Source organism: Nelumbo nucifera, chromosome 3, assembly GCF_055504915.1.
Source record: "Nelumbo nucifera cultivar China Antique chromosome 3, China Antique-T2T, whole genome shotgun sequence".
Lineage (NCBI taxonomy): Eukaryota > Viridiplantae > Streptophyta > Magnoliopsida > Proteales > Nelumbonaceae > Nelumbo > Nelumbo nucifera.
In genome coordinates this window covers 69,790,393-69,862,481 of record NC_142651.1, presented here as the reverse complement: position 1 = coordinate 69,862,481, position 72,089 = coordinate 69,790,393, and the positions used below count along the sequence as shown (strand labels likewise).

General features: G+C 39.8%; 1 protein-coding gene across 2 annotated transcripts; it reads right to left on the bottom strand.

Moving 5' to 3' along the window:
* Nucleotides 1-12,217: 12,217 nt before the first annotated feature.
* LOC104589176 (putative ADP-ribosylation factor GTPase-activating protein AGD13) lies at nucleotides 12,218-71,078 on the bottom strand. 2 transcript variants are annotated; one of them, XM_010247396.3, is made up of 9 exons: nucleotides 70,865-71,078; nucleotides 70,192-70,291; nucleotides 69,726-69,810; nucleotides 53,886-53,961; nucleotides 27,180-27,343; nucleotides 26,509-26,644; nucleotides 26,031-26,147; nucleotides 25,645-25,743; nucleotides 12,218-12,695 (listed from the first exon to the last, which is right to left on the bottom strand). In XM_010247396.3, the coding sequence occupies exons 2-9, from the start codon at nucleotides 70,229-70,231 to the stop codon at nucleotides 12,414-12,416; spliced, it is 999 nt and encodes a 332-aa protein (XP_010245698.1). In that variant the 5' UTR covers nucleotides 70,232-70,291; nucleotides 70,865-71,078; the 3' UTR covers nucleotides 12,218-12,413. The 2 variants fall into 2 exon arrangements, with proteins under 2 accessions (XP_010245698.1, XP_010245699.1); XM_010247397.3 differs by having other exon boundaries at nucleotides 25,645-25,740.
* Between the last annotated feature and the right edge of the window lie 1,011 nt (nucleotides 71,079-72,089).

Genomic DNA, 72,089 nt, shown 5'->3' with positions numbered 1-72,089 from the left:
TTTTTTATTTTCTGTTTGCAATAATTATTTGTTGCTTTATTTAGTTGCCCTTTAATTAGTTATTTGATTGAATAATTGATTGTTAAATCTGAAATTGTTCAAATCTTTGAATTTGAGTTTAAATTTCAAATCTGAATTTAAATTTAAATTTTAATTCAAATTTGAATTTGAATTTCAAAATTCAAAATTTAAAATTCAGATTTCGAATTTCAAAAAATTAAATAAAAAATAAAAAAGTATATAAAAGTAATAAAAATAAAAAAAAATAATAAATATTTTAAAAAGTTTTTCATTTGCAGTCCAACATTTAGGGTTTGATATGCTAGAGCATGCATCGTTTAGGATTATTTAATTGCTGAAATTATCATTGTTAGTTGTGAATGTGTTAGGTTTTCTATTTATTATTTTAATTGTTCCTTTTGCTTAATTACTTTGTTTTATTATTTTATGTTATATTGCTGAATTGCATATTAGAAGTAATTGTTCATGCATTGTAATTAATTGCATTTGCTTTGTTTATTTTATTTATTTCCGTTAATCCATTTAAGGGCAATCCAACTTAAATAAGATAAGGTGGGGATTTCATCACCCTTTGTTGGCCCTAAAATCACCAACCTTCACGTGCAGTTCACCCTAAACGCTAATTTAAAATTTGGATAGCAAGATCCTTTAGGGAGACTTACATTTGGTTCAAAAGTGTGCTGAATTTTAGGGAAACTTGCAATTACTTTCCATAACTGGCGATTGTTGTCTAAGGAAATAGGTTAAATGGCTAAGCCTACGTGGGTTTTGTGGTTACTTAATTAGGTCCTTGCGAGAGCATGGGGAGCCTCCTACATCCCCACCTCTTACCTGGCTAACCAAAGGAAGTGGTGTAATTCCAATTGCACTAAGAGGATTCACATTGGTTGAACCACTAGTTTAGGAAACCTTAGTTTAGCCCGTAGGTCATGTGTTTGAATTTCTTGCATTTTTTAAATTTAAAAATTCAAATTTGAATTTAAATTTCAGGAATTTAAATTTCAAAATTCAAAAAAAAAGAAAAAGGGGGGTTAAAACAAAATAAAATAAAATGAATTCAATGGCCGGAGTTTCTGGAATGAGAAACTACTTCCAACCTGAGCCACGGATAGATTGGAACCATGTGTCTCAACAACTGGATAAGATTAATGGTATGGCCCAAAGACTTGATCAAGTCCTTGCATTTCATCAACAAAGTGACCCATACCCAACATTGTCATCCTATCCAACATGTTCCATCTGCGTAAGCTCGGCCCATCAGGTTAGCCAATGCCCTACGGCGGGCCCATGTCAATTAGTCATTCCAGACCAAGTACATGTGGCCAACAGATTTTTCCAACCCAATGCTAACCTGTTCTTTCGCCCATATAACCCTGGGTGGGAAAACCAGCCCAACTTCACTTATAGGGCCCATGTCCAAGAAACCACCCTGCTAGATATGCACATCAGTGGTCTAAAACCCAGACTCACTATGAGTACAATGATTACCCTAGGTCTCAACCGGCTCAACCATGTCAAACCTATACACAGCCCCAACAGTACCACCCATCTAACTCCATGGCCTAGCAATTTCAGAGGCCACAAGTGTAGAGCCAATTCCAGTAGATGTACCCTGGGAACCAACTGGTCCAACCTTATCAGGCTTACCCACAACCTCCTTAGACCCGTACAGTTGATGACCAATTCATGCAACTTCAACAACTGATTCTAAATCAACAACAATCCATCGATAGATTCGAGAGCCAAATAGGACAGCTAACCAAAGCCAAGGCGAGGAGAAAAGTAGGGCAACTACCGAGTCAACCGGTTGCGAATCTTAGAAATCAGCCACTGGGTTTTCCTCCACAGCAAATTCAACCACCTCCTAAGAACCCTCAGCTTAAAAATACCAAGGCTATTACAGCCTTAAGGAGTGGGAGGATTTTAGAGGACCCATATGAGAAAAAAAGAGTTAGTGAAGAAGAAGAGAAGCAAGAAGACCCTAAGTTGGGGGGGGGGGGAGAAATAGGAAAGGAAAAATTAGAAGAAGAGCCTATAGTGAACCACCCATAGTTCCCTTTCCAACTGCACTCACAGTCGGGTCGGTGTGAAAAAAGTAAGAGACTCGCAACGAGGAGAGTAGGGGAGTCCATATTAACTTCTCTCTCCTCGATGCGATCCAACATGTCCCGGCCTATGTCAAGTTCTTGGAAGAGCTATGTACTCAAATGATGGATCCACGATCGACCCCACAAAAAGTGATGCTCTTCGCAAATGTTAGTGCGGTCCTCCTAAACTAACTCCCCTGAAAAATGAAAGACCCGGGTGCTCCTCTCATAAACTATGTCATCTCTGGAATCACCTTTGATCGGGCTCTATTGGATCTTGGGGCCAGTGTAAATTTGCTTCCGTCCATCATCTATAAAAGGTTTAGGATCGGCGAGTTAAAACCTACACCGATAATTCTGCAACTCGTTGATCGATTAGTCAAAACTCCTCGAGGAGTGATTGAGGATGTCATTGCTAGGATAGAGGACTATTATTTTCTAGTAGATTTTGTTGTGCTAGACATGACACTAACTGAGGAACTGAACCATAACCCGATAATCTTAGGATGACTGTTTATAGCAAAGGCTAATGCAAACATCAAGTGTAAATCAAAAGAAATGGACATCTCATTTGGGGAGCAGAAAGTCCAGCTAAAGTTTTTTAATGCCTCTAAGTATCCAAACCTAGGGGAAGATGAGTTCAAGGTAGATATAGTGGATGACTTTTTAAATAACCTGTCTACCCCATGGTTAGCCCAGTCTGAGCCCTATTTGTTAGAAGAAGAAAGTGAGTATGAGAGTTTGGATGGAAAAAGTGAATGAATGTGTTGTTAAACAGTTGTATGCCCTTAGCTCCAATCAGAATGATGTACATTATGACATTTATTGTAAGTGAATAAAGTACATAATTGATTCATGTTCTTGTGGTGTGTTTCTGTGTAATACCCTTAAACTGGACACTTAATGAGACTCGTGTTAGTTTAGAATGTTCACAGCCGTTCGATAAGTCTGGGGAGATTTATCCTGCCAAGGCTGACACTGGTGTGCTGTCAAGTGTAGGGGTGGCCTGTCTCAGCTACCAGGGTGAGACCCAAAGCACATTCAGTGTAGGTTTACTTGAAACCCTGAACCAGACCAGATTTCCAGTATTGCCCTGGAACTTGGTGATTAATGTGCAAAACTGGAAAGTTACACCTGACCCTTAGACTCGATTAGGATACTGCACTAGGTGTCAGATTGGGCTGTCTTTGATATGCCAATCAGTGAGATCCTTAGAGGGGGTCAAAACCTGTGTATGTTGGGACAGTCTGAGAATTCATTTGAGTGGGTGATCATAGTGACAGGATCAACCTCTTTGTCGGACAAAGGTAATGATCGGGGATGCACTCTCTCTGATGGAAACCAAGACTACCGACAACCAATTTCAATCGTTGAGATTTGTTTTGCAAAAAATATTTTATATACGGATATAAAAATATATATATGTTACGGTTTCAAATTGTTTGCAAAAGGTTTTAATTCCCGGGATCCATGTGTGTAGAGAGTGCAACACAGTTCCTTGCAGCCGAGGGAGATGTCCTCTCTTGTCGGGCAATGTATGATCATTATGGGCTGAAAGGTTAAGTGTAAGACCATTGAGGGTAATACCTAATGGGATAATCTTGCATCTGCTCACAACCCCTGGGTGTTACAAGGTGGCTTGGCCCAAGGACCACTTAGTGTAAGTGTTGGGCCCATAGAGTCCATGTGATGGGCTCAGGGGGTTCATTGGGCTCTAGTGAATTTGACTAGGCCTTGTAACAAAGGCTGGGCCGAACCCTTGTGGCTGATGTGTAGATCAACGCTTGGGTCCCACACCATACAAGGAAGCCCAACTAGGCAGTAGTTTGGAAGGCTAAGTGAGCGCATATACTTATTGGGCCTAAAGCCCATTTCGAACTGGGCTAATTTGATCAGTTAAACTAAGGGGCGGATCTGATATTAGATTAGTAGATAGGATAGGGTCTTAACCCTATCCACTTGGAGAAAATCTGAATACAGATTCAGATCTAGAAACCTCCAGATAAGATTAGGAGAGGGCTGATCTAATCTGCAGATAAGATAAGGGTCTATCCTTATCTCTTAAAGGAAATTCAGATCCAAATATGATTTGGATCAGCAACTCCTAATGGGATTAGGAGCTGATTCCTTTAAGGTTATAAAAGGTGGAGGGGGCGGCAGCCTATTAGAAGATCATATTCTCAAATTCAGAGAGAGAACATAGCACCCAGTGATACTGCGCTATTTTCTCCTTGCCACCTCCTTCTTGCCGCCGCCATAACTGCCAGTTCGATCTCCTCTTTCAAGCAGGAATGATCAAGATTGGATCTTGATATCAGCCTTTGAAGAAAGGCTGATCTGAAGTTGTGCTCATAGCCTCCAACGAATTCTTGTGAAGGGTTCGATTCGTTGGACGAACATTGTTGATTCTGCTCCATCCTACACTGTGCCATCTTCAGTGGGAGCAGTTTTTGGTTCCTTCCTTGGGCGTGAACACCTCCATTGGGAGATACTGTTTCTCCATATCAGGTATATCCCTCTCCTGCTTCTGGTTTCAGATCTGGTTTGATTTATGGTTCAAGATTGATCCTTGAAAATGCAGATATTCTAAAACAGGGAATGTGATTCCCAGATGAAGGGAGAGGAAATTTTTGAAATTTCGCCCAACCTACTTGCAGGGTTTGGCCATCCATATGATGGATCTCTAATCCCTTCAATGGTATTAGAACCAGGTTCAAGTCTTGAACCAAATTAATGCAGATCTGAACTTGCGCAAATGGGCAGAAGGCGTCCTACCTGATTTGCATAGATTAGGGTTTTTTCTGGAAAATTGTTTCCTAGATAAAGGACGATTGATCTGAAATTAATTTTCATGAATCTGGAATTTTATTTAGAATTGTTCTTTATAATTTTTTTGATTTATGGGCTATTCGTACAACTGGAGATCGAAATCTTGATTGGTGCAGAAAATTGTGATTTTGTAGATTCTTGATTAATTTATTACATTTGGTCTGTAAAATAATTTTTTTTTTATTCTTAGACTGAATGTATAGGATTCGATTTGATGTAATAATTAATAGAAATTTTATGGTTTCTATTTTATTATTCTTGGATCGAAGATGGTGGCGCAGGAAGGAGATTTCGCAGATGGGAAAATCGCTATCTGCGATTTGTAGTTTTTGAAACTGCATATTGTGATCTAACCTCTGTTTTGCAAGATGGAATGTGCGAACAACCCTCTTTGACTGATTCTTGTTTTTCTTTAATCAGTATTTAATTTCAGATCAATTTCTTGGGTCAAATCTTTAATTAAAGATCAAACCCTAGACCCATTCGAACCATATTGGTCCAAACTGGTTGGACCAAATCTAGGGTTCGATGGAGGCTGATTGCAGCCCTAATTTCCCATTGATGGGCCTAAGGATTGATAATTAATTAAGAGTTTAATTCGGCCCAACCTGTAAGGCCCAGTTTTAAATTGTTAAAACTACTAAAAGCCCACTTTTGTAGGAAAAGCTATATGGGCCGAACAGCTTAACCCTAATTCGGCCCATATACCTAGATAATGTTAATTGTTAATGTTATGGACTAAAATGGGCTTTACAGATATTTAATTGATTAGATCAATTTATCCCTGCATGTGATGTATGGATGTGTGTTGTGCTACGTTCATGGGCCATAAGTACTTGGTCCATGCAGATTCGACAGTGGCTCTTGCGCACACCATGGATGAATGCACATCATTGACATTGTGTCTCTAAAGATCATTGGATGATCTCCCTCAGTGGTGGGCCCCACACCTCCTGAAGAGGATACGTGTGGAACCCTAGCCGATTAAGGCCCACCGAAATCTGGCTTTATGAAAGTCAGTGGGAGCCACTCTGGTTTGACCTAAACTGAACTAGGGCGTAACTCTTGTTCCCTCCAGCAATATGAGTGCATGTGATAGGGAGATTCATGTGATGAACTCTCCAAAGGCCTTCCATCATTAGCATGAAGATGGGTCATTCAGTAATGAGGAAACGCACCAGAAAATGGGCTATCCATTTGCTGTTGGATTTGTCTGAGTGTTTCATAAGATGATAGGGGCGTCATAGACCGATGTGGGAGGGGCTTCACCAGAAAATGGGAACTCTCTCACAGTACCTTGGCGTTCAAGAATATGATGAGTAAGCACTCACTGGACAAAAAGGTTTAACCTAAAATGGCATTGAACCTTGTTTGACAAAGGCCAAAGGGAAAGCTCATTTGATGAGTGGATATGATCCTTCACAGAAAGGTGGTGGGGTTTTGCAGCTGAAACAGTTGGCTCCATGTACCCTATGTGGTTTCCTACATTTTCAGAGACAAGTCGTTGTCTCTGTCACTGAGATAGGAGGGAAATCTCAGAGATGAACAAATGGGAATGGAACGTAGATTAAAAGCCATATCTATGTTGATAACATGAATCAAATTAGGTTGTGGACTGATGATTGCTCTTTTATCAGAAAATGGCAAACGGGCAATTTGCAAAGCTTCTTGATGAGAACAAGCTTAAGAGCCCAAACTATGCCGACTGGTACCGTAACCTTATGCTGGTCTTAATCTCTGAAAAATTGGATAAGGTGGTCAAGAATCATGCCCCAGATTGTCCGGGAGATAGGGCTTCTAAGGCCCGGAGAAGAGAATACCAAGAATGAGAGGAGAAAAACTCCCTGGCCCACTGCTATATCATTGCCTCATTAGATAATCCAATACAGAGGCAATTCGATCAGATCGAACTTGCCAAGGACATATTGGATAGTCTCAAGACAATGTATGAAGAGCAGAACCGTTCTACTCGGCAGAAGGTCTTGAAGCAGTTCATGACCGCGTAGATGTCCAAGGGCCAACAAGTTCACGACCATTGTCTTCGGATGATGGGTTATATTAACGAACTGGAGGCTCTTGGATCCGGGCTGGATCTGGTAACCCAGATAGACGCTATTCTCAACTCTTTGCCTCCGTCCTTCAATCCATTCATCATGAATTACAACATGAACAAGCTGAATGTCAGCTTGCAGGAACTCAGTAATATGTTGCAGAGGGCCGAAGAATTGATTAAGAAGGATGAGCCCATTGCCATGCTTGTTGAAGCAGCCAAATCGGGCAAGAAGAGGAGGGCAAAGATAAAGCCCCAGAAGAAGGCCACCAAACCCAAGAAGTAGAGGAAAGACAAGGCATCAGATGCCTGTCACTATTGCAAGTAGACCGACGACCACTGGAAGAGGAATTGTCCTCAATACCTGGAATCCAAGAAAGGTAATTTCGAATCTTGTGTCATAGAAACCAATTTATTGGTAGCTTCGGCGTCTTGGTGTATTGACTCTGGGGCTTCAACTCATGCGTGTAACTCACTGCAGGGGTTCAAGGTAAGCAGAAGGCTGAGTGAAGGAGAAGTAACGCTTTACTTGGGGACTTCTGCAAGTGTTGCAACTATGGCCATAGGAACCGTAGAATTAACTTTTTTAGATAATGAATAATTGTACTTAAATATTGTCTTTATATATAGAATTTAAGAAGAAATTTGATTTTTGTCTCAAAACTGTGTGCGGATGGTTATTCTGTATTATTTAGTAATACGATTACTATTAAAAGAAACAACAAATTCATCGCATACGAGGAACTAGAGAATGGTCTCTATGTTCTACATCCTTCTCTAGAAACTAACATAGCCAAAACTACGTCGGCTGATATCCCCAAGAAAAGAAACCGTGATACAATTAATCCCATGTGCCTGTGGCATTACCGACTTGGCCATATTGGTGTTGGCCGTATCACAAGGCTGGTAAAGGATGGTCCTTTGGATTTTCTAACTGTAGAAGATCTTCCCACTTGTGAGCTTTGCCTTCAAGGTAAAATGACAAAACGACCATTTAACGGTAAGCCTGAAAGATGTACAGGCACACTTGACCTTATAAATAGTGATGTATGTGGTCTCCTGAGTGTTATGACTCGTAACCTGCACGTGTATTTCATTACATTTACCGATGATTATTCTCGGTATGGTTACATGTACCTAATGAGACATAAGTCCAAATCCTTTGAAAATTTCAAAGAGTTCAAACAAGAGGTCGAGAAACAATTAGGGAGAGAAATTAAGGCCCTTCGATCAGATCGAGGAGGCGAGTATCTTTCTGACGAATTCAGGGACTACTTGAAGGTCAACGGGATAGTATCACAGTTAGCTCCTCCTGCTACACCACAGCTTAATGGTATTTCAGAGATGAGGAATATGACCTTATTGGATATGGTCCGGTCACTTCTCGTACACTCAGAGTTACGTGCTGAATCGGGTTCCAACCAAATCGGTTCCGAATACTCCATACGAACTTTGGACTGGAAAGAAACTAAGTGTCAGACACTTGAAGATTTGGGGTTGTCCTGTGCACGTTAAAAGAACGAGTGCAGACAAGTTGGAATCCAAGACCAGTCGTTGCCTATTCATAGGCTACCCAAAAGGCTCTATGGGTTACCTTTTCTATGACCCAAGTGAGCAGAAGGTGTTCTACAGTCGAAATGCATAATTCTTGGAAAGTGATTACATCCTGAACAATCATTGCCAGGAAGTTGTTCTTGATGAGGAGAGCTCAGGGTCAGTGGGAGGTGTCCCACAAGTTCTAGGTATTGACCAACCTAGAAGATCTACCTGGGTGTCCAGGCCATTAGTCCGTTTTGGCTATGACTAGGATAGTTACCTGATGAAAGCCTTGACTAGTGATGAGGATCTCGTGACTTATGCGGAAGCTATGTTGGACATAGATTCCCTGAAGTGGGTAGATGCCATGAGAGCTGAGATGGACTCAATGGAGACCAATGGAGTTTGGACTCTAGTAGATCCGTCCCCCGGGGTAAAAGCAATTGGTTGCCAATGGATCTATAAGAGGAAGAAGGGCCCCGATGGTAAGGTTGAGACCTACAAAGCTCGTCTTGTGGCGAAAGGGTACACTCAGAAAAAGGGCATCGATTATGATGAAACCTTTTTGCCCGTGGCCATGCTTAAATCCATTCGGATCCTGCTAGTTGTAGCAGGATACCATGACTACAAGATTTGGCAAATGGATGTCAAAACTGCGTTCATAAATGGAGATCTTACTGAAGATATCTATATGCAGCAACCACAAGGTTTCATAGCTGCGGGTCAGGAACACATGGTATGTAAGTTAAATAAATTCATATATGGACTTAAGCAAGCTTCTAGGAGTTGGAACATTCGGTTTGACTCTACCGTTAAAAGGTTTGACTTTGAACAGAATCCGGATGAGCCTTGTGTTTACAGGAAGTCCAGTGGGGATAAGGTTATGTTCCTGATTCTGTATGTAGACGACATTCTACTCATTGGGAATGACATAGGAATGTTGACTACGATGATAATGAAAAGGTCTACAACAATTACATGTTCTCCAAGACAGAGCACGCCATATGGCATCACTACCAATCAAAGCGGACACCACAAACATCTCCCACAATATAAGATGTTTTTTGTTATCATTTCAACTCAAATCATGGTATCAGAAAAAATGAGATGTTTCGGCATAAAACGCGTTGCATAATAGTCATGGTTCAAAATAATTAGAAAGATGGTGTAAAATGAGATTTTTTTAGCACAAAGCGTGTTGCATAATAGCCCAAAGCACGACGATGGCGACGGTGAAATCTCATAGATCCCTCTCCGTTTTGTCTCCATTCAATCTCTTTTTCCTCTATTTTTTGGTCATTTTATTTTTATTTTTGAATTTTAAATAATTTCTATTCAACTACGACCTGTTATTCAGGTTGAAGAATTTAGGGATTAGACCGCCCGGGTCAATAATTTATTGACCAATTAAACGGTTTTTAATAAAATGATGGTTTGGGATTAAAATGGAACTGGTACCCTAACTACTTTCTGGGCCGAAGAGTCCAACTGTCTGATTCAACAATGGTTTTAGAACGATGGGAAAGAAAGTAATTATTGGTGAGTTAATGAGACGAATTAAAAGTCTTAAATATAATTGGCCACTTGAATTATTTTGTTTAATTTTAAAATTAAAAAAATCAAAAACTAGAAAAATGATAAATACCTTTGAATAAAAAGACAAAAAACATGAAAGTGCCTGTTCAATTTTCTGCACCTTTTGAAGTGAAATATCATGTTGGGTACACCTACGTGAAAAATTCTCCGAATGAAATAAAATTGGAGAAGTATAGACAGGCCCAGTGCAAATTTTTGAATTCCATTGCAGATCTATAAACATTTAAATTGTTAAATATCCACACTCTATGCACAAACGCCCCGTCATTAATTCCGAGCTATCACCTACCCCAACAGTACTTTATTCTGACCTTGAGTTGATCGGTCATTCTCAAAAAAAAAAATGGATCATATGTGCCAGAACAACTTTTCACCGCAAGCATATCAAATAGCTTTCAGTGTCCATATCATCTGCATCCATACAGGTGGAGTGCCTGCATTTAAGGTGCCCTATCATGGTCACCCGTTAGTGTCGCAATCAATCTCTTCATCTTGTTCTTCAATTGCACTTTGGATGCGCTCGAACTTGGTTGAGGTCCGAATCGATATCTTAGTTTGACGCAAAGCCTATTTTGCACCGCCATACAGACCTAGAGAGAGACGCATCTGGGTTCTGTTGAACTTAAATGCACTTTCAAAAGACAAAACAGGAGTTTTCAAATATTACGTAACGTCACATGCCAACTGTTACTACCAGAGGGTATGTTTAAGTTTAGTGGGCCAGTCATCCACATGATATATTTTAAAACCTCAGTGTTTGTTTAAAAGTCAATTTCTGAATAGCAAGGGTTAGCCGATTGTAACTTGGGCTGTCAATTGGACTGGATTTGATCCAATCCAATCCAATCCAGTCCAATGTGAATCTATTATAAATGGACCAGATCCAATTCAATCCAATAAATATTTTGAACTATTTTGGATGGGTCCAGATCAATGATTGGACCATCCAATCTGTTCAAATTCATTTTGGTTTAGCTTGGTTTCAGCCCAAACTCGGTCCATTGACACCCATAGCTGTGACCACAGTTTTCGAGTCAACAGTTTGACCGTCTGGTTGAATGGTTCAGGCAGTTTGATTAGATCAGAATATTAAGGCAAATATTCATTACACTAAAGAGAGAGGGAGAGAGAGAGAGAGAGAAAAGGAAATAAAGGAGAGAGAAGAAAAAGTAAAGGAAAGAGAGAGAAAAGAAAGTGAGGAATGAGGGAAGGAGGAAGATCCGATGTTCACTGGCAATGACGGCGATGGCATCTTTCTTTCTCTGGAATCTCAGATTTGAAATCATTCTTGTCTCAGTCCCTCCCCATCTCTCAATCTCCTATGCTTTCTTACCAAATCGCAAATCGCTGTCCAGATCGAATGCATCGATGCTTTGCCTGCCCAGGTCAGTGGTTCTTTGACCAAGTCAATAGTTTTTGGCCCAAGCACAGGTTAAGGGTGAAATGGACTGGGCTGAAAAGTCCAACCGTCTGGGTCAAGAACGGTTTGAAAACACTGCCTTGAATACCAGTCATCACGTTGGGTAATCTCAGCTACAATTTGTGGGGTATGATTATGAAGAGGGAGGGGGCCTGATAGTGAAACTCATGAGGTTCCACTTCTACCCAAGGAACATCCCACAAGTTTGCTTCTCTCCCGTTTCCAATAAGTCTAATTAATCTCTTTTAGATCCATGGGTTTCCAGTAAGTCACCAACACATTACTACATTAGAAATGAAAATATAGATCATATGATACATTTTTTCCCATCGAGAGTATCAACACTCTAAAACATTTTTTTCTACGACACTATATGGAGTATATGAAGTGCTTATGAAAGGCATGAAGCTATAAAGAAACTCTCTCAAAATATGCTTCCACTCTTCCAAGAAAAGGGTATCAACTGTTGAATATGGCTATTTGTAACAAGTCCTTGTATTTAGAATCAGTGACCCTGAAAACTGATACACAGTACATATGCAACATCGATATTTTTTTTTGGTATTTGTATCATCGATACTTTGAACCTTGCTTTTTCACTCGTATTACTGGTCTTCATTCATGTTCCCTATTATTAAATAAGCAATTTTATTAATCCAATCTGTTCAAGAGACACCATCCAAAGCAAGAAGCCAATCCAATTGATGTAAAAGTAGTCTACAGAGATACAAATTACAGAAGAAAAAATAAAACAAAATACACTGGGAGAAAAAAGAACAAAACAGTAAATGCATAGTCAATATGTAGTTCGTAAAACAACCTATACACTATGGTCTTATTAAACAAAAGAATATGGGTGGAGAAATTGATGAAGCTAATGGTCTAGAGGTATCCACTCTAGTTCTAAGTCTATTTCTCCAGATTCCACGTTCATAAGCTTGAGCGAGACCTCTTGTTTTATTTTCCCATCAACAATATTGACGGAACTGTCATGGATGAGGGCATTGTCATGCGATTTTAACCATTTTCCAATTTGCATATCTGAAAACATGCTTGGATCTCCAATTGATGTTGCAGCTGTGATCATTGGCTGGATATCAACCTCCGCTTCCCCCATTATGTCATCAGCTGAGAAGGTATCATGATCAAACACTTGCTGTACCACGGGAGATTAGACATTAGATAAAATAAATGTTTACAGAAGTATTGTTTTGGAAACATGAGTGATATGATTATTATCAAAGAAAGAACATAAGGCATTTGACATGGCAATGCATCCCCAGTTTCTTGATTTTTTATCCGTGCTATCAGAGGAAATTTAGGCTGCATTTGGAAATGATGCAAATATGTGTGAATGCAAATATGTAAAGTGTAAAACGGTCCAATATAAATTGTAAAATTGGGTTAGTTTTGCACTGAAAAATTTATCTTCTTACCAAACAGACTTTTAGCTGTAATGGATGCAAACATGAATTCCAATAAAGCATATGCCTTTTTTATCAAAAGCCCACTTGAAGGAAAATTTACTTATTTTTTATTGATGTACTTTTACATCTTATTATCAATGTAAATATGCATTGGTCTGTCATTTGGCAATGCATAAATGTAGTGTTGTCAAACACAGGCAAAAGTGTTTGATGGACTATCCTAAATGGGCATGTCCATGTCGGTGTTATCCATGCAGTAAAGCAATGACCAGTCGTTTTGGCCTCTCTAGTTACTGCAGTAACCAGTCAAAACCCATGAATTAACTAGTCAATAAAAAAAGATATGTTGTAAATTTAAGATGTGTAAGTACATGTAAATTAGCGTCGCAGAGATTGTGATGAGGAATATGAAAGTATAAAGATAACCACGAAAGAACCTGCGATGAACACTATATCCATTGCCGAAGATATTACAAGTGTAGTTGCAGAACTCTACAATGGTCTGGAATTGCACAAGAATTGCGATGGCATCTGCAATGTCCTCACAAGAGAAAGCCGTGGTCACCAATCATGCTCTTACCCCTTCTGGCATCTTGTAATATAAGACCTCATTAACTAACTAGATTTTTTGCAACTTTCCTTTTTCTATGGAGTTTTTTGCCTCCTTTATTTCCTTTATTATTTCTGTTCTCCAATTGTTGGTGTTTGCTTTTTGTGGATAACTACTGTGATTTCATCCCCTTCGAAGGTTGTGTGCGACCGTAGTGTGGCTGATGAATCTATAAACTTGTTCTTGGCCCTGTTTAAGTAATTGAAGGTGACATTAATGTCTTGGCACAATTTTTGAATTAACGAGTTCCTTGACATCCACGTCTCCTTTTATCTGTTGTATCACTAACTAGGAGTCCCCATATGCCACTAGATTTTTGACTCCTAATTCCTTCACTAAGTAGAGCCCTATGGTCAGAGCCTCGTATTCTACTATGTTGTGAGAGCCTAGGAACTGGAGTTTGTAGGATCATGAGATTTTGGACCCATCAAGGGATTTAGGACTATTCCTACACCACCTCCATCTTTTGATGTGAATGCTCCATCAAAGTATAGCTTCCTTTATCCTTGTCAACTACTGCAACCATGGGATTCTCCTGGGATATCCTCAGTAATTATCAACTTATCATTGGATGGGAAGGCTGCTAGTGAGTCTGTTGTAGCTTGGCATTTGATTTCCCTTGGGTGTTGGCAAGTTATGATGTACTCGATAGTTACATTAATCGTCTACTCAGAAACTGGGAGGTGATTGCAGGTTCCTCTTCTTCCAAGAAAAAACTCGTGCAACAGTGGACACCACCATCAGTTGACTTCCTTAAGTTGACTGTCAATGGCAGCAGTTTTGGTAATCCAGGCCCCTCTGGAATAATGGTCATAAGAAACATCAGGGGAGAAATTTTGGGGATGTTCTCAGCACCAATTGGGGAAGGGAACTCCATTAGAGCTGAGATGGAAGCAGTCTTGTATGGCTTACAAAAAGCCATGGAGTTAGGCATTCATAAACTGATAATCGAAGGGGACTCAAATGATTCTGAGTTGGTTGAGAAAAGAGGAAAAGAGTCCTTGTGGTTCAGAAATGAGATTAAAAAATTCGGAAGACTGTCAAAAGATATGCAAATCTAAGCACAATGGGTTCCAAGGTCAGAAAACAATCTAGCAGATCAACTAGAAAAACAAGGGGTTAGAAGAGAACATGTTTTCTAGGCTCAGTTGTAAATTTATAATCAAATTCCTGGGGCTATTACTGTTTACTATTTTGTTTGTTGATTGGGTAGCCGAGGCTACTCATTGCTGTAAATTCTGTTTTCTCAATCAATAAAAGCTTATTCTTTTTACTGAAAAAAAAAAAAACACATGTCAACCTTAGGAAGATGATAGACCTTTTGAAGCGTCTATCGTCAGCCTCTTTAAGTCACTCATGTGATCTCTCAAAATCATGCACATGCCCCCTCCCTCTTTTAATAAACATGGGCCCAACCTTATAGATCTATTTTTACTTTTACTGTCATGTTGATAACATTTATGCTTCCAACTGGTGGGTGAGGTGGGAGGGGATCTCATCTACCATGTTGCTGCTACTGCTTTGTCCTTGTCTTGTGTCCTCAAAGTGGAACAGCTCTTCAAATAGCTTTGTCCTCATTTCCCTTCTATAGTGGGTGGGTGTGAGGGCTAGGATTGCTCTATTTTCCCATCTGCAATCAACCTCCTCGTGATGAGGACTACTTTCCTAGTGTAGGAGAATGCTGGAAGGATTTTGAAATCTAGCCTCGCTAGTGAGCTGCAAGGTGATCTTCCTGAGCCACATCTGGGGGTGCACATCCGCTTCACGAGAATCTTCCTTGCCACAAGTCTACTATGTGGTTCTCATGTCTCATTGGCGACCTGTTATGCAGCCTGCTGCTTTGCTTCAACCCTTGTTGCTGCTCTACTGCTTTTTCCACGGACCTTCAGGTCCTCTCTGCACACAACCACAACTTTGAGAAATTCACTTTGTCGAGGTTCTATCAAGAACTTTCATTGTTCTTTCATGAATCACAGGACATAATCTCCTAGTTCCTTTGAATTGTATTGTCTTATGTTCCTCAGGTCAGCTAGCGTCATCCTCTCTAATGTGAACCACTTTGTCACGAACCTCTCCACCAGATCTTACCAAGTGTTGATGCTGCTAAGCACCAGGTTTATGAACCATGAATACGTCTGTTCCGTGAGTGTCTTCGAGAACTCTTAGCTTCATGTCTCCGTCTATGGAGTAGGGTCCCAAGGTATCTTCAAATTTACTAATATGTTCATTGGCATTCCCCGATTCTCTGTTGTACATTTGCCAGGTTAGTGGTTCTTGGTAATCGGGCAGGTAGGGTTTCTATGCAATATGGATGGGTAAGGCCTTTGGTAGGGTGATGCTTGTTTCCAGAGACCACTAACTACAGGCACTCCATAAGCTCTTCTTTAGTTAGGTGTTGGATTCTCTCATTCCAATGTTTTGGTTTTCCTGAGTCTAAATCTATGGCTGCCAAGGATAGTGGATGGTGTACTGATGGTGATGGTGGTTTAGGAGTTTGGGATCTTAGTGGAATTCTTACTTCTAGATGAATCTTGGACGTTCTTGGCACTGGATAACTTCCTACTGGTGCGACCGAATCAAGATCCAGTGAATCTAGTGGTGGTTGGGTTGGTGGTGCTGTCAACGGAGTCAAAGCTTTTGATGTCAAGAAATGGCTTTATAAGAGTTGGAATAGACGGTCTTGCTTTTGCTCCATGCATTCCATTCTTTTTTGTTGCTCTTCCTCCATTTTATCAAGTCGATCTCACAACTCGTATATCTTTTCGGCTAGACTAGCCCATTGATCATCATGTATGTTCTCATCTCCATCTTTTGTGGAGAGAATATCCACCTGGTGCCAATGGATCTAGTGGTGCTAGCTTTTTAGGTGGTTGTAGTGGAACTGGTGTCACTTCTTCAGTTCTTGACTATTGAGCTCTACGTGCCAGCATCTTCGCATTCTCCGACCAAAACCCTAACCAAAGATTCTTGATATAAGCCAACAAGGATAAGGATGGACTTAGGGTCTTGGAAGTGAGAAGAAAGATATCAACGAGGAGAATAGGCAAAAGAACTTAGGTTCGAGTGGAATGAAAATTAGATCCCATTCATAGTGGGCGGTCTCCCTATTTATAGAAGCAACGAAGCAAGACTATGTGCATGAAGCCAGAATTCTAGAATATTCCTTAATCCAAACAATGATTGGAGACAAATCCCATTTGTTTCTACCCTCGGGACACATGTCTCTCTAGACCACAAGGTTGTTAGAGCACAGCCTCATGTCTCCTTAGGAGGTGACGTGTGTCAATACAACACCAAAGTACAACAAATCGTGGCTTCCCTAAGGTACTGATAATGCATCTAACACCCTCAGCATGGCCTTCACCGTGCTCAGGCACTGACTCATTAATGTTTAGCTTGCCTTGCAAGACATAAACACATTTGATTTTGAATGCCTTGCGAGATTGACAGGGCAGATGCATCCTCGTGAGGCAAGAAAATTTTTCTTGTTAGGTAGGACTACTATGACCTCACGAAACAACTCGTGAGGCTGGTGTCTCAAGGCAAATCATCAGGTGGGGCATAACAATCTGGTGAGGTGACTCACAAAGTTAAACTGATATGACCTCGTGAGGTGACTCACGAGGTTCAGTTAATGTAATCTCGTGAGGCAGCTTGCGAGTTAGTATCGTGAACTTGTCCACAGCTTTACAAGGTTATGTCAACTCAATTTCGTTTCCATGTTGAAGGGATGGGATATCCATCATATGGATGGCCGAACCATGTAGGGTGGTTGGGCGAAATTTCAAAAATTTCTTTCTCCCATCCGGGAATCGTATTCCCTAATTTAGAAAACTATATTTTCAAGGTTCGTTCTTGAAACAAACCAGACCAGGTCTGTAACCAAAAGGAAGCAAGGGAAATACCTGATACGGAATAATAATAACTCCCAACGTAGGTGTTCACGCCCAAAGAGGTGACCAAAACCCGCCATCTACTGAAGATGGCACAACTTATGGTGAGGCAGGATCACCAAAATGGTTCCTTGGCAAGAACCCTAATTCTTCAACAAGAATCACGCAAGGGGCTGGTGAGCATGACTTTAGATTGTTTCTTCTAGCAAGAAACAATATCAAGAACTATTCTTGATCAGATCCAAAGGTGGAAATCGAATTGGGTAAGGGCGGCAAGAACTAGAGGAGAATTCTACAAATTGCTGAGTGTATAAACTAGTGAATTCGCCCCCTATTTATAGCCTTCTTTGGATCAGCTTCGTAATCCAATTAGGAAAGAGTTTCTTGATCCAAATCTGATATTTGGATCTGGACTCTTAAATGGATAAGACTTATCTTATCCTTTAGCTAATCCTGATCAGGTTATAAATCAAAATTCGCCCCCCTTTTAATTTACTTAAGCTCAGTTCAAAATGGGCTTTAGGCCCATTTAGTCACATAGCTCACTTTCCCTATAAATGTTGGCTAGCTTGGCTTTCTTTGTATGGCGTGGGACCCTAGCATTGATCTACACATCAGCCACATGGGTTCAGCCCAGCCTTTGTTACAAGGGCTGACTGAATTAACAGCAAAACACATTGAACCCCTGAGTCCATTAGCATGTGCTCTTAGTAGAAACCACTATCTGCTGATTCGGTCAAGCTTCTTGTGGAAGGAAGAGGTGAAAGCTATAGATTTCAGCAATAGAAGAGGAAAGGAAAGAAGAGAGAAGAAGGTCAACTAGGATTGTGTATCATAACCCTAGCCGCCAGCCCCTCATTCTATTTATAATTAACTTAAATATGAGATATTACAAAGATGCCCTTAGTAGGGCAGCAACTCAAACTAAATAGTTACAACTCTTTAAAAAATAAAAACGAATGGGCCCAAGGCCCAATAACTTCTTAATTTAGAAGAAAATAAACTAAACACAAATCGGCCCACTCAACACTTCCCCTCAAGTTGGGAGTAGATGTCACACATTCCCAACTTGCGTAGATCATGCTCCAGCTTATTCTTTGCAACACCTTTTGTGAGAACATCAGCAAGCTGCAGATCAGAAGAAATGTATGGAAGACAAACTTCTCCAGAAGTTACCCTTTCTCTGATAAAATGTCTATCAATGTGCTTAGTTCGGTCATGCTGGACTGGATTGTGGGCAATATTAAATGCTGCCTGGTTATCGCAGTATAGCATCATAGGTTCTTCTGCCTGTACACCGATTTCTTCTAACAGAGAACGGATCCAGAGAAGTTCTGAAACTCCATGTGCCATGTCCCTATATTCGGCTTCTGCACTTGATCTTGCTATAACTGTTTGTTTTTTACTCTTCCATGAGACTAGGTTACCCCCAACTAGGGTGTACACTCCTGAAGTTGATCTTCTGTCATCAAGGCATCTTGCCCAATCCACGTCTGTATAGGTCTCTAGCTTCAGCTGTCCATGATCAGTAAACAATATGCCTCTACCTGGATGTCCCTTCAAATAAGCAAGGATCCTGTCAACTGTCTTCCAGTGCTGGTCTCGTGGAGCATGCATGCATTGACTCACTACACTTACTGCATAGGAGATGTCCGGTCCTGTCATACACAAGTATAGTAGCCGACCCACAAGTCTTTGGTACCTCCCAAGGTCCTTTATTGGTTCACCTTCTGATGCACTGATTCTATGGTTCTAATCAATGGGGGTGCTAGCTGCCTTTGTTCCAAGCTTCCCTGTCTCTTGGAGAAGGTCCAAGACATACTTCCTTTGAGAGATAAAAATTCCATGTTTCGATCTTGCAACTTCGATGCCTAAGAAGTATCTCAGTTCTCCAAGATCCTTAATCTCAAATTCCTTATGCAGGTTCCTCTTTAGACTATCAATCTCACTTAGATCATTCCCAGTGACAACAATATCATCCACATAAACAATTAGGATTGACACCAAAAATCCCCTGCGCTTCACAAACAAAGTGTGATCAGATTGAGTTTGAGTGTAGCCAAAAACAATCAGAGGGCCTTTCTGAATCTGTCAAACCATGCTCTAGGAGATTGTTTCAAGCCATATAGTGACTTCTTCAGCTTGCATACCTTTCCCTTTTTAGAATTATCATAAAAACCAGTTGGAAGATCCATATACACCTCTTCTTGCAGATCCCCATTTAGGAAAGCATTCTTCACATCCAGTTGAAACAAGGGCCAAGAGTATGAGGCAGCAAGAGAAAGGAGTATCCGAACAGAGGTCATCTTTGCAACTGTCGCAAATGTCTCTAGATAATCATTTGGCATAGGTCTGTGTATACCCTTTTGCAACCAGTCTTGCCATGTACCTTTCTATACTTCCATCTGCCTTATACTTTACTGTGTAAACCCATCTCCATCCAACTGTCTCCTTGCCTTCTGGTAGGTCCACAATCTCCCATGTCTGATTCTTAATCAAAGCCTCCATCTCTTCCTGCATAGTTGTCTTCCACTCAGGTTTGGAGAGAGACTCACTAACACCCTTGGGTATAGACACTGAATCAAGAGAAGAGAGAAAAGCACGGTAAGAAGGAGAAAGTCCATTGTAGGATAAGTATTATGAAATGCAATGAGCAGTGCACTTTCTCTTCCCTTTTCTAAGAGCAATAGGGAGATCAAGGTTATCTGTAACAGTGTTAGTAGGACCAATGGGAACTGAAATAGTAGTGGGATCAAGAGGAATACCTGAATCTGTATCAGCCGAATCTAGAGTCTCCAAGGGATCGACAAGAAGTGGTGTGAGTTCTGCTCTAGTGGAATCAACCGCCTTATGAAGTCTCTTCCGTGAGTAATGTTGTGAGACGGAACGCAAAGGAGGTGGCAAGGTAGGTGACATCGGGTGGTGGTCAAGCACAGTAGTAGACACAGGGACTGGAACTGGGAGAGGGATAGACTGATGACTTACTTCCCCAAAACACTCTCCCTGAGAAGGATTCCTTGAGAAGAAGTACGTAAATTCAAGAAAAGGTAATGTCCATAGTAACAAACCGGTTCCCAAAGACTAGATCGTAGCAGCGATACCCTTTCTGATTCTCTACATATCCAAGACATTTCTTAGCCTTGAGATCAAGCATCGAACGGTAAGGACCAAGGATATGCGCAAAGCAGACACACCCAAACACCCTTAGAGGAATATGAAACATCTCCCCCTGAGGAAAAAGAAGGCTGAATTGAGTGCTGAATCCAAGTATACAAGAAGGCACCCTGTTAATCAGATATACTGCCGTGAGAACAACATCACCCCAAAAATGAACCGGAACTGTAGTTGTGATCATCATGCTTCTTGCTGTCTCAACAATGTGTCTGTTCTTCCTCTCTGCAACACCATTCTGCTGTGGACTGTAGGAGAAACTAGCAACTACTCTGATGGACAACACCATACTCCAACAAATACGAGGCAAGATGTCTCTCAAAATATTCCCTAGCATTGTCAGATCTGAACATCTTTATTCTGGTTCCAAACTGTGTTAATACCATCTGGTGGAATTGCCTCACCAAGGATGGTACTTCATTGCGGGATTTCATCAGGTAAATCCAAGAATATCGAGAGAAATCATCCACAAACAGGAGAAAATAGCGATAGCTGCCCATAGAGGGAACATGATAAGGGCCCCACACATCCGAATGAATAACATCAAAAGGAGAAAAACATCTTTTATTACTAGGTTTGAAAGAGTGTCTACAATGCTTTCCAAGTTCACAACCTTCACACTTCAACCTTGACAGACTCACAGACTCAAACAGTTTTGGAAATAAAGAACTTAAAGAAGAAAAAGACAAATGACCCAGACGATTATGCCAAAGTATAATATGATCCACAGATTTTGACTCACTGTCCTTGCAAACATGATGACTTTGGTGAATTGGAAGAGCATCTAGGAGGTAGATTCCATTCACTTTACGACCACTTCCAATAGTCCTCTTTGAATCCAGATCCTACAAAATACAGCGTCTAGGAGAAAAAATTACTGAGCAGTTCAGGTTCTTAGTCAAACTACTAATAGATAATAAATTGGTGCTCAATCTTGGAACATGGAGGACAGAGGGTAAACAAATGGAATCATTAATCTTGACCGATCCCTTCCCAGCAATAGGAACATGGGATCCATCAGTTGTGGAGACCCTATCTCTGCCAGAACAGAGCTAGTAAGAGGAGAAAATAGTGGAGCAATGGGTCATGTACTCTGAGGCTCCAGAGTCTATAATCCAAGGAGATCTCTCCTTACCTCAAGCAGAAACATAGTTTGCAGTGACATGTGGACTACCTGTGTGGGCAAAGGAGGTAGAGTGGGCTCCACCTATGCTACCTGTACCTTGTTGACCGCTTGCGGCTGAACTAGAATTAGTTGTATCCCTCTGATTCAAGAGTAACCCAAACCTCTCAAGCTCGGCCCTTACTGCAGTAGCTGCAACGGACTCCAAAGCAGCTGTAGTGGGGGGGCCAGCGTGTCACTGGTAACTGCCATGTACGCATTTCCTTTCTTATTCTTCAATCTGGTCGGCACAAGATGTGGGTGAAGCTTCCAACAAGTATCTCTTGTATGCTTAGACTTCTTACAGTAGTCACAAACTAAGTCCCTTTTGTCTTCCTTCTTGTTTTCATTGCCGTTCTGTTTAGATTTCACAACACTTACCATAGCGGACCGATCAGACATGAGATTCTTCATCATTACATCCCTCCTGCACTCCTCTCCTGACACAAATGCATATGCTTGGGAGAGAGTAACACTATACCTGGAAAGAAGATGCTGTCGTGCAATGTCATACTCAGGGTTAAGGCCAACAAGGAATTCGAACACCCTATACTTCTCTAAGTGTCTTTGATAGGTAGCTCTACAGCGGGGGTAGTTCTACAGCGGAAGAAACCCGTGCGGCGTCCCGGCCAAGGTAGGCCAAGACAAGCCTTTGTGTGCTGCAAGGCTAGGAGTTGCCCGATGAGATGGCTCCACCAAGGTCAGTAGCACTGGATCATGACCTCAAGTCGCATGGCCGGGGCACTCGGCTGGCTTAGACCGGTCCATGGGAGGTGCCGCTTACGTGCTAAAGGGGGACGGCCATAATGTGAGGCGACTACGTGCCGAAGAGGTGACTTGGCACCGATGTGAAGGGTCTCCTATATGCCAATGATGATGGGCACCTGTGGGCCATGTTGAGAAGCAACCGCCCTCTCTAGAAGCCTCCAAACCACGTGGGACTTGAATCGCCCCTTATAAAAAACTCCAAGGAACCCTAAAAGAATAGGGCGCCACTACCTAGGTCAAAATTGAAGAGTCCAACAAAAACAAGATTCTTCCCCTTTCTCCAGTTTTTCCTGATTCTAATGAGAAACCCTAGACCAACTACAGGGCATATAGATCCATCAAGAAAATCCAAAAACTGGGCTTACCTGAGAGCTCTGATCAACCTCTTAAAACTCCATGCAGTCGGCCGATCTAGGGCTGCATGAGAGAATCACTTACAGAACCTTCAACCTGCTCTGATACCAAGTAGAAACCACTATCTGCTGATTCGGCCAAGCTTCTTGTGGAAGGAAGAGGTGAAAGTTGTAGATTTCAGCAATAGAAGAGGAAAGGAAAGAAGAGAGAAGAAGGTCAACTAGGATTGTGTATCATAACCCTAGCCGCCAGCCCCTCATTCTATTTATAATTAACTTAAATATGAGATATTACAAAGATGCCCTTAGTAGGGCGACAACTCAAACTAAATAGTTACAACTCTTTAAAAAATAAAAACTAATGGGCCCAAGGCCCAACAACTTCTTAATTTAAAAGAAAATAAACTAAACACAAATCGGCCCACTCAACACTCTTAATGAACCCAATATTTACACTAAATGGTCATTGGGTCTAACCACTTTATGAAGGCCCAAGGACTGCAGGCAGATGCAAGATTAGTCCATCAAGTATAACCCTCAAAGGTCTTACACTTAACCTCTCAGTCCATAATGATCAAACACTGCCCGACAAGAGAGGACCTCTCCCTCGGCTGCAAGGTACAATGTTGCACTCTACTCACATGGATCCCAGGAATTAAAACATTTTGCAAACATTTTGTGAAACCATAATATATATGTATATCTCTATATAAATATATTTTGCAAAACAAATCTCAACAATTTGAAATCAATTGCCGGTAGTTTAGGTTTCCATTAGAGAGAGTGCATTCCTCGATCATTCACTTTGTCTGACAAAGGGGTTGATCCTGTCACTAGGATCACCCACTTAGGTGAATTCTCAGACTGTCCCAACATACCCAGGTTTTGACCCCCGCTAAGGATTTCATTGATTGGCATATCAAAGGCAACCCAATCCGACACCTAGTGCAGTACCATAATCGAGTCTAGGGGTCAGGTGTAACATTCCAGTTTTGCCCATCTGTCTCTAAGATCCAAGGCAATACTAGAATTTGGTCCGGTTCAAGGTTTCAAGAAACCTACACTACATGTACCTCAAGTCTCACCCTAGCAGTTGAGACAAACCACCCACTTGGCGGCACATCAATGTCAGCCTTGGCAGGATAAATCTCCCCAAATCTATCCAACGGCTGTGAAGATTCTAAACTAACACGAATCTCGTAAATGTCCAGTTTAAGGGTATTACACAGAAACACACCAATATAACATGAATCAAATATGTACTTTATTCATTTCAATAAATGTCATAATGTACATCAAGCTGAATGGAGCTAAGGGCATACACTGTCTAACACGTTACCCTGTTTTTTTTTATGAATGTCCATGTTACCCTGTTATGCTGCAAAGCCCACATTCCGTTATTTACTCTGAGTCTCATCACACATATCGATGAGATTTTAGTTCTTTACCCTTAAATATATATTCATTGTCTTACAGTTGGAAGCCAAATTGCTTTGTAATCTTAACCATTGCAGCAAGGCCATTAGTTCAGCTTCCATCGAGCCTCCAACTCCAATAGGTCCTGAATACAATGCCACCACCCTGCCTACTAAGTCTCTAAAGGCACCCCCTAATCCCCTATTCCTGCCAGCCCAAAATTGCCCACGGAGCTCCTATCATAGTTCAGTTTTAACATGTTACTTTCTGGGGATTTCCACTCCATGATTACCTTGTCTTTTTTCTTTAGAAGATTGTGCCACCTCCACCCAAGTTCTTATTATATCATTCACTGAAGACTGTGCCAACTCCCTTTCTTCTTTGATTTCCTTAAGAAATTTGGATTGAAGATACCACATAAAAAATACCCAAACTTCACTACTTGATGGCAAAGAAAAGAAGCAATTGGTGTAGAATGATTTGTTAAGAATGGGCATACAAGAAAATTGCTTGTATATCGGTCTTGTATATGAATTACATGATGTAACTGTGAACCTTATTTCAAAAGTAATGATTTTTGTTTTTCTCAGTTGTTACACTTTTTCTTGTTCCTAACACAAATAATTCATTACTTACCACAGAGGAATTACGGTAGCATCTGATTTATTTCATGAATAAAGCACCAAATGATGCATTTTCTGGTTAAAAGGCCAACATTATATTCTCAACCAAAAAAGATCATCACATACAGGCACTTCAAAATGGACATTGTAACTGTGTCAGACATGTGAACACCAATACTGACAGGATAATCAAAGGAACTCTTCTTAATGTGTGAGTAAATAACCTTGAACTCTAAAGATAAATTTTTTACATGATTAGTGTATCTGAAATACTAAATAGTATATCTTAGTGTTGTCTGCCTTGATTTATGCATCTACATTTAAATCATTTTCTTTCCCAAAAACTATTTCCTGTTATCATTACATTTATTTCATTATTTACAGAACATAAAAAAATGTATTATTAAATAATAGAACTTAAAACTAAAGTATAGCATACAAGTCCCTGAATACTATTTTCTTGGATTTCTGAGTCCAACACCTCGTACTCATGTCAGATTCCAGCATTCACACCAGTTTCCATGTAACATGGTTAAAAGATAAAGCATAGGTATCGTATGGTTTTGATGGTGGAAGTCTACCCCAAAATGTGTATGTGTGTGTGAGGAGAGAGAGAGAGAGAGAGAGAGAGAACAAACACAAATTCTCAATAAATGGAAGTCCAAAGCTTACACAATCTCACCACTTTCATGGGTCCATAATTCTGAGGAACTGAAAGCATGAGCTCCTCATTCCAAATAGGATTCAAGTTGCTATGTACCACTTGTGTCTGGACCCTCTGCTGAAAACACCAATACCAGTGTGTGTATTAACAAGAGAACCATGACCCTCCAAGAATGAAGAAATAACTCTGCAGTACACTAGTGACATATAGTAGATATGGACTTATTATTTGGCACCACCCCCAATCAGATAACACTAAACATCAGATCTAGTGCATTCCTTGGAACATACAGAAAAAAAAAAAAAAATGTAGTCCATCAAAGTCAACAGAACACAACACATAAAACATCATAGACCATCCTTGGATTTAACACAGAAGATGATGAAAGAGAATTAAAAACTAACCTGCTTCCCAACATTCAGGACAACATAAGGATCACTAGACAGCATATCTCTAATAGCTAAATTTGTGCCTTTTACAACTTTGACCTTGAGTAACCCAATGAATTCCACCATGCCTTCCTGTTATCAGTTTCAAAAATAGATGAGTTAAAAAGCATTTGACATTAAAACATAATAGCTATTATAGTTTTCTAGTCAACTAATCTATAGAACAAGTAGAGAACAAGTCTAAATGAGCCAGAATATTCCACATGCCATGATGGTTGGCTCCCTAAAGAATCTCACTTATTCCTCTCACCAGTCATCACTATTCACATATCAAGTTCCAGCAAAATAATCTTTATCCTAAGAAACTTTTGGAATTAAAAATAAAAGATAAATATTTCTACAGCCAATATCACTAAGGGAATGGTGGAGTATAGCCTGGCAAATGACCAGATGGTTGATCCAATGGATACTCTCTTTAATTGCCAATATTTACCGTTTTGGTTGATGAGTTTGAACTTCTGAAATTATCCATAATCTTTCTAGAAGAACTAGATTGGAGAGAGCCCCTTGCAGGAAATGAGACAATCCGCAAACTTGGTTTCAAAAATTCTTGAAGCTCATACTTGGCCCTACAAGGCAAAATTGAGAAAAATTACATTAGAAGTCATTGAAAAAGAAAAATCTCTTCACTAGTTAAATTACACAATTGTGCATTGACCCACACTGTCAAACTGGCAAAACACCTCTACTTGCACCAAAAACATTATTTTTTTATGTGATGTACAAAAAAAAGAATATTACCAATTCGTACCAACAAAAACATCCAAAAGAAAAGGGTTTATGCCTATTGGTAAAATGTCCACTCAACTACCAGTTTACCATCAGCATGGTCTGGATCAACATGGGAGGAGATGGACAGAGACAAGAATCAAGAATACACAAATCAACTCAATTTTATTCAGCCTTAATCCCAACCATTTGGGGAGAAAAACATCAAATATATGAATTTTCTATATTTATTATCATAATAGGATGTGAAGTCAAGATGTCCATAGCATGAAACCTTTTCCAACTTAATTTGTTTAGTGAAAAAGGGAAAAAAAACATCAAAGACTATAATGGGACTATGAATATGCATGTAAACAGGTGCCATAAATCACCTACCTGATGAACTTCATTCGCTCCTCATGACATGAATCCGGCCTGGGTTTCGAAAATCCTTCGGGAATAAAAGCTTCATAGATTTCATTAGCAGCAGAATTTCCACCGACCTCAACCATAGCATCAATTTCTTCTTCAGACCATTCATCTAGTGTCACGGATAAAACCTGAATGACAGTGAAAAAGAATAATAAGCATTCACAATTATATAGTTGACAACATTATAGGGAAAATTTCCATGCATACAGACATATATCAATGTACCTCCAAATTCTAAATTTTAATTTTCCATGACATTTAATAATTAAAATACCATTGTGATTTTGCAGAGGTGATATCAAGCACTTAGGTCTTTGATAACCAGATACCTGTACAAAGGTTTCGTATCATGTCAGATACTTCAATTTTTAGTGTAAGTTCCATATCTGACACTGTATCCAGTTGTGTCTTGACACATCCAGGTAACACAGATTGTAATTTGTGCATTTAGGCTTACCATTGGGAGGAAATCCAAGTCAGAAAGTTTCTGGTACCCAGTTTTGGAAAGATTTTTTTTTTTTTACTTTTTTGATCAGCACCAAGAAAGCAAGTTATTAAATTAAAAGGAAAAAGCAGATACATCTTTTTGGATAGCCTCAGCTACCCCATTAAGTTTAATTAAAAACTAACAAAAACAAAAACACTATGAACTTTAATCATTACAACTGAGCCTAAAAGCAATGTGGCCTGTTAACCCCTTGCTTTGCTAGCAGATCTTCCAAGCTATTAGCTGACCTTGGAACCCACTGGATGGACAGCTGCATATTTCTTGACAGTCTTCTAAACTTTTTTATCTCATTCTTTAAGTACCATGGAGCCTTTTCAATCTGTTCAGCCAACTTAAGACTACTTTTGAATCTCCTTCAATTGTTAACTTTCTCACTCCTAGTTCCGGAGCTTTTTGCACCCAAAACACTACTGCACTCAGTTCAGATGTTGTGAAATCCCCAAAGCCAAGAAGACCTTAATATAATCCCTATATTCATTTCTAATCACCACTCCTATACCAGAGGGACCCAGATTGCCAAAGCTGCTTCCATCAAAGCTTAATTTAAAGAAGCCATTCTCAGGTGGATCCCAAGACTTGAGTTTGGTTCTTTGAAGAAGATAAATCTGCAAATTTTCTGATAACATCATAGATGTGATTCAGACCAATAAAAAAAGGTAACATAATTTAGATTATAGCAAAAGAAGTAGAGAAGAAGAAGAAGATAGCAAGAAGAAGATGAAAGAATGGAGAAAAAGAGAGAAAGAAAGAGGAGTTTGATAATCTCCTCTTTTCCCACACAAATCTTTTATTAATCTTACTTAAGTTACATAGTTTACAAGTTTTCCCTTAAGTGGGCATCCACCTCATCAGCATACTTAGAAAACATAAACTAGAGTTAAAGGCCCATTAAGAACAAATAACAAGAAAGAAGTAATAAATAAGACACAAATGGGATAGAGCCCAGTCGGCCCAGTCTCTCTACACTCCCCCTCAAGCTGAGCATAGATATCAATCATGCCCAGCTTGCTTATATAGTGAACCAACTTTCCTTTAGGAACACCTTTTGTCAAAACATCATCCAACTGTTCTTTAGAAGCAACAAATGGTAGACAAACTTCTCCTGAAGCAACTCTCTCTCGTATTAAGTGCCTGTCAACTTCTATGTGCGTAGTTCTGTCATGTTGAGCAGGATTATGTGCAATGTTGATAGTGGCCTGGTTGTCACAATATAACATCGTTGGCTTCTCACATTCTAAACCCAGTTCTTCTAAAAGTAATCTCAACCATAAAAGTTTTGAAACTCCATGTTCCATTGCCCTGTACTCTGCTTCAGCTAAGGATTTAGCCACTACAGACTGCTTCTTACTCCTCCATAATACAATGTTCCCTGCTACCATAGCACGATAACCTGAAGTTGACCTCTTATCATCAATACATCCAGCCCATCCAGCATTGATGTATGCTCCCAACTTCATGTGTCCATGCTTAGCAAATAAGATACCTTTCCCTGGAGTCCCTTTTAAATATCACAGAACCCACTCAGCCGCTACTAAATGTGTATCTCTGGGAGAATGCATGAACTGGCTAATTACACTAACTGCATAGGAAATATCTGGTCGAGTCATGCAAAGGTATAATAATTTCCCAACCAATCTCTAGAACACTCCCCTATCAGTCAATAGTTCACCATTAGTAGCTGATAGCTTATGATTTAAGTCTATAGGAGTAGAAGTTGGTCGAGAAAAACCCCAAGGCAATGAACAGCCTCTTTCAAGTGCATGTTCATCCTATGCATGAATGATGATTCTTATATATCTATCAAGAATCTAATCATTCATGCATGCATTAGATCAAACAATTCAAGGGCATCAATTCAGATTGAATTGATCACCAACTGAATTGTGCAAGTTATCTCTAACCTTGCATTCAATTTAGTTCTTGAGTAGCAGATCCGAATTTCTAGAATCTCTCTCAAGCACTCTAGAATTTCCAAGAGGTTAGAACAGATCGGCCAAGCTGAATAATGAATGTCTGAATTGCTTGAGAATTCAGACATTACAAATCTCAAATCTGATTCAGATCTGAGATTTGTAAGAGAACAATTCGACCCATCAGTTCTACAATCAATTCTCTTAATCAAGAAACATCAAAACTGGACCTAATCCATTCGAATGATTCAAGAAAACTTAATTACATAATCTGAATTTACAACATTCAATCTCCATTACAGCAAGAAAGAAAGAAAGAAAGGAAGAGAAACTACATGATCTAAAGCTGAATTCGAATTCAAAGAAAACAAAAACTGAGTAAGAATGTAACCTAGATCTCTCAGTCAAGCTTCCCCTCCTTCGAACTCACCTTCTTCTCTCTTGGATACTTGGATCTCCTCAGCTCCTTTTTCTCCTCTTCTTGAATTTCGAACCCAAGGGACTAGAGAGTCTTGAACTTATGCAATTGAACACCTTCCCCCTTCAAGAGACCTCCTTAAATAGGCTTTCAAGGAGTCTAGAGGCCTCTCTTGAAGCTTCTAGAATTGGTTGCCCTTCTCTCCTCTTGAAACTTCTAGAGTGCTGCTCCCCTTTCTTCTCTTGAAGCCTCTAGAAGTTGTCGCCCCTAGCTCCCTTTGGGCTGCACTTTGGGCTGCAACTTAGCGGAATTTTGAGCTGTTTTGGGCTGCAATCTAGGCTGCTCTTGAGCTGAAATGGGCCTCCTCTTTGCTGGGCCGAATTTAGCTTTCTTGCTAGGCTCTCTCTTTGGGTTCTCCCAAAGAGTGTAACATGGGCTACATGGGCCGAGTGATCCTCTATTGCTCTCTTGGCTGGGCTGGGCTAAATTAATTTAATTTTGGCTCTTTTTTTTCTTGTTTCATGCCTTCTTTTTCTTGAAATGGTTTCCCTGAAATATTTCCTGAAATTAAACTAAAAATGGGGTGAAACTCAAACAAACCATCATAAAATCATGCATAAAACTTCATAAATTGTAGGTAAACCATGTACTCATCAAATACCCCCACACTTAAGCTTTTGCTTGTCCTCAAGTAAAGACATCAGCCATAAACTGATCATCCCCCCCTTGATTGTAGAACTGATGGGCCGAATTGTTCTCTTACAAATCCAGATCTGAAATTTCAGATCTGAGATTTGTAATGTCTGAATTGCTTGAGAAAGAATTCAGACATTCATTGTTCTGCTTGGCCGATCTGTTCTAACCTCTTGGAATTTCTAGAGTGCTTGAGAGAGACTCTAGAAATTCGGATCTACTACTCAAGAACTGAATTGAATGCAAGGCTAGAGATAACTTGCACAATTCAGTTGGTGATAAATTCAATTTGAATTGATGCCCTTGAATTGTTTGATCTAATGCATGCATGAATGATTAGATTCTTGATAGAGATATAAGAATCATCATTCATGCATAGGATGAACATGCACTTGAAAGAGGTTGTTCATTGCCTTGGGGTTTCACCAAACCAAGGTCGAATCATACTCTATTCGAATGATCTAAGAGGGCTGATTGTTGAATCATGAATTTGTAATTTTAACCTATTCTCTCAACTTGGATGCAAGGTGTTGAACCAATGCCTATTAGGTAGTTTGTAGTTTAGAATTTCATATTTGAATAAACTGTAGTATTTGGTTAATTAGATAAGAGCTGGCTGGTTTAGTATTAGTAGTTGCTACCTAAATCCTTGTGGGAACGATACTCTACTCATATCTTTATTACTTGAGAGGCTAGTGCACTTGCTAGTGTCACATTTGTAAGACAGTTTTGTATGCCCTTAGCTCCAATCAGTTTTGATGTACTTTTGACATTTAGTGTAAATGAATAAAGTGCATGATTGATTCATGTTGTGTGGTATGTTTCTGTGTAAGACCCTTAAACTGGACACTTAATGAGACTTGTGTTAGTTTAGAATGTTCACAGCCATTGGATAAGTCTGGGGAGATTTATCCTGCCAAGGCTGACATTGGTGTGCTGCCAAATGTTGGGGTGCCCTGTCTCAGCCGCCAGGATGAGACCCAAGGCACATGCAGTGTAGGATTACTTGAATCTTTGAACCGGACCAGAATTCCAGTATTGCTCTGGACCTTGGAGATTGATGGGCAAAACTGGAAAGTTACACCTGACCCCTAGACTCGATTATGATACTGCACTAGGTGTCGGATTAGGCTGTCTTTGATATGCCAATCAGTGAGATCCTTAGCAGGGGTCAAAACCTGGGTATGTTGAGACAGTCTAAGAATTCATCTGAGTGGGTGATCATAGTGACAGGATCAGCCCCTTTGTTGGACAAAGGTAATGATCGGGGAAGCACTCTCTCTGATGGAAACCAAACTGTCGGCAGTTGATTTCAATCGTTGGAATTTTGTTTTACAAAATTTATATATAAGATATATAGATATGTATGGTTTCAAAATGTTTGCAAATGGTTTTAAATCCCGGGATCCATGTGAGCAGAGAGTGCAACACTGTACCTTGCAGCTGAGGGAGAGGTCCTCTCTTGTCGGGCAGTGTTTGATCATTATGGGCTGAGAGGTTAAGTGTATGGCCATTTAGGGTTATACCTGATGGGCTAATCTTGTATCTGCCCACAGTCCCTGGGTTTTTATAAGATAGCTTGACCCTGGGACCACTTAGTGTAAGTGTTGGGCCCATAGAGTCCATGTGATGGGCTCAAGGGGTTCACTGGGCTTTCTAGTGAATTCGGCTAGGCCTTGTAACAAAGGCCGGGCCAAACCCATGTGGTTGATGTGTAGATCAATGCTTGGGTTCCACGCCATACAAAGAAGCCCAACTGGGTAGCAGTTTGGAAGCCTGTTGAGCACTTAATACATATTGGGCCTAAAGCCCATTCGAACTAGTTGATTTAATTACCCACTTAAAGGGGCGGATCTAAGATTAGGGCAAGCCAAAGGATTGGGTCTTGACCCTATCCACTCTTGGAGACCAAATTCAAATAAAGATTTGAATCTGGTAACCTCCTGATAAGATCAGGAGTGGACTGACCTAATTTGCAGATAGGATTAAGATAATTCCCTATCCAAATACAGATTTGGATTGGGATAACTCCTAATAGGATTAGGAGGTTTCTTAATCACTAAGAAAGAGGAGAAACCCTAACCTTGAATTACAAGAATTCGAACCAAGGGTTTAGCAGAAGATCCTCCTGCAATCTGAGATAGGATCTCAGAAACCCTAGAGAGAAGAAAAGCAAATACGCCAACTTCATCTCCAGAGTTCTCCTCCAGCCGCTGCCGCCATTCACTGCCTGGTTCGATCTCTCTGAGAGGGAAAGATCAAGAAGGTGTTCTTGATATTAGTCTTTGCTGAAAAGCTGATTGTGTACGGTGCTCTTCGCTTCCATCGAATTCTTGTGAAGAATTTGGTTTGTAGGACGAACACTGCTGGTTCAGCTCCAGTATCACTGCGTCATCTTCAGTGGGAGCAGATCTTGGGAGTATTCTTTGGGCATGAACACCAACGTTGGGAGATACCGACTCTCCGTATCAGGTATAACCCTTCCCTTTCTCTTTGGTTCAGATCAGGTTCGGTTTTGGTTCGATTAGATCCTTGAATATTGTATTCTAAAATCAGGGAATATGATTCCCAATTGGAAGGGAGGGGAGAAATTTTTGAAATTCGCCCATCCTATTCCGCTGTATTCTTGGCGTCCATACGATGGATCTCTCCCTCCTTTCAACAATGACCCACCAAGTTTTTGGCGCCGCTGCCGGGGATTTATTGTAGCAATATTATGAACCATTGGCCATTGTTAATCTGATTTGTAGCTTTGCATTCATTGCTGGTTTCCAATCGTGCATCTTAGATTTCAGATTTGAAATAGCTTCCATTGATGGAGCCGGTTTTCTTTCTTAATGTTTGATTGCTTCATCTTTGATTTCAGTTTCAATTTAGTTAATGTAGTAAATTTCTGGTTCTATGATTTCAAAAGAAAAAAAAAATGTATAAACATCAAAAGAGTGCAGATCTGATTACTTATACTTGTCATTTCTGAATTCAGCAATCAGATCTGAACTCACATAAAAAAAAAAAAATAAATAAAATATTTTGTTATAGTTCAGTAGTATAGTTGCATTACTTCTTTGTGTTCTAGTTTTATTTCATCTCAAAAAAAAAAAAAAATTTATATCAATGTATGGTTGAATGATGCATAGGCGGTTAGTACAGTTCTGATTGCATTAATTGTGACTTATAGAATTCAGACCTGAACTTATTGCTATAATTGCTTGCATATTTTGTGGTTCATATCTGATCACACTGCTTATCACTTTTGCAATCAGATCTGAACACATAATGAAGCATTTTTGTTCTAACTTGGTGCTTTCAATTCTGAGTTTCAAATTTGAAACACACATCAATTCGGAGATCTAGCAGGTCTGATGGGAAGCAAGTTAGAACAGACCTGATAATACAGACCTGAAACTTTGCTACCATACATAGCCACTGATTTCAGATCTGTATACACTTGCACTCCTTGCTGTGTTTCCATATCAGCCCTGACCTAGCATCAAGTAGCTGTTGTATTTGATTGATTAAGTAGCTGTTGTAATTTCAGCTGCTGTAAAACCTCACAATAACCACTGATTTCAGATTGAGTAGCTGCTAGTCGAAAGAGTGCAGTTCAGATCTGATTACTTTACTTGTTACTTCTGAAATCAGAGATCAGATCTGAACTCATTATTGCTATAGCTTCTGCTCTTTTTGGTCTGCATATCTTATGAAAATAATGTGGCTCAGGTCTCATTACCTTACCTATCACTTCTGCAATCAGATCTGAGCACATACCGAATCATATTTGTTATAACTTGCAGAGTTTCAGATCTGAAATCAGATCTGTATTCACCTCTGAAACCTACTTCAATTCAGAGATTTGGCAGGTCTTATTAAATCAGAATTGAAAGCAAGTTATGACAGATCTGATTTCGGTATATACAGATCTGAAACTTTGCTACCATGCATAGTATAACCACTGATTTCAGATCTGTATACACTCACTCTCACTGCTGAAATCACATCTCAGACCTGAACAAAGTTGTTCTAGCTACTGATTTCAGACCTGTACATTGAATAGAAATAGTATAGCTTCAGTAGCTAGTGATTTCAGCAATAAGAACAGATCGGTACAAGGAGAAAGAAATTTGTAAATTGCAGTAGCTGCTGAAATTTAAGATTTCAGATCTGAATGTGTAAATGATTTATGCATGTACCCTCATAAATTTCAGATCTGAATGTGTAAAAACCATGCACAGCATCTGTACTCAATAAGGTTAGTGGTATGAACTCAGATCTGAATACGACTGTTCTCAGTAGCTAAGATTTCAGATCTGATTTCAGGTCCCTGTAATTAATGGCTGCATGCAAGACATACAAGTTGGAACTTAAAGAAGAAGCTTAAACACAGTTCAATTGATTTGACTTCTACAGTTTATGACAAGCAGACCTGAACTGGAGGAAATTCTTTACGATCCGGAGATTGAAAGGACTCTCCGTATCCGCCTAAGAGCTGCTAGACAAGTCAGACCGGAAATAGAAGAGATGGCTGAACCTAGAACCATGATGAACTATGCCAAGCCCACCCTAACTAGGGCTGCTTCAAGCATTATAAGACCGGCCATTGCTGCTAATAACTTTGAAATCAAGCCAGCCATAATTCAAATGATTCAAAACACAGTTCAATTCTGTGGTATGGCTCACGAAGATCCAAATTCCCATATAGCCAATTTCTTGGAAATTTGCGATACCTTCAAGCATAATGGGGTAAGTGATGATGCTATAAGGCTGAGGTTATTCCCATTCTCGATGAAAGATAAGACCAAGGCTTGGCTAAATTCATTACCAGCCGGATCTATAGTCACTTGGGATGAGATGACTAGCCGATTCCTTTCTAAATACTTCCCTCCCTCGAAAACAGCAAAAATGAAAAATGACATTACCACTTTCTTCCAACAAGAAAGAGAATCTCTCTATGAGTCATTAAGAATCATCATTCATGCATAAGATGAACATGCACTTGAAAGAGGCTGTTCATTGCCTTGGGGTTTCACCAAACCAAGGCCGAATCATACTCTATTCGAATGATCTAAGAGGGCTGATTGCTGAATCATGAATTTGTAATTTTAGCCTATTCTCTCAACTTGAATGCAAGGTGTTAAACCAATGCCTATTAGGTAGTTTATAGTTTAGAATTTCAGATTTGAATAAACTGTAGTATTCGGTTAATCAGATAAGAGCTGGCTGGTTTAGTATTAGTAGTTGCTACCTAAATCCTTGTGGGAACGATACTCTACTCATCTCTTTATTACTTGAGCGGCTAGTGCACTTGCTAGTGTCACAATGAACCACCAACCAAGTTTGCCAATCTCTGCAAGAAGATCAAGAACATACTTCCGTTAAGAAATGAAGATACCATCCTTAGATCTGGCAACTTCATATCCCAACAAATATTTGAGCTCTCCCAAGTCTTTAATTTCAAACTCAGTGTTAAGAATGTTAGACAGTGTATGCCTTTAGCTCCAATCAGCATGATGTACATTATTGTAAATGAATAAAGTACATATTTGATTCATGTTATTATGGTGTGTTTCTATGTAATACCCTTAAACTGGACACATATGAGACTCGTGTTAGTTTAGAATCTTCAAAGCCGTTGGATAGATCTGGGGAGAATAATCTTACCAAGGCTGACACTGGTGTACTGCCAAGGTGGTTGGGATGGCTTGTCTCAGCTGCCAGGGTGAGACCTGAGGTACGTGCAGTGTGGGTTTTCTTGAAACCCTGAACCAGACCAAAATTCCAGTATTGCCCTGGACCTTGGAGATAGATGGGCAAAACTAGAATGTTACACCTGACCCCTAGACTCGATTATAATACTGCACTAGGTGTCGAATTGGGCAGTCTTTGATGTGCCAATCAGTGAGATCCTTAAAAGGGGTCAAAACCTGGGTATGTTGGGACAGTCTGAGAACTCATCTGAGTGGGTGATCATAGTAACAGGATCAGCCCCTTTGTCGGACAAAGTGAATGATCGGGAAAATGCACTCTCTTGTCGGACAAAGTGAATGTCGGTAGTGGATTTCAAATGTGTTTGAAATTTGGTTTAGAAAAATATATTTATATAAAGATATACATATATATATTATGGTTTCAAAATGTTTGCAAAAGGTTTTAGTTCCCGGGATCCATGTGAGTAAAGAGTGCAGCACTGTACCTTGCAGCCGAGGGAGAGGTCCTCTCTTGTCGGGCAATGTTTGATCATTAAGGGCTGAGAGGTTAAGTGTAAGACCATTGAGGGTTATACCTGATGGGTTAATCTTGCATCTGCCCACAATCCTTGGGCCTTCATAAGATGGCTGGTATAACCATTTAGTGTAAATGTTGGGCCCATTAAGAGCCCATGGTGATGGACTCGGGGGTTCACTGTATTCAGCAGTGAATTCGGCCAGGCCTTGTAGCAGAGGTTGGGCTGAACCCATGTGGTTGATGTGTAGATCAATGTTTGTCCCACGCCATACAAAGAGAGCCAAGCTAGCCAACATTAAAAGGAAGTGAGCCTAAAAGCTTAATGGGCCTAAAAGCCCATTTTCAAACTTGGTTAATTGGATTAATTAAATAGAGGCAGATCTGGGTTTGGATCAGCAGATAAGGATAACATGATAACTCTTATACACTTAAAGAGTCTAGATCCAAATAAAGATTTGGATCAGGAAACTCCTAATTTGATTAGGAATAAGTTGATTTTGAACTGCAGATAAGATAAGGGATTATCCTTATCACTTAAAGAGTCCAGATTCAAATAAAGATTTGGATCAGGAAACTCCTAATCAGATTAGGAGGTTGTCTCTTTAAGGTTAAAAATAGAAAGCACGGCGGACTTGAAAAAGACACCAAACACAACACAAAGAGAAGACAACTCAGTTAGACTGATCTTGCCTTCAGTTCTTTTTCTTCTTACTGCCGCCCAACCCTGTTCGATCTCCAGTTCTTGGATCTGATCTTGATATTGTTTCTTGCTAGAAGAAACAATTTTGAAGCTGTGCTCACTACCCCATTCGATTCTTGCTGAAGAATCACAAGTTCTTGGTGAAGAAGTACCTGTTGATCCTGCCTCATCCTAAGCTGTGTCATCTTCAGTGGAGGGAGGATTTGGTACACTCTTTGGGCGTGAACACCTACGTTGGGAGGAACTTTTTGCATGGATTCCATATCAGGTATATCCCTCCCTAATCTTGGTTTCAAATTTGGTCCGGTTTGGTTACAAGAACGAACCTTGAAAATGCAGTTTTCTAAATTGGGAATAGGATTCCCGGATGGGAGTAAAGAAATTTTTGAAATTTTGCCCAACCTTCCTATAGGGTTCGGCCATCCATATGATGGATCTTCCATCCCTTCAAAGAAAACTTTTGAGGTGATCAACTTCCTGAGTATCATCAAACAATAAGAAGGGTTACTAAGGAATCTCTCCTCTTAACAAACAGGGTATGATCCAACTGAGTCTGTGTGTACCCAAAAGTAACAAGAGCAGCCCGAAATTTATCAAATCAGGCTCAAGGAGATTGCTTAACGCCATAAAGGGACTTCTTCAGTTTACAAACCTTCCCTTGCATCTCATTCCCATACACACCTAGAGGTAAAGACATATAGACCTCTTCATGTAGGTCCCCATTCAAGAAAGCATTTTTTACATCAAACTGACGAAGTGGCCAATCAAAAGTAGTAGCTAAAAATAGCAAAACACAAATTGAAGTCATTTTGGCCACTGGGGCAAAAGTTTCTAGATAGTCAATACCATGCATCTGAGTGTATCCTTTAGCAACCAAACGGGCCTTAAATCTCTCAATAGTACCATCTGAATGATACTTAATAGTGAACACCCACTTACAGCCAACCGGTTCCTTTCCTTCAAGCAAATCCACAATTTCCTAGGTATTGTTCTTATGCAAAGCATCTAACTCAGTCATCATAACATCCCTCCATTCTGGTTTGGACAAGGCTTCTGGGACAGATCTGGGAGTTACATGTGTGGAAACAGAGGAAAGGAAGGAATAGTAGGAAGGCTATAGGACAGGTGTTTGGAAATGCAATGAGCAGTACATTTTTGTTTGCCTTTGCGAAGAGCAATAGGGAGATCAAGGTCAGGGAAGGTATCCAAAGTAGTAGAAGAGGGCTGACCTGTTACCTCAGAAGTGAGGGGAGGTCCAAGAGGCTCATCTGAAGGTGTGGAAACAACTTGCATGTCTTTGAGTCTTTGTCTCAGGTACACCTTTGGATAATAGGATAGAAAATGTGAGAGGATGAGCAGGAGGAAGGGGAGCAGGAACATGAGAGGAAGAGCCAATAGAGGTCTCGATTGGTGGAGACTCAATAGAAGATTCAATGGGAATTGGAAGAGGGGCAGATGGTGACAACGCAAGCAACTCCTCTGAATGCTCCCCCTCAGAAGAAGTAACAAAGAAAGGAACAAACTCCACAAATGTGACATCTCTGGAAACAAAGGGAGTTTTAGGCTCAAACTTATGTCTTTGAAGACTGTGAACATTAACATAGCAAGTGCACCCAAATACTTGGAGAGGAAGAGAGAAGAGATCCTCATTTGGAAATAGGAGGCTAAAGGGAGTTTTAAACCCCAGAACCCGGGAAGGCATCCGGTTTATCAAGTATGTAGCTGTAAGGATAGCATCCCCCCAAAACTTAACAAGAACATGAGAAGCAGAAAGGAGGCTCCTTGCAACCTCAACACATGTCGGTTCTTCCTTTCCGCCACTCCATTTTGTTGTGGAATGTAGGAACAAGAACTCTGATGAATAACTGCAAAGGTATTAAAGTAGGAGGAAAGGCTCTTCTCAAAATATTCCTTTGCATTATCAGATCGGAATATTTTGACCCGAGTGTTAAATTGGGTAAGAATAAGTTCATGAAATTTTTGTACAATATTTGACACTTCATCCCGGAATTTCATAAGGTAAACCTAAGTGTAACGAGAGAAATCATCAATAAAAAGGATGAAATATTTGTAACCCCCTATAGCAGGTAAATGATATGGCCCCCACACATCAGAGTGCACAATATGGAAAGGAGAAACTGATCTTTTATTACTCACTGAAAAAGATTGTCTACAATGTTGTGCAAGTTCACATGACTCACAATGAAGACTCGATAGGGATATTCCCTTAAACATTTCTAGAAACAAACGACTCAAAGCTGAAAAAGGCAAATGACCAAATCTTAAATGACATATCATGACTCTATCAACTGACTCTAATGAAATAGGCTCCAAGGCTACTCCACTAGGTGATCCAGGACTTTGATTAGAGACATCCAGCAAATATATCTCATTCGCCTCATGGCCACTCCCAATCGTCCTCTAAGATTTCAGGTCCTGAAAAACACAATAAGTAGGACAGAAAGTTATGCTGGAATGCATTGATTTTGTTAAGCTACTAATAGATAAAAAGTTAGTGCTAAGTTTAGAAACATGAAGGATAGAGGATAATACAAGGGAGTTAGAGGCTCTAATATTCCCCTTGCTAGAGATGGGAGCAAGAGACCCATCGACAAGAGAAATCTTCTCTCTACCAGAGAGGAGCTGGTATGAACAAACAAGGTTAGGTATGCTAGTCATATGGTCTGATGCACCAGAATCTATAATCCAAGGAATTCTGCGATTACCTAAGGTTGTAGCATGATTTGTAGAAGCACAAATACCTGAATGGGCAAAAGCTGATGAAGAGGGGTTGCCTAAGGAGGAAGCTGCAACAGTAGTCTCCAAGTGATTGATCAACCTCCCATATCTCTTAAACTCTGCCTTCATTGCTACCATCTGCTCCACAACAGATTTTTTCTTCACCCTCAGATGCTATAGCAACATTTGCATTCTTGGTCTTTCCAGATTGACCACCTTTCTTAAAGTTGGTGTTGTTCTGAAACCTCTCTGGAAGAAGATCTGGGTGAAGTTTCCAACAAGTATCCTTAGTATGTTTCGGTTTCTTGCAATATTCACATATGACCTCTTTCTTCTCATTTACCCCCTTTGGTTTTATTCCAGCATGTACAAAATGTTCTGAAGGTGGTGGAGCCTGTAGTTGTACCTATCTCCTGTTTTCTTCACTGCTCACCATAGAGTATGCCTGAGCAAGTGTTACTTCATCCTTGGCCAGAATATTTTTCCTTGTAATATCAAATTTAGGGTTAAGTCATGTAAGGAATTCAAACACCTTGTTTCTTTCCACAAATTTCCTGAAAATTTCTGCATCTTTGGTGCTTTCCATTACAACTGCTTCCATAACATCAATCTCCTGCCATAGTGACTTCAACATCGAGTAGTAGACAACTACACTCTTCGCCCCCTGTTTCAAATTTTTCACATCATTCTTCAGTTTGTAAGCCCTTGCAATATTCAATTTCTGAGAGTATGTTTCTGTAACACTATCCCAAATCTCCTTGGCTGAAATCATCCAAAGATAGTGTTGACTTATGTAGGGCTGCATAGAATTTACCAACCACGTAATAATTGTGTAGTTATCCTGCATCCATTTCTCATATGTAGGATCAGTCTCTTCCGGTTTCACCTTATTGCCCGTGAGAAACCCTAGTTTACCTCTACTACAGACATGAATTTTATAGATTGTGCCCAAGCTAAGTAATTTGTTCCATTAAGTTTAAATGTAGTCACCCCCGTCAGAATGGAATCTACGAGACCAACCCCCGACACCAAGATCTGCTTCATTGCACATCCAGAATGCTCCATCAATCAAACCAAAATCAAAAAACAATGTTTTCAACCTTTATAAACCTAACTGAGGTCAATCCAGTATTTAATAATCCCAAAACTACTGTATCTGGCCTCCGGGGAGAGAGAGATGTAGTCGCTTAAACCAAAGCTATCCAAACCACTTCCAACTGCAACCACCTACTTTTGGTGATAAAAAGGAACCCTCCAATCCTTGAGCGCCACACCTAAACAATCTCTTTATCGTGTAACTAGAAGCTCTCTAGCTGACTAGGGTTTTGGGAAAAAATTCTGCAATCCCACTTTCTTAGCAATCTATAGCCAGATTCTGACTCTCTAAACCCTCTACCAACTACCAACTCTACCAACTAGGCAAACAAGTTCTCTGAATGATCATCAATTTATCTCTCCATACACCTTTCGATTAGAAAAAGATATGGGAAAAGAAAAGAAAAAAAAGATAAAAGCAAAGGAAGGCTTGCTCTAATACCAAGATGTGATTCAGACCAAATAAAAAAAGGTAGAATAATTTTGATTATAGCAAAAGAAGTAGAGAAGAAGAAGATGGCAAGAAGAAGATGAAAGAACGGAGAAGAAGGGAGAAAGAAGGAGGAGTTGATAATCCCCTCTTTTCCCACACTAATCTTTTATTAATCTTACTTAAGTTATATAATTTACAAGTTTGCCCTTAAGTAGGCGTCCACCTCGTCAGCATACTTAGAAAACATAAACAAGAGTTAAAGGCCCATTAAGAACAAATAACAAGAAAGAACTAATAAATAATACACTAATGGGCTAGGGCCCACTCGACCTAGTCTCTCTACAATCATCAAAGGTAAAGTTTGAGAATAGACTCAAGGCCCTAACCCAATGTGCCACCCTTACCACAACCCCTTCTATCAAAGCTTCCTTGTTTCGCTTCTTCTCTTGAAAAATTTTAAGATTTCTTTCCTCCCATATTGTCCAGATCATTGCTGCACTCATACATCTCCATAATACTCTTCCCCCTCTTCGGCCATCTAAAAGTAGAAGGATCAAACAAGCTGTCCAAACTATTTGGGGTGTTCCACCTGTAACCAAAGAGTGAGAAAAACCAATCCCAAATACAGCAAGCAAAAGGACAGGAAATAAGAATATGATAAGCAATTTCACCATTAAATTCACACAAATAACACCAGTTTGGGACAGGCACCAGCCTGGTCTCTCTCTGTAATAAATCGCAAGTATTAATAGCATCATGGAACACCTCCCAACAAAAAACACCCACCTTTGGAGGGATACGACTACACCAAATCTCTTTAGCTGGGAAACGTGAAGGAGAATGAGCAGAAGAGGACAAAGACTGAAAAAAGGAGGCACAACTGAAGACCCCAGAAAGGTGTAGAATCTAGAGACTTCTATCCCCTTTACTAGTATCAAAGAAGACTCTATCGAGAACTTTTGGAAGGTTGGAAACAAGGCCCGATTCTGAATCTTCAGGCATATACACAGACCCAAATTCCACCAAAAACTAGAAGAAGGCAAGGGGACCAAAAACTCTGAAATGAGTTTGCCTCTAAAGGAGGAAAGGGCAATAAGTGAAGGGAATAAATCCTATAGAGGAGCTTTACCCATCCACGAGTCTTCCCAGAACTTTATCCTTGTTTTAATATTTCAGACCTTGTGTTGCAGTCAGAGATTGAAGAGAGCATAGTTTTCAAGGCGCCAAGGCAAGGCTAGGCAACAGGGGAGGCCTTGTCGCCTAGTCACCTAGGCATGGATTTTTTCAAGTAAAAAACATATATCCTAGGGTAGTTCCCTACGCTCCATAACCATATTTCCTTAACAATTATCCATAATTTTCAAAAGAAAAGTATAAGCTTTTCATGTTGAAGTATAGAAAATCAACATATTCATAAGAAAAAAAAAAAAGAAAATTCCAAAAATATGGGGGCTGAACCCCTATTTGTTATAGGGAAAGAAGAAAAGAAAAAAGTGGAAGAAGATAATGTACTTATTAGGTAAAATTTTAAATTCTTCCTTACTTATTGGTTCAGGTACTGAAGTCTTTGAGGGTTAAATACAATATTTAGCAATGTTTGTGTTGATTAAACCCTAACAAATATGAAAATAATAAAAATGGGATTAGTATATAAACATACAAAATGAATGTTTTAGTCTAATAATATCTATTTTATAATTATAATCTCAAAAAATTAAGAGTATAAAAGTATTTTATAACACTATACAAAACTGCTTGGCGATTAGGTGAGGCAAACCACCAAGGGCACCTTGTCACCTAGGCGCCCGCCTAGACATCGCCTGACAACTATGGCAAAGAGAAGAGAAAAAGAAAGAGGGAGAGAAAGAGAGAAGAGAGGAGAAGAAGAGAGAATGAAATAATAATGGTCTAAACTAGAGAGTCCAAGCTTATATAGATATGCTAAGATTACAAAGACCTAATATACACCTAACTAAGTGTAAGGACATGTAAATTAAAGTAAGACAAAAGTGACAAAGCACAACTTAATAAAGAGATAAAAGACTAAATTAACCATGTTTAGCCAACTCTAACAATTCTATTACCTAAGTTGAGATCAAACCTGATATGATTGAGGAACAATGGAAGAACTTTATGGATAGATTTTCAAAGAGCAGCACTAGACACTCTCCTAGAAATTATAACATCCCAACCATTCTCTGAGAGCCAATGAATGCTAGCCACCACCTTATGCCATAGTTTATCTGATTCCCGCAGAAATCTCCAATGCCATTTTCCTAACAGCACCAAGTTCTTCTATTTTATCCTTCCCCTAAACCACCAAATTCCTTCCTTCTACTCACTAGCTCCCAAATAATTAGATGAGCTTTCTTTGCCTTTCCCAGTTCCCATAGAAAATCCCTTATTATTTTCTCTAACATTTTAACTATGGCTTGAGGCATGCTGAACACCAACAAGTAATAACTAGAAGGTTTGCTAGAGTGGACTTAATAAGTGTTATCCCCCCCCAACGAGATATATATTTCCTATTCCACACAACAAGCTTATTTTCAAACTTCTCTACTATTGGATTCCTAAAAGTCAAGGATCTAGGTTTGACACCAAGAGGAAGTCCTAAATATTTCAGAAGCCCAACACTTTATAAGCACCCTAGTTCCCTTGCCCATAAATCTAATTCCTCTTCCCCCATATTGATTCCAACAACCACACTCTTATTAAGGTTCACCTTTAGGTTTGTCACCTTTTCAAACATACTCACCAACAACCTTAGATTCCTAGCTCTATTCCCCCCCACCCTCATTTTCACAGAAAAAGATAATGTCATTTGCAAAGTGTAAATGAGTTACCATTATACTAACTCTTCCTATTCTCCAACCCTTTATTAGACCCACCTCATTAGCTTTTGAGATCAATCTACTAAACACCTCTACTATGAGAGTGAACAGAAAGGGGGATAGTTTTGGAAAGATTCATAGAGATTAGCAGGGTGGAAGAGGAACTACATCTCACTAGTGTGAGTTACCACTAGGCTAGAAAATCTGCCAGTGTACTTCTTTTCTCTACCTTCCAAATGCCTGCCAAGTGTAGAGACAGTGACAGTGAGGGTTAAAATTGTAAATTTACTTCTTGTTGTACATATTTCTTCATTCTTTTATTTTGCATTGTACATATTGTATCTTAGGGACAGATTTTTCCTTTTACTTTTAATTAATATAAATACATTTTCTCTTGATGTGGTTGACTCAGACACACCACGAATCTGTTCACATTCTATTATTCGAACTGTACCAACATGTTATCAGAGCAAGTTCGATCCTTTTGCCATTGATTTCAGCTCTTTTTTCTCTTGTGTTGGGGATTGATTTAGTCCTTCCTTTTTGTCTATTTACACTGGTATTGCTCATCTTCTTGGACTGTTTCGATTAGAACAAGGAGATCTGATTTTTCTAGACTGGTATGCCATTTAGGTGGCATTTGATAAATCTGAAATCTGAAAAGTTAAAAAGATATTAAAAGTGTCTGAAATCTGAAAAGAAGCATAGATGCTTTTCTACTTTTTAGAGGCTTTGATATGATAAGGTTGTTTGTGTTGGATCAAACCTTTAGAGACAAATAGTTGAACCTAACTTTTTAATATTGGTATAGAGGCAAATTCAATGCATAAAATGCAGAAAATTTTCATAAAAAATGCATGAAAATGCAGAAAAATTGCAAAAAAAATTGCATGAAAATATATAATCATCTAAAATTGCAGGAGTTTTAGAAAATGCAGGAAAACATAGAAGTTTTGCCAAAAAATTACACAAATTGCAAAAAAAATTGCAAAAAAAATGCAGAAATTTTGCAGAAAATTAAAAAATTTGCAGAAAAATGCCAAATGCAGAATTGTGAAGAATGAATTGTTCAAAAATATATAATCATCAAAGTGGTTAACTCAAATTTTCAGGATAATCACATTCCTTTGCAGTATCAACAGAAGATCTACCTATGGTATTACAGGATTTACTCAAGATCTACCTACGAGACTGGAGCTCCGACCACAAACCCACTTCGATAGGAATTTCATTTTTACATGTCTGGTTCGGTTTGAATAGTAACAGTTCCAATTTGTACTTGGTAATTTAAATTGTTCAATGAAGATCAAATTGCCAAAAGGTAAGTGCAAGTGTTTGAAGACAGGTACATGCATACTACCCATTGGTATCAGTGGTGGTCTCCAATTTTACCATTCAACCTTATATACCAAAAGCCAAAAAAGTGACTTGATAAATCCTGTTTGTAGACCACCAGTTGCCTATGGGATTATAGGTACCCGCATACAACCGTGGATGAAAGGTTGAAACCAGGGAGAGAGAGATTGCAGAGTTCAAAGAGATTGATAGAGGACTTACTGATAGAGGTGAAAGATTGCAGAGTTTGAAGTTCAGGGGTCTCTGGTTTGTCCTGCGACAGTGGTCATAGGAAATGTGATCGAATAAATCTAGAAGCCTTCTGCTCTACAACGAACTCTAAATGGCAGAGGTGAAACCGTGAAAGACTAATCGCAGTTCTCCACCTAGGCGTTGCCTAGGCGTGTAGGCGCTTTTTGGGTCTCGCCTCGCCCAAACGCCATATGATGTTTCTATAACAATTGTAATTTTTTCATATTTAATACTTTTTTATAATTTAAGTCTATAATATAAATATAGACATGATGCACCAAATCATTATTTTTATTTCTTTTATATTATAATAAACTTTTTAAAAGTTTCTTTTCCTTTTAAGGTTTATAATAGATAAAATATTCGAAGATGAGTTCTATCAGATGAATTAAGAGATATCCTCGTCAAGTTCCAAGTGTGAATGTCTTTGAAAAAGAAAGGCAAATCGATCACAAAGGTATGCTTTTCATTCTTCTTCAGCAACAAAAAACAGGGGCTCCACCCCTTCTTTTTCTTGTTTTGGAACAAAAACAGGGGCTCCACCTCTTATTTTTTCCTCCTCCTCTCTTCTTCTTCTTCTTCTTCTTCTTCTTCTTCTTCTTCTTCTTCTGCTGCTGCTGTTGCAGTGCTGCTGGAACAAAAAAACAGGGGTTCCGCCCCTTCCTTTTCATTTTTTTGGAACAAAAACAGGGCCTCCGCCCCTTCTTTCCTCCTCCTCCTCTCTTCTTCTGGAACAAAAAATAGGGGTCTGTTCCTTTTTCCAGAAGAAAGATAGGGCTCTGCCCTTCTGTATTTCTATTTCAATGGCAAAAATTGGGGTTCATCCCATTTTTATTTTATTTTTATTTTAGACATTAAGCAATGCCTAGGGGCCTGCCTAGGTAACCAGGCGACTAAACGCTCCCCTGTCGCCTAGGTTCGCCTTGGCACCTTGAAAACTATGCTATAGGGTTTCTTCAGGTTCTCCATTGCCGTCTACCATCCCGTTCGATGGCAACAGATCCAACGGGCTTCTATCAAGAATGGGGGTATAATATGTCATTATTAAAAATATTGAGGATATTTTAGACTTTCAGCCAGGTCCAAAACGCATCTAACCGCACTCAGTGCCTGGCTTGGGTCTTACGATTTTAAATCTGAAAATGCATTTCAGATCCTTTTTTCCATACTCAAACCCAAACATAGGTGGCATCTGAAAAGCAACATTTTCAGACTTCAGAGGTCTGAAAAGTGTTATCAAACACCACCTTAGGTCAATATTTTTCAGATTTCTCTCAAGTGAATGATCTGTTTGGGCTAAGATTTTAGATCTTGTGTCGCCCCAGGATGCTCTTTCAGCCCCTAAATTTTTGTGAAGATCGGATGTCTTTCTATGGTGTTATCAAACACAATCTATCCCCAAATCCACATTTCCTTAGCACTTCTAATAGAAAATCCCAATCCACTGAGTCATAGGCCTTCTCAATGTCCAGCTTACAAATAAAACCTTGATTACCTTATCTCCTCATTTCCTCCACACATTCATTTGCTATAAGGATCTGATCTATAATTTGCCTATCTTGGACAAAAGCACCTTGGGTTTGAGTAATGAGAGACGAAAGAACCTTTTTAATCCTTAAAGAAAGCACTTTTCACACAATCTTATAGATGCTAGTCACCAAACTAATCGGCCTGAAATCTTTATGGTGTTTAGCATCTGATCTCTTTGGGATGAGAGCTAAGAAAGTGGCATGAACTCTGCAACTAATCACATGGTTGTTTTCAAACCCCTAAACACCTCAAACAAATCTTCTTTAATAATGTCCCAACACTCTTGATAGAAAGCCACGGTAAAACCATCTAGTCCAGATTTTTGGCCACAAAATTTCTACTCCTTCAACCTCAATCTTGGCCACAAAATTTTTTCTCCTTCTCCCATTGGCCATAGCATGAAAGAACTTGGTATTCCCATCCCCTTCTTTGATCCATTGATGCCTAGATTTTTGCCTCCAAGATATCTCTTCCCTTAATAGGACCTCTTCCAAATCCTTCTTCAACTTCCATCTCAATTCTCTTTCTTGTGCACTCATGGTCCGTTGATGTTCCTTTAAATCTAAATCCTCGATTTGGGCTGTCAATCTGGCTTTTAACTCTTCCAATCTCCCAAATTCCTCTCTGTTCCAATCTCTTATTTTGGATCTCAGACTTTTTAATTTCTTGTGGAATCTAACCCCTTTCCACTTAACTCCCCTAATCTCTTCTCTCCACCACTCCTTCACTTTATGCACAAAGTCCGGGTGTGTCAACCACATGTTATCGAACCTAAAGGGTTTAGGTCCAATCCCAAAAGTCTCTTGGCCTAGCTCTATAGGGCAACGATCCGAGGTAACTCTAGGCAGAGCATAGGGAACTCCTGTTTTGAACAAGATGAATTCTCTTGGAAATTGGACCAAGTGAAGCTAGCTTGTAGCATAGGGAACTCCTTCAAAGTACAACTGTTGATAAATTCATTGAATCTCCTCATGCTAATTGTCGTAGATTGTTGGGGATTATTTGACTCATTAAGAAACCTTATTACATTGAAATCTCCACCCAAGCACCAAAGGCCTTCCCAAAGTCCTTGAATTCCATAGAGTTCTTCCCATAGCTCATTCCGCTCTCTATAATTATTCAGCCCATACACATTGGTTAATACCCAAACGAAACCATCTTCCACCATCCTGAACTTTAGTGACACAGAAAAATTACCTATCAGCTCCTCTAATGGTTCTACCACATCCTCTCTCCAAAGAGTAATTATCCCCCCAGAGGCTCCCCAAGAGGGAGTTGAGCACCAACTCACACCTCTTGCTTTCCACACACTTCTAACCCATTTTCTGTCTAGATTAGCTAGTTTGGTTTCTTGTATCAATACAATGTCAGGCCTTTCCTTCTTTAAAAGATCTTTTATCACCCTCCTTTTTCTTGCACTTCCTAGACCCCTCACATTCCAGCTAATGATGTTCATCAACTCGATTGTAGAAAGATACCCTCCACACCTTCCATTTTCCTTCACTTTAGAGCCTTCCTCCTCTCCCCTCTTCCACTAAATTCTAAGCCCCCTTCTATGTCTGAAATTAATCTTTCAACCTCGGACCTTTTCTTTTTCTTTTTGCTTTTGTTAATTGTTTCTTTTCCTAACATCACTCATTTACCCCGTCCTTTCTTCTCACAACAATTACTCTCTAGGGGTTCTAGTTTTTTTGGTGTTGCCTCCAACAACTCCTCTATCTGTTTATATTCCTCCAACAAAACATCGATTTGCTCCCAAATTCTCTCCACTTCCTCCACCTGTATTTTTTCTAACAACGAAACTTCTCCCTCTGTTTCTGACTTCGCCCTTTTTTTTTTGATGAATATTTCTGACCTCACCCTTTCAACTTCTATTCCTTCACCTCTGGCTGTTCTCTCCAGTTGTGATGCCAAGATACCTGTTTCAGGCACAAAACCCCGATTAGTAACAAAACCTGAATGGACAAACATACCTGGCCTGATAGGAGGGGAAAAGTCAACAGGTTGTGTTGGGATATCAGTAATAGAATTCTGACCAGAACTCCTTCCCTCTGTTTGATTTGGTTGTTGGGGTAAACTTGGTTCAATCAAAGCCTTATCAGTCCCTACATCTGGGGGAGACTTTGGTATAGTTTCCTTTCTGGGTGTTTTCTTGTAAACCTTCAAAGAAGAATCCTGCCTCTCCAAGTCGAAACTCTTTACCTGCCTGTTTTCTGGAAAGGATTTGTTTGCAAGAATGGGTGTACCCTGGTCATCCTTTAAAGCTGCTGCTAAGTTCCCTTCATCAGTTGTTGAAGTTTCTAACTTGTTAGCCTCGTCTTCCACCTTATTTCACTTCTCCCCTTTTCCACAACCTTCCAAAACACATATTTCTTCCACTGGGAACAGAATAGCAGTGTTTAAGCTTTCATCTTCTCACAAGTCCTTAGAATCTTTCAAATTTACACTTCCTATACTGATCGTGTTGTCTGTGTCTGAACCAAAGTCACTTTCAGCTTCAGATGGCATCTCTGTATCCAGGTTTTCCAGGTCCCACCTTCGAACTGACCTTGGATTGCGACGATCATTGGAAGGTTGCGACAAATTTCTCAAAGGAACCCACTGTAGCGAACTTGTTCTCTGGTTCGACTTCTTTGAAGCCTTAGAGGAGCTCAAAGAGGACGATGCTAGATGAATAAACTTGTCTAGAATCAGTCCATCCTCAATCACATGAGGTTTTAAAACCTCATGTGACAACTGAAAACATGGGCCAAATTCTGTTGGTCTATTTCCTGTTTGAGAAGGCCCACACGAATTGTTAAGTCCAGCCCCACTTAACTGTTCAGTCACGTGAGTTTTTAAAGAGCCACCCCTTTCAGCTTGACCCGACGGCTCTACCCCTTTCAAATTGCCTCAAACTTTATTCGTTCCTCATCTTATTACCAATTTAATATTTGTTGGTCAACTTGTTATGCAAGTGGCTGTGGATATTTCTCAAGGAGAAAGAAAGCTTATGGCATAGAGTAATAGGAAGTATATATGGATTGGCAGCAAATGGATGGGATGCTAGTCTTGACCCTAGGGCTTCTTGTTTCTGCCCATGGAAAGACATCGTTGGTGTTCTGCCCAATTTTTCTCCTTTCATCAGGTATGATGCTTGCTTGGGTAATAAGGTTCTTTTTTGGGACATTTAGATTGGGGACTATCCTCTAAAGGATAGATCCCCGATCATCTATTCCCTTTCTTTGAACAAAGTTCAAATCATCTCTTCTTTTTGTCTCTAGGGATTCTTGGGGTCTGTGATTAAGGAGAGATTTGAGGGATTTAGAAGTAGGTTCGGCAATTTAACTATTTTCTCTTCTAAACTCGGTGTTTCTGGACCATTCTTGTCTTGATAGTAGAATTTGATCAGAATCCTCCTCAGGTTATTTCTCTTGCTCTCATTTTCCAATGCTTTGTTGCAATCTCCTAACTCGGTTATATCTTTCCCTTTAAATAAGTGTGGTATGCCCATGTACCTCCAAAGCTGAGGGCCTTTTGTTGGGAAGTGGTTCTCCAAAAATTAACACCTTTGATGTGTTTAAAAAAAGACCAAACTGGCCTTTATCCCCACATATCTAAACTTGAAGAGTGGTGAGATGGTAAATCATCTATTAATCTCCTATCCTCTTGTTAATCATATTTGGGATTGGTTCTCCTCTCTCTTTGGTTGCAAGTGGAATCCTCTCACAAGCGTGGCAGACCTTTTTGACTCTATCTTTTGCCGAAAACCAAAGAAAAGGGAATGGTGATGTGGAGAACGAGGGTGGCAATTATTTGGGCAGTTTGGGAAGAGAGAAATAATAGGACTTTCCAAGGGCAAGAAAGAACAATAATTGAACCCATTGAAGGGATCACCATTAAGGCTATACATTGGCTGAAAACTTTGGATCTTTAATTTGATTAGAGGTTGGAGCACAATAGCAGGTTCTTCTGTTTCATCTACTACAATTCAAGAGAATTGGTCCCCTCCTCTACAATTTAGTGTGAAACTGAATTTTGATGGAAGCTCTATAGGCAATCTTAGCCCCTTTGGAAGTGGAAGGAAGAGTTCTGGCCCTTTTCTCTAGCCCAATAGGGTTGGGTGACTCACTTAGAGTAGAAGTTTTGGCGCTTCTCCAGGGGCTTAGATTGGCTAAACAGTTGGTTTTTCAACGGTTAGAAGTGAAGGGAGATTCAAAGTTGGTACTTGGTAGTAGACTGGATGCAAACAAACAGCTTGGGCACTTGGTCCCTTAAACAGCCTATAAAGGAAATAATGATGCTAACAAGGGAGATAGAAGCAAAATTTAAATGGACTAGCAGCTCAGCAAATGCTATGGTTGATGCTTTAGCAAAGCAAGGGGCTAGTAGGGAAACTTTATTCCTTGCTTGTTTGTAATTGATTATATTTTGAGGGGTCACCTTATGTCTCTGAAGGTGACATTTGTATAACTTTTCCTATTAAGTTTAATGAAAGTTACCATTTACCATCAAAAAAAAAAAAGAAATTGTGTATTATCTTCAGTTTTCAGAAATAGGAAGTACTGTCACTTAATGTGAAATGTCTTCCTTGATAATCCTTTATATTAAATTTTGAAACTAACAGATAAAAAAAATGATGTTGCTACTGTACAAGTCTGATACACTATGAGCATAGAAGATAAATGTCCACCAAGATGCTGCCAATTAGCACTAGTGTTGCATGGAATCTCCTAAATAGATGAAGAGTCAAGTCAAGTACGCATCAGATTCCAATACTACATGGATTCTTCATTCTTGAAGGACATATGACATTCTTCTTTTTCTCCTTATTCAACATAAATAAACAGATCACATACAGAATCAATGCCATTTTTACTACAAAATGTTAATAAATAATAAAAATAATCTTTAGACCTTTCCTATGGGTTTATAATGTTAAAGTTCAACAGAACACAGAGTACTTTAATAGTTTATACTTTTTCTATAGACATGTCTTGCAAGTCCTAGTTTCTTAATCTCGCCAAGTCGGACTCCCAGGCACATGTCAGATTCTGATTCCTGCATCCATGTCCATCTAACACTGGCACTACATCTTACCATAAAGCTGAATAGGGAACTTTACACCAAAAGGATATAAACAAGGGAATCCAGGCCCCTCTGGAATTGGAGTAGTAATCATGGATGGTAATGGTTCAGTTATGGCTTTATTCTCAGGACCCTTAGGGGCTGAAGACTCTCTGAATGCAGAAATTACGGCATTGTTGTATGGTATGAGATTAGTTAGGCAGCAAGGACTCAGACATGTGGAGGTAGAAGGAGATTCTAGACTGGTAATCTCATGGTTGCAAACTGGAAATCAAGGAGTATGGTCTCATAGGCAAGTGATAAGGGAAATCAGATTTATTGCTAGAGAAGTGGGTGTGAATTTTTCTTGGATCAATAGATCACCAAATGGCTTGGCAGATTGTCTAGACAAGAAAGGGATCAACAGGGAACAACTTTTCTGGGCTGTGATGTAACTAAAAGCTTTGGGGCCAGGCTCTGTGTGCCGGGATTGTAACCCTCTTCATGATAATTAATAAATTCTGCTACTGATAAAAAAATCTATCCAAGGAGAAGAAAAAAAGAAGAAAATAGTTACCCTTGTTTTTCTCAAACTGTTGGTAATCTTCAAATTCAGTCAATTTGCAACACATGTCCCTGTTTCTTAGCACACATGACTGTACCAACTCATACAATGACGGAACCCGTCATTCAAGTGTTCTGATACAGACAGTCTCTTAGGAAGGATCATGATGTTAATTCAATCTGGCTTTCTTCAGGGCAGTGTTTTCATATTATTTCATAATTTTTTCTCGTGGATAACCATGGTTCAAAGTATTGATACTCTCAATATACAAAATTAAGAGTATTGAGAGTTTTGAATTGACCAAAACTCTTTGTTGCACCTTGTTTTATGTAATAAAATCTTCTTTGAACTTTATTATCATAAAAAGAAATGACTGACATTGAAAACTACCTTTGAGATATGTGTACCAAGATTTCTGTGCACTCCACAACACTTCAAGCATATAAATACTCCAATATTTGCTGACCTGAAAAGGCGTTGATAAAAGATTTCTTAATATATATGTATATATGTAGTCAAATATAAACAAGAAACCATATATATACTTATATAGCAATTTCTTAATATATATTGTTATCAAACACGAGTAGCCAGAATACCAAGGGGGAAAAAGTCAAGAAGACAGGAATGTCCAAACTGCAACGCATGCTCTTACACCATGCTTAAGAAGTTAAGTCTTACTAGTTACCTGAAGAAGGGAAAATAAACGAACACTTAGCCTGTCAAATAAAACCCTAATTCTAAACCACTATACACCTTAGTTGTCAGCAGCTGTTTCATCACATCAAGCTATTGTTTGATTGTTTCTTTTCATATTTATATCCATGATACATTTTTTTCAACATGACACCTCCATGACCAACTGCAACGATTTCTCCATCACTAGATCAAACTAGTTATCAGTAGCCATACTTTTGCTTCATGAAAATCACCATGATACCCTAGGAGAAACCCCACATTCTTATTAAGGATACGATTGATACCATGGTCGTTTTTTGAGGCAATGTTTGTACCTGAGCTTAGTCTTGGAAATTGGGAAAATAGCTGGGTTGTGTGCAAAAACCCAATGCACAATTGTTTATTCTTGTTTAAAGCACCTAGGCACCATTAGGTGCCACATGGGACAAACAGAGGTGATGAAGATCACTTTGAAACAAAAGCACCACATAGAATTCATACTTATTTTAGGCGTAGACAACATTAGTTTAAAGTTTACTTTGATTAATGCAAAATTTGGGTTTAATTATAAAATTTCTTCTTAGTAGGGGGTATTTGTAATTGTTAGAGTCGGCTAAGGAGGGGTAGTTCTGTTGTCGAAATAATGTACTCTATTTCAAGTAGTCAACTACTAGCAGTATTTTTTTTTTTTTTTCTGGGGGTGGGGGGGAAGGGCAGAATCAGTTTATTGAATTGAAAAACATGATGACATCAAACGGAGATGTTGGTGTTGATCAGAAATCTAGTATGATGATTTCCTCATATTTTTCAAGTGTGCAGATGGCATCCATTAAACTCAACAGTGAAAATTATGTGCCATGGGCCAAGTCAGTGGAGGTGTTTCTTAGGGCTAAGAAGAAAGTAAAGCATGTAAAGGAGGAGAAACCAGTAGCTAAATGTCCAGGTTTTAGAGATTGGGAGCAAGAGGATGCTCAAATTATAACATGGTTGTGGAATAGTATGGAACCCAAAATCAATGTGAACTTTATGTTCTTAAACACAGCCAAGGAAATATGGGATCAAGCTAGGAGACTCTATTCTAGACAAGACAATACTACAAGAGTCTATCAGCTTTATCAGGATTATTTTAGTCTGCAATAGGGAAATCAGACCCTTGACGAGTATTATACCAGTATAATAAATCTTTGGAATGAACTTAATGTCTATCATCCCTTATGCCAGTATGTAGTTCTTAGAATTGTGCGGTAATTGAAGGGAGCTCTAGGTCATGGGTTATTGTACAAGCCAAGAAGAAGTCTTGAAATAGTTGGCTATACAAATACAGATTGGGCAGGCTCGATGTCTGACAGAAGATCCACTACAGGTTATTGTATCTTTCTTAGAAGAAATCTAGTGAAATAGAAGAGCAAGAAGCAAACTGTTATAGCAAGGAGTAGTGTCGAAGATGAATACAAGGCCATGGCACACACTACATGTGAATTAGTGTGGTTGAAAAATCTTTTGCAGGAAGTTGGATTCTCAATAAGCAAAACCATGAAACTATAATGTGACAACCAAGCTGCAATTCACATCTCATTTAATCCAGTTTTTCATGAGAGGACTAAACACATAGAGGTTGATTGTCATTTTGTAAGGGAAAAAGTTCTTATTGGTGTAATAAGCACAAAGCATGGGAGTTCAGATTATCAGCAGGCAGACTTATTTAGAAAAGGGTTGAGTTCAGGGAAAGTTAATTATATATGTAACAAGCTAGGACTATATGACATAGACTGTCCAGCTTGAGGGGGCGTGTTAGAATCAGTTAAGGAGGCGTAGTTCTATTGTTGAAATAATGTACTTTGTTGCTAGTAGTCAACTACTAGCAGTATACTATTCCTAGTAGTCAATTACTAGATGAAGACTGTTCCTAGTAGTTGACTACTAGCCTAAGACTGTTCCTAGTAGTTGACTACTAGACGAAGGGTTTTCTTAGTAGTCGACTACTAGGGCACTATTATATTTTTCCCTCTTTTATTTTGTCGCTCTAATATAAATACAAAAGCTGGCATTGCCAACACTATCTTTTTGACTCCAAATCTTCTCATCTCTCTCTCTCTTCTCTTCCTTCTTCTCTCTTCTATTCAGCAATTTTTCTACCAAGAAAACAGTAATTATCTTATTTGGTAGGGATTTAATTGTAATTTTCAGTTTCTAGGTTTCTTATAAATTCACCTTATGTTAGGGTTGCATTATGCTATGTTTTGAGAAATAGAAATTTTTCAAATTCTCTTCTTCAACTTGTCTTCTCTCTTCCTTCTCTTCTTTCTCTTGTCTTCCTCCTTTCTTGTAACAGGTGTGCATCAGTTTGGTATTAGAGCCTGATTCACGCCTCCACTAGTTGCTACTTCATCTTCCTGACTCTTGGCTGAACCAAAGCAGCTGCAGCTCAACCAACTCTCATCTTTGTCTCTATCAACTCAACAAAGGCCAGCCATTGTCTCCTCTTTCTCTTTCTACTTCTTCTCGTCCTTTTCTTTTTTTTTCGTGTTCTCTCCAATCTGCAACCGAACCTTACAACAGTCACTGCCTCTCTCTCTCTCTGTCTCTTTCCTTCTTTGTTTTCTTTTCTTTCTTCCTTTCTTCTCCCTCTTCCCCAATTCTGTTTTCAGCAATAGAACCTTAACGGTAGCCATGTCACCTACTTTCTTTTCCTCTCCTCTTTTTTTTTTTGTTTTCTTCTTCTTCTTCCTTTCCTTTCTTTATCCCCTTTTCCTTTCCCTGTTGCTACAGCTGAAAAATTACAATCAGCACCGCCTGTCCCCTTCACTGTTATCCTGCCCAAAATAAAGCTTCTTGGCATGTTCCCATATGTCCTTAGCTGTATCTAAGAACATAAAATTAGCACTTATTTTGAGTTCCATACTGTTCCATAACCATGTCATGATTTGGGCATCTTCTTGTTCCCAGTCATCAAAACCTGGAGAGTCAGCCAATGGTTTATCTTCCTTCACGTGTTTCACTTTCTTCTTTGCCTTGAGGAAAACTTCCACAGACTTGGCCTATGGCACATAATTCTCACCATTAAGTTTAACTGAAGTCATCTGCACACCCAGAAAGTCGGAGGGGATCATCACACTCGGTTTCTGATCACTCGAACCATCTCCCGTTGCTGCCATTATGTCCCCCACTGCTATTTCTAATGCTGAACTCTCAGTCACCAACCAAACACTACTGTCAAGGCAACACTACAGCAGTCTCCAAACTCAGATGATAGGTTCACAACTAGTCACAATCAATCACCACTGTGTAAACTACCATTCAGAATAAGAACAAAAGGTAAACCAGCATTCAAACAGCACCAACAAGGCAGAAAATTGATGTAGGCAGTTCGGCCATTCCTTCCAGCCCAAAAAAAACACAACTTTTGTTCTTGTTCACACCACTACTGATTACACAGCGCCATAAATCACCATGACAGTAATTCAGCAACTCACTAACCACATACAAGCCCTCTTGAAGCTGCTCAATAAAGGATGAGCATCACAAGCACCACCACACAACCATAGCTGTCGCACATGGTATAGGTCTGTCTGACCTTTTCAGAGGGCATTACCAGTCCAAAAACATCAACTACTACCACTGCAGTAACCTGTCAGTCGATTCAGGTCACTTGTGACCATCAAAGGTTTAAAAAAAACAATCTACAGACCCACCCAAGAGGGTCAAACATACCCTTACACCATTCGGTCACTATAAACACAGCCTGTTCTTGGACCTTTGGTCAAGAACCAAGGCTACAAACAACCTAGTTCTTTAGGTTCTGATCAGTCTGAGCAGATTTTTGAGGGTTTTCAACCCAGAAATACCAACCGCACAAAAAAAAAGGTAACCAACCTCGATGGAGAGCTTCAGTCAACCATCCACTTACTTCGGGAGTTATTTTCTTTGAAAGACGATCAAGTTCTGAGCAGAGGAAGAGGGGCCAAAGTGTTCTCAGACCTAGGTCGAGTCTGTCTCTCCATTTGCAGTCCAGAAAGAAGAAAAAGGATGTCACAATAAGAGAGGAGCAGCAGTCAAGATCAGAGATTTAAAGAGCAACGTCCTGCTCTAATACCATGTTTGTTCAGTGGCTTCAGCAGTTCGAACCAGAAGAAGTAGAAGAAGAAGAAGAAGAACAGTCAAACCTCATAGCTAAACCCTATCAGTCGACCATAATTTAGATTAGTCCCTAATTAATTGTGCAATGACTAAACTGCCCCCACTTAAGTATGGGACAGGAAGTCATATTAGAACTGCCACATTAGCACATAACTTAACTGAATAAAATGACTAATCTACCCTTATTCAGCTAGCTCTAACAGTAATTTTCATATTTGGTAGGGATTTAAGTGTAATTTTCATCTTTGGTAGGGATTTAATTGTAATTTTTAGTATCTAGGTTTCTTCAAAGTTCAAATTTCTCATTATGTTAGGGTTGTATATGTTATGTTTTGAGAAATACAAAAATTTCAAATTCTCTTATTTGACTTGTCTTCTCTCTTCCTTTTCTTCTTCCTCTTGTCTTCCTCCTTTTTTGTAACAGGCGGTGGTGCTACATCAAGAGGTGAAAATGCGCCTCAGAAGCAAGAAACCTCAAAAAGGTGTTTTCACCAAAAGGCACTTTCATAGTACGAGTTTGACATGAATCAGCCCAACCAAATAAGATCTTGGTTTGGGTAAAATCATAATGCTTACATAGTGCCGATGTGGCAGTTTACTCCATGAAATGACCATAGTACCAAAATATATACTAAAAACCAAGGTTTGGATATGGTCTAATACTACTTGATCAAGAAAATTAAACAAGGAAAATACATATCTAAAATTCACAATTAAAGGAAGTGCAACTGACAAGTTCTACGGCTTGAGGATATTTAATGAAATCCAAAATACTTGCTTAATATACGAGATATAATGCTTTCTAGGATAACCAGAATGTTGGGACACGAATAAAGGGGATACAGGTGTACAAGAAAAGGCCACGCCAGCCTTTAAAGAATGTAACTAACAACCAACCACTAGAACAAACTAAATAACAAACTAGACAAGTGGACTGGACAAGTGGAGAGGCTGGTATAACAGAATTGTAACAGCATAATATAAATAAGTAAAGGAAGTTAGGAGGGGATTATGATTTGGGAATACAATCTCTCTCTCTCTCTCTCTCATTCAGGAGGCAGGCTCCCTCGAAAGAGCCCCTGAGTTAGGCAGTTCCTAACAAGTTGGTATCAGAGCCAAGATGCCCAGCACAAGGTCATCCGCAATGGAGAACAGAATCGACAACATGGAAGAAGAAATGCAAAGAATATCGGTTGACGTCAAAGAAATCAAAGAAAGCTTTGCATCCTTGCTTGAACGACTAGCAAGGCACCACTTGCGCCAATTCAGGAAGAGCGCAGTGACACCAGTCATCAAAGCGGATCAAGAACAGCAAGAATCGAGTTTCCCATCTTCGCAAGGGGAGATCCCACATCCTGGCTTCTGCGAACAGAAAGGTACTTCGATTACCACGACACACAGGGACCTGATCGTGTCCCATTAGCTTCTGCACACCTGGAAGGAGAGGCGATCTCTGGTACCAGTGGTACCGGCGACGGCACCCAAGAGCCACATGGGCAGACTTCACTGACACCTTAACCATGTGATTTGGAGTCTCAGCTTTTGAGAACTATGAAAGCCTCGCTAAGCTACGACAGATTGACTCCGTCCAAGATTATCATATGGCGTTTGAAAGATTAGTTGTGCACGTGCAAGGCTGGCCAAAAAACGCGCTTGTCGGCAGTTTTGTTGGTGGACTCAGGGAAGAATTGCGGCTGGAGGTAAAAGCCATGCAGCCCACCACCGTTCTTGAAGCAGCAGCATTAGCTCGACTACATGAAGACAAACTGAATCGGGCAAGAAGGATTAATCGACCTCTGGGAGCTGCGATTAGACTAGGTATACCGAACCCAGAACCAGGTATCTTGGGTAAACCGGAGCCCAGATCAGGAGTAGGAATCATAGGCAAGGACGCCAACTCTGGTTCAGGCCCCGGCTCAGCCAAGAGGTTAACCTGGGCTGAGATGCAAGCTTGATGGGAAAAGGGCCTTTGTTATGCATGTGGAGACAAATTCGGGCCAGGCCATCGCTGCAAGATCCCTCAAGTTTTCTTCCTTCAACCTGAAATCGAATACGTCGAGCAATCAATAGACATTGAAGAGCCAATGGACAACCAAGAATGGGGGCAATAGACAAAGGAATACCCAGAAGTATCCCTGCAAGCCTTGACCGGTCTTGCTTCTTCTCAAACTATGAAAGTAACCGGACTGGTACAAGGGCGCCATGTGTCGGTTCTGATAGACAGTGGCAGCACCCTCAATTTCATTACCAAAACATTGGTCAGACAACTAGGGATTCCGGTGCAACCATGTACAGCCTTCCGGATGCACGTAGCTAATGGGAGCAACCTGGTGTGCGACAGTACGTGCACAAAATTAAAGATGAAGATACAAGGACATGAGTTCGAGGTAGATCTGCACCCCCTGGAAATTAGTGGAGCAGATGTAGTTCTCGGAGTCCAATGGTTAAGGCAACTAGGGCCGGTGATACGTGATTGGGGCCGTCTCACCATGGATTTTCAAGTGGGCAGCTCACAGGTGCATATTCAAGGGCAGCTGTCCAAGGGTCCAAGACCTATTAGTCTTGCGTCCCTAAGGAAACAAGCAGCAGACCCAGCCCACATCGTTTTAATGCAGATAGACTCCCACGAGAACGGTCCCATTCTAGCCCAAGGAAGCAGATCCGAAGAAGGCCGCACACAACTACAGCAGCTACTTCAGAAGTTCTCAGGGATCTTCCAAGAACCTAAGGAACTACCACCGAAACGTGCCCATGACCATTGCATTCCATTGCTGACCGGAACTGCACCCACAAATGTAAGGCCCTATCGTTACCCCTATTTTCAGAAACTAGAGATTGAGAGGCAAGTGCAAGATATGCTTGACAGAAAAACTATACAACCCAACCAAAGCCCATTCTCCTCGCCAGTATTACTTGTGAAAAAGAAGGATGGAACATGGCGGTTTTGTATAGACTATAGGGCTCTGAACAACATTACTGTGAAGGATCGATTTCCCATACCGGTAATCGATGAACTCGGCAGGGCCACCATATTCTCTAAACTAGACCTGAGATCGGGATATCATCAAATTCGGGTCCATGAGGGAGACATCCACAAGACTGCCTTTCGTACACACGAAGGGCATTATGAATTTCTGGTTCTGCCGTTTGGGTTGACCAATGCGCCAGCTATGTTCCAAGCCCTTATGAATGACATGTTTCGACCCCATTTGCGCAAATTTATACTCGTTTTTTTTATGATATACTTGTATATAGCGCTACATGGGACGAACACCTAGTACATCTACAAATCACCTTGGAACTGCTAAGGACTCATAAACTCCTTGCAAAGGAGTCAAAATGCGCATTTGGACAGACACAAGTACACTATTTAGGGCGCGTGGTCGAAAACGGCATTGTAGCAGCAGACCCGGAAAAGATCTCAAGCATGATAAATTGGCCCCGACCTCAAAATGTTAAGGAGTTACGAGGCTTCTTGGGTTTAACAGGGTACTACCGACAATTCATTAGAGGGTATGGACTGATTGCTGCCCCCTTGACAAGTCTACTTAAGAAGAATGGGATCTGCTGGACTAGGGAGGCCCAACAGGCCTTCGAGACACTCAAAACAACTGTCTCATCCCCACCGACGCTCGCACTTCCAGACTTCTCAAAGGACTTCATCGTTGAATGTGATGCGTCAAGCCAAGGAGTTGGTGCAGTCCTCATGCAAGAAGAAAGGCCACTAGCATTTTTCAGCACAGCAATGACAGCACAGAAATGGGCCAAATCAGTATACGAACGTGAACTGATAGCAATTGTTCTCGCAGTTCAGAGGTGGCGGCCCTACCTTCTAGGAAGGAGGTTCATCATATGAACTGACCACCAGAGCCTGAAATTTCTGTTGGAGCAGCCTGTACTATCCCCAAAACAACAGCGATGGATAGCCAAATTACTTGGCTACGATTATGTCATTAAATACAAGGCAGGGCACACTAACAAGGTGGCGGATGCACTGTCACGCCAGCCACAACTATTTCCATTACTTCTCACTGGCCCAACATGTTCCTTCATGGGTCAGCTAAGGGAAGAAGCTAAAAGGCACCTACAACTAAGCAAGCTGCGTTCACAGGTCCAAGAGGACCCTACTAGCCACCCAAGGTACACAGTGGAGAATAACTTGCTGTTGTATAAACACCGAATGGTGATACCACAGGATTCAGCCCATATTCAGCAGCTTTTGGAAGTGTTCCACTCATCCCCAACAGGAGGACACTCAGGGATCCTGCACACTTACAAGAGACTAGCCACCCAATTCCACTGGAAAGGCATGCGAAATTCGGTCCAAAAGTTCATAGCCAAATGCGTCATTTGCCAGAAAAATAAGGTGGATACCCAGTCTCCAACAGGGTTGCTACAACCACTCCCAATTCCTACACAAGTGTGGGCAGATATATCCATGGACTTTATAACGGGGCTTCCCCTTTCCTATGGCAAGTCCGTCATTCTCATAGTGGTTGATAGATTCACCAAATACTGCCATTTTCTCCCTCTGTTCCACCCCTTTACAGCCTTCATGGTGGCTGAGATTTTTACTCAGGAGGTGGCACGACTGCATGGTACCCCCAACTCTATTGTCTCAGACCGCGGCCCTATTTTTATGAGTCGTTTCTGGGCAGAACTTTTTCGACTACAGGGAGTGAAACTCTTCAAATCTACCAGCTACCACCCTCAAACAGATGGGCAGACTGAGGTGGTCAACCGGAGTTTGGAAACCTATCTAAGGTGCTATGCAGGGGATAGGCCACGTCAGTGGCTCAAGTGGCTTCATTGGGCAGAATGGTGGTACAATACCACGTATCATAGTGCAGCAGGAATGACTCCCTTCCGGGCTCTATATGGACGGGACCCACCTCCCCTACTCCCATATGAGAAAGGGTCTACAGCAGTAGCAGCAATAGAAGACCAACTCCTCCAGCGAGATAGGGTGTTACAAGATCTCAAATCCCACCTCCATCGAGCCCAACAATGGATGGCAGACTCCTACAACAGAAGGCATAGGCCTGTCCAACACCAGATTGGGGAGCAAGTCTTCCTTAAATTACAACCATACAAGCAAGTTTCAGTAGCAGGCCAGGTGGAACAAGCTGAGCTCTAGGTACTTCGGCCCATTTCGGATTGTGGAACGCATTGGGTCGGTGGCATACAGGCTTGACCTCCCAGCAACATCAAAATTACACCCTGTATTCCATGTATCCCTACTGAAGAAATGGCCAAAAATAGGGGCAATAACAACCACCACCCTCCCATCATTCTCGGAAGATGGCCAAGTTCAAACTGAGCTCACTCAAATAACAGATTTCAGGTGGATACGCAAAGGGAATCACATCGAACCAGAGGCATTGGTGGTATGGTCAGGTCTCCTAGTTGAGGAGGCACTTGGGAACCTTACTTTGATTTACATAATAGATTCCCACATCTTGACCTTGAGGGCAAGGTCGCTTTCAAGGGAGGAGGGACTGTTGGGACACAAATAAAGGGGATACAGGTGTACAAGAAAAGGCCATGACAGCCTTTAAAGAATGTAACTAACAGCCAACCACTAGAACAAAATAAATAACAAACTAGACAAGTGGACTGGACAAGTGGAGAGGCTGGTATAACAGAATTGTAACAGCAGAATATAAATAAGGAAAGGAAGTTAGGAGGGCATTATGATTTGGGAATACAATCTTTCTCTCTCTCTCTCTCTCTCTCTCTCTCTATCCTTCTCTCTCTCATTCAGGAGGCAGGCTCCCTCGAAAGAGTCCCTGAGTTAGGCAGTTCCTAACACAGAATACCATATATAGGTTTGTACATTCTGCTTTTAAAAAACTACCATGAAAAATAAGCTAGTAAATTCCCACCATCTACTAACTCAGGCATCTTAGCTAATGATAAAACATTTTCCCCAATGTTGTGTACTCTCCCGAAATTTGTGCTCTCAAAAAAAGTTTTCTTGGAAGGTTTCTATGCAAGCTACTCTTGGACCTTAGAAAATACAATTGGATAGCCTAATGAATCCAACCTCAATTCTTTGTTCTTCTTCCCTTATTGAAACTCTTCTTTTTTTTTCTGATCTAAAGATTATATGATACAGTAGAAAAAACATGGATGCAATTCCTGATTGAGATGAAAGTAGTTTCCAATGCAATCTCAAAAAAACAAAGTGTCCTAATACAGATGAAAGCAATATATTTAAGAAGTGGTTTTCAATACTATGCACTCTATCCAAAACATATGAACAGAAATATAAACAAAAAAGAGAAAGGATTACAAGTCAAATATCCCACAAGTTCTGGATAGTTTCACAATCAATAGAAAAAAAAAAGAAAAAAAGAAAACATGCACCTGCTGTGTTTATATTAGATGCATTATAAAACTTGCAATATCTAGGATTTTATTGAGAAAAAATGCAAGAAGAAGAAGAGAAGAGAGAAAGCTAGTTATGAATTGAGAAGAGAGAGTTACTGTTCACTCTCTCAAACTTGAGATTTTTATATTTTTGAGAGAAATTACAAATAAGACCTCATATGGGTGCCCAAATACAAAAGAGCATAAATGACAAAAATACCCTTTCCCCCAAAAAATCTCAACACTCCCCCTCAAGCCAAGCATATATGTCAATCATGCCCAACTTGTCTAGGTTCTTGGCAAACTTTGGATGATGAAGGCCTTTAGTGATAGAATCAACGAGTTGGTCTTCCGACCTTACGAAGTGATACAATCCACTTCGATATGTTTTCTACAGTTGTATTGCACAGGATTGTGGGCAATGTAGTGATACAATCAACGAGTTGGTCTTCCGACCTTACGAAGTGATACAATCCACTTCGATATGTTTTCTACAGTTGTATTGCACAGGATTGTGGGCAATGTTTATGGTTGCTTGATTACTGCAATAGATTCTCATTAAAGTATCAGCTTGGATTCCCATCTCGGTAAATAAAGTCTTCAACTAGAGTAATTTTGACACTCCATGGGTCATTGCCCTGTATTCTACCTCAGCACTAAATCGAGCAATTGATTGTTTCTTGCTTCTCCACAAAACCATATTGCCTCTAACTAAGACATAGTAATAGGATGTAGATCTTCTATCATCAACAGACCCTATCCAGTCTACATCCCTTTACCAGGACATCCCTTCAAATAGGTTAGGATTCTATTAACAACTTGCATGTGGAAGGTCCTAGGCTCATTCATATATTGGATGACCACTCCGACTAAATACGATATATCAAGTCTAGTCAAACAGAGATAGAGAAGGCAGCCAACCTCTCTTTGAAAGACCACTCTATCTGGAAAACATCTCCTTCAATAGTACTCAACTTATGATTGGGATCAATTGGAGTTTCTATATGCTTGCATCCCAATTTCCCAACTTCATGGATCAAATCAAGAACATACTTTCTTTGAGAAAGGAAGATTCCCTTATTGGATCTTGCAACTTCAATTCCAATAAAGTACCTTAGATCACCAAGATCCTTAATCTCAAATTCCGAAGAAAGAAAGGACTTTAACTGAGAGATACCTGAGATGTCATCCCCAGTTAGAACAAGACTCATATTGGCTCAAAAACCCATATTCTGAAGCTTCATCAAAAAGGTAGACTCCATTAACTTCATGCCCACTTCCAATCATCTTCCCTATGCTCAAATCCTAGAAAACACAATGGGTAGGAAAAAAGGTTACAGAACAATTATGGGACTTGGTAAGTGAACTAACAAATAAGAAATTTTTATGCAATTTAGGAACATGAAGAAAGATCCACGGGAAAGGTTAAAGGTAAGTTTGACTTCTCCTTAACCCAAGATAGGGATCTGAGATCCATCTACAACAATAATCTTACCCTTCCCAGGGGTTAACTTATATGAATAAGGTGTGAAGGCATATCAGTCATATGGGCACTAGCCCCAAAGTAAACAATCCATGGGATGGAAGTGGAATAAGCAAGCGTAGTACCTGTGTTAGCATATGCACTGGATGGATTTCTAGAACCAGATGAGGATAACCCACTCTTTTCCAAGTGCAATAAAAGACTCCGAAGTTTAGCCATAACGTCAAAGGAGTCATGAGAGGGAATGGTCACATCAGAAGACTGAGCCTCATTAACAACTATGACCAAATGAGTGTTGCCTTTCTTTCCAGTTTTAAACTTGCCTAAATTCAAGTGAGGATTGAGTTTTCAACATCTTTCCTTAGTATGCCTCGGCTTCTTGCAATATTCATAGATGACATCATCAAACTTCTCAGTAGTAGGATGCTTACTACCACTTGGCCTAGGCTTAGAGGACATAAAGGCATAGTGCTCAATCACAGAGGCTACATCATGGCTACCCTTCTACTTTCTTCTCCTTGCACAAGAGAGTAAGCAATAGCTAGAGGACAATACTTGCACTCAAAATATGTTGCCTAGTGAAATCAAACTTTGGATTTATGCAAGCCAAAAAGTCAAAGACCTTGTTCTCAATGTACTTCCTATACTACTCGGCATTTATAGGATCCTTCCATTCAAAAGTTTTCGAGTGGTCCATTTCTTCCCAAAGAGACTGTAGAGAGGAGAAATACATAGCCACTGTTCTCTCCTCCTAATACATGCTACAAGCATCTCTCTTAAGATGATATACTCTGGTAATATTGCTAACCTATGAGTAAGTGGCAACAACCCTGTCCCAAATATCTTTGGAAATCGAGAGGAACATGTAGTTACAAGCAATGTGAGGTTGCATTGAACAGACCAGCCAAGACATTATCAATGAATGAGTACATTACAAATAAGTTATCATGTTCCCACATTACAAACTTAGGGTCTTCAATTTTCGGCTTCATCCTTGCTTGTAATGAATCCCAATTTACCTCTCCCTGTTATGGTAAGTTTAGCTGATTGGGACCGCTCCAAAAAGTCAGTCGCATCAAGTTTTACAGTGGTTATTCCAAAGAGACAGTAGAGAGGAAAAATACATAACCATTGTTCTCTCCCCCAGACACATACTACAAGCTTCCCTCCTAAGCTGATATACTCTAGCAATATTGTTAACCTGTGAGTAAGTGGCGACAACCCTATCCCAAATATCTTTGGTAGTCAAGAGGAATATGTAGTTACAAGCAATGTGAGATTGCAATTAGGGATGGCAATTTCTACCCTACCCGGTTAGTACCACCCTTACCTACCTTGACGAGGTGGGTTTTTTTGCTTGAAGGATGAGTTTTGGGGTGGGGATGGGTTTTGGGATTTTACAATCCGTACGGATATGGGTAAGGTATGGTATTAGGCTAAATCCAACTTGCACATTGTTGGAAAGCATATAAACTTTATGTACTAGGTGTTGAATTTAATAATATTTTGAATTTTATGTGAAGGATAATTGATAGTTTATGTGTTTTCTACATGCCTTAATCAAATAATTGGAAATTTTGTTGTTTATTTGTGTTGTTTTACTTATTTATCACTTATAAGTAACAATAAATAATAGGAAATTTGATGCAAGTTCTAAACCCAACTTGCCCCTACCCTTGATGCGGGGAAGGTAGGGTCAAGGGGTTTTGCATTTTCATGTGTGGGGAGTATTTGGATTCTCAAAATCTAACCCACTATGGGTTTTGGGGCGGGTACGGGTTGAGATGTTTAGGGAGGTAGGTAGTGTCTAGAATTTACAAAACCCTCCCCGAACCCACCCCATTGCCATCCCTAGTTGCATTAAACAAACTAGCCAAGGCATTACCAATGAGTTATCCTATTCCCACTTTGCAAATTTAGGGTCTTTAATTTTCCGCTTCACCTCATTACCTGTAATGAATCCCAACTTACATCTCCCTGTGATGGTAAGTTTAGCCGATTGAGACCGCTCCAAAAAATTGGTCCCATCAAGTTTTACAATGGTTATCATACCACTGGAAACACCAATGTTTCCAGGGAACACATTGGAACCCATTTGTACATCCTTTAGTGATTCCATACCTCACAAACAACTTTCTCGGCAACCAAGGAGCATCCCAACACCAAACCGGAATACAAAAAAACCCAAAAGAAAGGATCAAACTCAGTTCAAGGTCAGAAAAGGGGCCAAAAAGCTAGCTAGCAGTAAAATAGAGAAAGAATAAAAACTCCCAAAAATTTTTTAGGGTTCAGAAAAATACAGGATCACTTCCGATCATTCCCAAAATATAAAATGACCTAAAGAACCAGGTTTTGCAGAATAAAAAACCCATCAAACAAGAGAAGCAAGCTTCTAAACCAGATATGGAATTTCTACGCTTTTCACTTAAAATATCCATAATAAACCATAGAGGCATCAAACAATAAGAAATTTACCAAAATTCATCTAAAATTAGGGCAAATAAAACCATACAATTTTTAGAGATTGTCGCCACCACCTGTATGGGTTGTTGACGTCATCCGACGACGATTTGACGTTAGCAACTCATCCTCCAAGCAAAAAACTAGTAGAGAATGATTCTCCCAAGACCTTCTAGTTGCTCTAATACCAACTTGCAATATCTGGGTTTTATTGAGAAAGAAAGCAAGAAGAGGAAATAGGAGAAGAGAAGAGAAGAAGAGAGATAGGGAGTTACAAATGGAGAAGAGAGATTTACCGTTCACTCTCTCAAACTTGAGATTTTATATTTTTTAGAGAAATTACAAGTAAGCCCTCATATCGGTGCCCAAATACAAAAGGGCAGAAATGACAAAAATACCCTTGCCCCCAAACAATCTCAACAGTGAACATGACTCTTCAGGGGTGAAAATGGAAATCTCTCTCTTATGTCAAACCCTAAATCCCATTTTTTATACGACACAAACAAGTTATTAGAAGTTAAGAATACAGAAATTGAAGGCTAATCATCAAAAGGTGCCCCTACAAGAGGAACCTGATAATGATCCCCTTCATAGTTGCAGAACAATACATTCAAAAAAGTATACATTAAATAAAACAAAACATACTGAAATCAACATATCTGTGCACATGCAGAATCATGCTAATATACTGGAGAGTAGAAACATGACACTATAGCGTAGTCATAATAAAAGTAGAATAAATCGTCAGTATAAGAAATATAGGAATGAGCATCTTTCTTGCAGATAAAAGGGTGTATGTCTTAAAAGAAAGGCATTCTCATAATTATTATTAAGTGTTAGTTGTGGACATTGTTGCTTTCATAGAGCATGTAGTGTCATTTGTATTAAGAAGGCAATAATTTACTATTTGGGTGGAAATGTCATGGGGGAGATCTTTTCCCAATGGTGAACATGTATAGCAATTCAGAGTTGCATATCAGAACCATGGAACCATTATTAGTAGAAAGCTAAGCTTGTATGTGTTCTTCAAATATTTGAAGCTTATCCAAAGTTGCATAGCAGAAGCAGGAAACTATAATTTTCAAGCAACAAGAACTTACGCCCATTTTGGATCTGGAGCACCACAGTCTGCACAAAAGCGATTATCACTTTTAAGAATAAGCTCTTTTAATCTCCTCAAATTCCCTGCACAGATAGTATATCAAACTGATCATGGAAAGAAAAACAGCTTGTATGCTCCAACATAGAAAGACAAAAGCTTGCAAAATATAAAATAATAAAAAGGAATTCATGAACAGCAAATTAAATTTGACAAAGAAGTTTTGTCATTATTATTATGAAAAGCAGAAATGACTTTTATGTTCCTTCAGACTTTTTTTAGTTCCCAAAAAAAAGCCATACAATTTTAATCTCTATAAATCTTTTTAACTTCAATTTTCTTCTTCAGTTTCAAAGTGATCACTAATTCAAATAATAGATAATGCTTGTTTTGTAGGATAGGTAATAGTAGAGATTAATCTTAAATATTTTTGCTACGTACATGCCTACAAACTATAATAAGCATACCTCCGGAAGGATTTCCAACGTCATTTCGAAAGTTACTCATTTCTCTGCTTTCAAGCCACAATTATCCAACAAAGTCTGTTTTTATTCTTCGCCTATACTCCTAAAAAATTCACCAGAAACAAGTTTAGTAAAACAAACCCAATAAAATACATGAAAACAAATTATCATACCATTCCAAATCTTATAAAATTTCAAACTTAAAATGAAACAAACACAAGAGGAGTTCCAACGAGTCAGAATCTATATAAACAGCAGATAAAAGTTCTAAGTACATGAACCGCCTGGAACAACATTCCAATTAGCCGTTATAACAACATCAACCCCTAGACCATATTTTCCCTGAATAATCACTCCCTACCAAAATCCCAAAACAGTTCCAACTAACCCAATTGATGATTCCCATTAAAAATCCAAAATCCTCACAAATTCAAACAAGACGACCAACAGAACTTACAAAACTAAAGTTACATTAATATAAGTTGTCAGAGACCGTCAAAACTATCAAAAACGGAAGCTTTCTGAGAAATCATATCACTCGAACCCTATCCAAAATCTTAGATCGAAGCAATCCTTTCGAAATGATTGACAGAGAGGAAAAAACGATGAAAATGTGGGAAGAAAAAGCAATTAGGATTCAATAAACAGAAGATCAAGACCAGGATTTCGAATTTACCTGAAAACGAGATAAAACTCTAGGAAATCCCGGGTCTGAAACACTGAATTACCAGATTCTCGTACAAGCGAAATGCGCAGACGAAATGTTTCTTTCAACCTCAGAATTCGATCTTGATTTTCTTATTTTATTTAGAGAAAATTTCCGATTAGTACCTTGCAATTTGCCGTGTAATTTTGGTCCCCAACCCGTTAAGTGACACACAAAAAGATACAAATGTCCTTACTTGTTATCTAATTTTCTTTAGGGCAAATTTTTTAATACCGTTAACTTTCCGTTATACTTCGTTCAAATTTGATATTACGTGACCGATAAATATTTTTAATTTCCTAAAATACCCTTTTAAAACTTCCTAAACCTCTAAACTCCTCACTGTTTGGCCAGCCCCTTACTTGAGACATGAAGAATAGAATGATTATGGGTTTCAGGTAATCTGAACAAATGTTTCATTTCCATAGTTGAACGATTCTGGTAGCAGGAACATGTAACACACTACCTTGCGCGGTTGAACAAACGTTTCGCTTGATGACCAAACCAGCATTGGTCCAACTTTTTCGGCTGAGCAACGGTGGGTGACTGATAATCATTTATTTCAGTCTTTCACGGCGCCGTTTGGACTGCCAAGCTCGTGAGAAGCTTTTATAAGAAGGTTCCGTTCGGTCGTTTGTTACACTTTACTCAGCTTTCCTCTTTGAGTCTCGTTGGTGATTTTGTGTGTTTGTTCTTCTTCACTTTCCATTTATCTTTTTTTCTTTCCTACCTTCGCTATTCCTGTCCGTGTTGCAAATGGCTCCCCGTGGGCAGAAGAAGTCTGTGAAATCCAAGTGTCCCTTTGTTGATTTTGTAAGGGTTGTTGACAATGTGGACCTTCTTTTTGAGTGTGAATCTGCTAGTATGGCTGACGGCGGGAAAGGTTTTTGGCCTCCCATGCCAGTGTCAAGGGACAAAAATGGCAAGTTTGATGCTTGGAGGGGAAGGAGTTGATGCGTCTATACAGTCGTGTGGAGCGTTCTATGTCCTTCTGGTGCCATGAACCAAAGATAGACAATTCTATGTCGCCAATCAACTATTCACCCTTTGCATGTTATATACCAGAAAACCCTATGTTCTATCAGTTGCTCCGTAGTGCAGGACTTCTCCGACTTGTGGACTGTTTCTTGGACCTTCCTAGAAAGGAAGGGGTTAGTTACATAAAGTTGCTTCTTTCTCACTAGTTCGAGGGCGA

Excerpts from the sequence above, each read along its gene's own strand:
- LOC104589176 (XM_010247396.3), bottom strand. The coding sequence starts at position 70,231 with ATGAGTAACTTTCGAAATGACGTTGGAAATCCTTCCGGAG. Across the intron at positions 27,344-53,885 it reads TTGGTACACATATCTCAAAG|GTTTTATCCGTGACACTAGA; the intron begins GTAGTTTTCAAT and ends ACTGTCATTCAG. Across the intron at positions 25,744-26,030 it reads TCCTGAATGTTGGGAAGCAG|CAGAGGGTCCAGACACAAGT; the intron begins GTTAGTTTTTAA and ends TGGTGTTTTCAG.